A 53,677-nucleotide genomic window follows, 5' to 3' on the forward strand; every position below is an offset into this window, starting at 1 on the left:
CTGGGTTCCAAGAGTTGAATGAGAGGTCCCGTTCTCTGAAACACATCCTCAGCACCGTACCTGATGAGATCAATGACAGAGTGGGGTTCCTACAGACCATCAAGTGAGACTTGATACACAATTGTGTGTTATTGTGTCATTAACTCGCTAACTACAGTTCAAATGTTTAATCCAGCCATTTTCTGATCCCCTTACCCTCACATGGGTCTCCGGGCATACTGGAGCCTATCCTAGCTGTTGTCAGGCAGTAGGTGAGGGATACCCTGAACTGGTTACTAGCCATGTGCGGGGCAGTTCAAATGTTTCCTTCAACAAATTTGAAATTGGACTAATTCTAGGTATGTGCGGGGGTTAGAAAGAACAACTATACAATGCAATACAATACAATACAATACAAATTGATTCATATGGCGCTTTAACAACAGCTAAAGTTCGCTGACGAAGCCTCTTGGATAGGAGGCGAAACGTCCGAAACCTTCACTTTTGTACAGATGACGGCTGAAGAAACCTTCTCAACAGCTAAAGTTGTAACAATGCGCTTACCATGGACAACTTGATATGAATGTCATGGTCAAAAAGGCTGAATAACAATAGACAAAATTCCACAACAGGTTTCATTGGATTGGATTAGATGTACCTTTATTTGTCTGGCAGTAGAGAAATTTACATTTCACAGCAGCAACGTTATGAAAGGAAGAGGAAAGGAAAGGAAGAAGTAGAAAAACAAATTACACGAGCTGCTGGAAAGGTAGCCACCCCGTGGCGCCATCTTTAAGTAAAACAGGTCAAATAACAGGACAACACAAAGACATTGGATTGGATTTGCCTTTATTAGTCTCGCAGTTGAGAAATGTACATTTCACAGCTGCAACGTTATGAAAGTAGAAAAACAAAATACAGGGGCTGCTGGAAAGGCGTGATCATGATAATTTGATCCAATAATTTTCTATATAGGAATGGGAAGCAATATTTGAATAAATGAGAGCATCCAGCATCCTGAAAACAATTCTTTTTTAAATAACTGTTCTACCTTACACATTTTCAATTTTGTGGTTCCACATTTCCTTTTTTTAATGCAAGACATGAAATCTTTGTTTGGTCAGAAGAATGCCGTTTATCTCTCCACATACTTTTGAGCATTCACAGTGCATGTGTGGAGACAAGTCTGACTGTTTTCCGACAAATCAACGTGTATTTTTGTGCTAAGCAGCTCAGTCTGTAGATCCTGACGTTTCTGAATTATATTCATTCTAATCCTTAAAGTGCTGTATCCAGATGGCATTTGGTTGAGTGAAATTAGAGTTTATTTCAAAGTTTGACATTAGATGAAGATATTTTTCATCTTAATACAGTCTAATTGCTTTATATTGCACACAGTCAGTCATTTTAGTTGGGGTGGGGGTGATCTCCCCTCCAACTGTTATTTTGACGAAATGTAACACGCTTATTAACTCGCTTACTCAGTGAAGGGCTCATGAATAAAATCAATTTGAAGCAAATGGCGGCGAAAAAAATCTTACATTTATAGGGGGGGGGGGGCGAAAAGCAAACATGATCTGGATGAAAGAGGAATAATTTTGGCTCGAGAAGAAAGAGATTTTCAAATGTATTGTGGTTGCTCCTTCACATCCCGGATGTTTGTTTTCCTCTCCAGAGACATTGCCAGCGCCATAAAAGAGTTGCTAGACATAGTTAACACCATCTTCAGGAGGTACCAATATCAAAACAGACAGGTAAGTACAGATAAAATGATGGCAGGGAAGATTGCCGCCAACCTCCCTGCCTTAGAAACAAGCAGAGTTGAAAAAGGTTGTGTGTGTGTTAGGCGCTGGAACAGCAGAAGAAAGACTTTGTGAAATACTCCAAGAGTTTCAGCGACGCTCTCAAAACCTTCTTCAAAGATGGAAAGTAAGACGCCGCTTCGTGTCTATTTGCTGTGTTAGGACTTTTTGCCATCTTTCTTTCTTTTTGGCTCTCCTTGATCCTCACCCGCACATGGGTCCGAGTACCTACCCCGCCAAACCCCCCCGACTCCCCATCATTTAAGACCCGCGCTTGTCAGCGCATAAACACAAGCTGTCGCCACCGCGCAAAATGCTTGTCGTTTGATCAGAGTCTCGCTTTCTATTCAATCCGTCCTTCCTGAATAATTCCTCGGACCCATTTCCAGTGGATTCACGCCGGCTTGTTTTTCTCTGAAGCCTGACATTCTCCCTTTCCAGGCAGATCAAAGTGTTTCCTGGATCAATATTGTTGCCATGGTTTCTTTGCGGCATGACAGACATGCGTGTCCTTGTCTTTCTGTCACGCTCGCTTGCAGAGTGCTCAACGTGTTTGTCAGTGCCAACCGGCTCACCCACCAAATAAACATGATATTGGAGGCCTTCAAGATGGCGACACAGAAGCCCGAGATGATGCCACCTCAACATCACGAACGATTGGGAGAGTGAATCTTGTTGATGACTTGATTTTATTTTTGTTCTTTCATTGTCCTTGTTCAGACGCTCCCCAACTTACGAACGAGATACGTTCCAAACGGTCGTTCGTTCGTAAGGTGAATTTGTTCATAAGTTGATTCAGTGCTATCTTTTGTATGGAATGTATGTTTGAGATTTATAAGGCTTGTATAAGTAGCGCCTGTATTGGTTTGTACTGAAAAATAAACATTTAATAAAATGTATGCTCTATAAAGATATGTATATGTACAATTGGAGAGAATACTACATATGTTACAACAAACATGTTCGTATTTACCGCTGTTCGTAACTTGAATGTTGGTCAGTACAGGAGCGTCTATATTTCAATGCTCGGCATTTTTTTACCTCCTGCAAACTTTAAAAAAGATCTCTCTTCATGGGTTTCCTGGAAGGAACAATCCATAAAAAAGTAGTCAATCGTATTTTGCCAGCAATGTCAACATCCCTTGGATGTTCTTCCCTCACACCGACGTAAGAAAGTGCTGGATACTACCGTGCCTTGTCTTTCGTGTATTATTCATAACACCGTGCTAACTGGTTTTGACCACAGAGACGTTTGTTTCCTATCAATTATGTCAAAAATCTCCAAGCTTTGCTTTCGTTGCCCGGAAGAGAAATTCTCTCTTTTTTTGGGTGTAAATTGTGCACACTGGATTGACTTCTGACCGCTATCTGAGGAAAAAAAGCAAATTATTTGTCTACTTCCAAAGCATCGTTTCATTGTTCATTTATCCGCGAATAATACTCTGTTATAAGCACTTTAGTCACCCAACCACCGCCCCCTCAGTGAATAAAGTGACTTGACTTTGACCTTAGCTTTCTCCATTTGGTGCATCTCAATTTGAGATTCTGTGCCTGTGCTTATTTTTGTAAACACATTTGATAATTAGACACACACTCTCACAGCCAGGTATGAATAAAACAATCCTAAAATCATTTCTTGTGGACCCTTTTTGACTAAAAATATCCACACAAACCTTCAAGGCACAACCTTAACTGTCGATTAACGGTTCAAAGAGTTGGAAAGATTTACCAAAGTCAATATTTGTGTGCGATGAAAGTCCTTCACTTCCTCTCCACTGGCCTTCCTTTCTCTTCCACCGTACAGTACCAATATCTGGACGACTTTTTTTTTCTTTCATTGCACCACCTTCATTCTTCTCCCAGTATAATAGTAGATTTTCCATGGTGGATTTGTGCGTGGCTATTTTGAGCGTGTGCGCTGACTCGTCCCTGCAGCACTGTAATCCCATTGTGATAGCTTTAATTATTTTTTTCAAATGAAATTGCTGAGACCTAATTTTCTGATCCTGTCACCGTTGACGACCACTGTAATCGGCTAATTCAAGTTATTCCAAGCCATTAAATCACACGTAGTAACTGCTTGTGGTTACTGCGGCAAGAAAGCAGAGATCATATCTGTGCTGAATGAATAGTGTTGTTTTGGAAATATGTTTAGTGTTTTTTTTTTTTATACCGAATCCTAAGAAATGTTCTTGGTCTTGCCGCAGTAAATCTCTCACAGGTATTCGAATGGCACTAATAAAGAGGTATTTGAATGGCACTAATAAAGCGTGTGTGTGTTTGTGTGTTCAGTCTTGTTGAAAAAAATGTCAGGGCAGAGTTTGGTGTTTTTGTGTTGTAACTACGGCACATTTGGGGTGTTGCTGTTGCTCTGGTCATTCTCTATAGTGCCTAATCCGTGAATGAACAAACATTGTCTAGAAACCAATAGATAGGTCCGGGATGATCAAATGCAACTCTTGGTTGCCAGGAAACTTGAAACGGGTCTTTGGCAAGTTGGCAGTATAAGATGTGTGTGTGTGGGCAGTGGGCATGGGGGTTGTGGGTGTTTGTTTCACATCCTGGATTGTTGGGTGTTGTTTGTCTCTAGGGTTCAACTGGAATCAAACTCCACACACGGGATGTAAAAATTCAAGCCAAAGCCACTGTTGAATATTTGTCATACAATTGAAAAGCAACAGTGGGTACTTGAGAAACGAAACTTTTAGATGTTGGACAACTTGGTAAGTTTGAATTAACATCTCATGTCTTCCATTGAATTCTGCTTGATTTAACCTGCTTGACTGAATTTGAATTTAGGAAGGTTATAGTCATGTTGGCAGGCCTGTTTCCAACCTTTTAGACTACATAATGTTCCTCCATATTGCTTAAAAAATGTTCATAAAAATAAAAATGCACATTGGAATTTTCATACATTTTCTTACAGCAAGTTTATCCGTGTCGGCTCTCAGTCATACAGGAGTGGTCCATCGATGAAAAGGTTTCTTAAGCCTTCATCTGTACTTCTTTGAAAGTGTCGGACGTTTCTCTCCTCATCCGATCTGATAAGTCCCTCTATAGGTCCCTCTTTCAGGGCGGATGTCTGGCACCACCACCTCTGTCTATTAGGGAAATATATAGGGCCTGAGTTACCAGCACAACTTTAGTTCACTGACGAAGTTCTTCCGACACCTTGAAAGAAGTACAGATGGATTGGATTTGATTTAGCTTTATTAGTCTTGCAGTTGAGAAATTTACATTTAACAGCAGCAAAGTTATGAAAGGACGATGAAAGGAATGAAAGAAGGAGAAAAACGAAACTTAGAGCAAGTTAAAATTGACTCACAGTTATTCTATGAAACTAATGAACTACATCACAAATTAATAATTTCTGCACACACTTAAGAAGCACATTCCTGTCTGTGCATGTGCTTATTAATCAGACAGGCGCAGCTGCAGTTAGTGTTGATGTTAACAGGAACCGTTTCACCGATTTTGCTTTCACGGAGAGAACGCTAAGCTTTGAGTGTTATTAATTTAGCATTCCGAGAAAGAAGTTGTGTTGTGGAGCTGCATTGCATCATACAGAGCATTTTTGATTTCCATTCAAATATTTGTATTTCCTTTCAAATATTAGATGCAGCTTTCAGTGAATAGAGCCATCTAAACACATGTTCACACACCCTAGCAAGGTGTTGTTACTGTTAGGGCAGCAAAAAAAGGAAATATATATATATATATACAGTAAAGTCTCGTTATATCGATATTCAAGGGAGTCCGAAAAAATATCGATATATCCGACCCTGTTTGCATGTAATTTTCTCCGTGCGTGCATAGAAATAGTATCGATATAACCGGGACTATCGATATATCCGATATCGATATAACGAGACTTTACTGTATATACATATATATATATATATATATATATATATATATATATATATATATATATATATATATATATGTATGTATGTATGTATGTATGTATGTATGTATGTATGTATGTATGTATGTATGTATGTATGTATGTATGTATGTATGTATGTATGTATGTATGTATGTATATATATATATATGTATGTATGTATATATGTATATATATATATATATATATATATATATATATATATATATATATATATGTATATATATATATATATATATATATATGTATATATATATATATATATATATATATATATATATATATATATATGTATATATATATATATATATATATGTATATATATATATATATATATATATATATATATATATATATATATATATATATATGTATATATATATATATTAAAAAAAAAAAAAAATCCTCGTCTCACCCACCATGGGTGGTGTCTGTCCCCATTTCAGCTCGGGTCCTCTACCAGAGGCCAGGAAGCTTGAGGGTTCTGCGCAGTATCCGTGCTGTTCCCAGCACTGCGCTTTTCTGGACCGAGATATCCGATGTTGTTCCCGGGATCTGTTGCAACCACTCGTCGAGTTTGGGGGTCACTGCCCCGAGTGCTCCGACCACCACAGGCACGACTGTCACCTTTACCTTCCAGGCTCTCTCCAGCTCCTCTCTGAGCCCTTGGTATTTCTCGATTTTCTCATGTTCCTTCTTTCTGATGTTCCCATCACTCGGGACCGCTACATCCACGACAACGGCTTTCCTTTCCCCTTTATCTATGACCACGATATCTGGTTGGTTGGCCATTACCATCTTGTCAGTCTGCACCACCTTGACCCATTTCCAGTGGATTCACGCCGGCTTGTTTTTCTCTGAAGCCTGACATTCTCCCTTTCCAGGCAGATCAAAGTGTTTCCTGGATCAATATTGTTGCCATGGTTTCTTTGCGGCATGACAGACATGCGTGTCCTTGTCTTTCTGTCACGCTCGCTTGCAGAGTGCTCAACGTGTTTGTCAGTGCCAACCGGCTCACCCACCAAATAAACATGATATTGGAGGCCTTCAAGATGGCGACACAGAAGCCCGAGATGATGCCACCTCAACATCACGAACGATTGGGAGAGTGAATCTTGTTGATGACTTGATTTTATTTTTGTTCTTTCATTGTCCTTGTTCAGACGCTCCCCAACTTACGAACGAGATACGTTCCAAACGGTCGTTCGTTCGTAAGGTGAATTTGTTCATAAGTTGATTCAGTGCTATCTTTTGTATGGAATGTATGTTTGAGATTTATAAGGCTTGTATAAGTAGCGCCTGTATTGGTTTGTACTGAAAAATAAACATTTAATAAAATGTATGCTCTATAAAGATATGTATATGTACAATTGGAGAGAATACTACATATGTTACAACAAACATGTTCGTATTTACCGCTGTTCGTAACTTGAATGTTGGTCAGTACAGGAGCGTCTATATTTCAATGCTCGGCATTTTTTTACCTCCTGCAAACTTTAAAAAAGATCTCTCTTCATGGGTTTCCTGGAAGGAACAATCCATAAAAAAGTAGTCAATCGTATTTTGCCAGCAATGTCAACATCCCTTGGATGTTCTTCCCTCACACCGACGTAAGAAAGTGCTGGATACTACCGTGCCTTGTCTTTCGTGTATTATTCATAACACCGTGCTAACTGGTTTTGACCACAGAGACGTTTGTTTCCTATCAATTATGTCAAAAATCTCCAAGCTTTGCTTTCGTTGCCCGGAAGAGAAATTCTCTCTTTTTTTGGGTGTAAATTGTGCACACTGGATTGACTTCTGACCGCTATCTGAGGAAAAAAAGCAAATTATTTGTCTACTTCCAAAGCATCGTTTCATTGTTCATTTATCCGCGAATAATACTCTGTTATAAGCACTTTAGTCACCCAACCACCGCCCCCTCAGTGAATAAAGTGACTTGACTTTGACCTTAGCTTTCTCCATTTGGTGCATCTCAATTTGAGATTCTGTGCCTGTGCTTATTTTTGTAAACACATTTGATAATTAGACACACACTCTCACAGCCAGGTATGAATAAAACAATCCTAAAATCATTTCTTGTGGACCCTTTTTGACTAAAAATATCCACACAAACCTTCAAGGCACAACCTTAACTGTCGATTAACGGTTCAAAGAGTTGGAAAGATTTACCAAAGTCAATATTTGTGTGCGATGAAAGTCCTTCACTTCCTCTCCACTGGCCTTCCTTTCTCTTCCACCGTACAGTACCAATATCTGGACGACTTTTTTTTTCTTTCATTGCACCACCTTCATTCTTCTCCCAGTATAATAGTAGATTTTCCATGGTGGATTTGTGCGTGGCTATTTTGAGCGTGTGCGCTGACTCGTCCCTGCAGCACTGTAATCCCATTGTGATAGCTTTAATTATTTTTTTCAAATGAAATTGCTGAGACCTAATTTTCTGATCCTGTCACCGTTGACGACCACTGTAATCGGCTAATTCAAGTTATTCCAAGCCATTAAATCACACGTAGTAACTGCTTGTGGTTACTGCGGCAAGAAAGCAGAGATCATATCTGTGCTGAATGAATAGTGGTGTTTTGGAAATATGTTTAGTGTTTTTTTTTTTATACCGAATCCTAAGAAATGTTCTTGGTCTTGCCACAGTAAATCTCTCACAGGTATTCGAATGGCACTAATAAAGAGGTATTTGAATGGCACTAATAAAGCGTGTGTGTGTTTGTGTGTTCAGTCTTGTTGAAAAAAATGTCAGGGCAGAGTTTGGTGTTTTTGTGTTGTAACTACGGCACATTTGGGGTGTTGCTGTTGCTCTGGTCATTCTCTATAGTGCCTAATCCGTGAATGAACAAACATTGTCTAGAAACCAATAGATAGGTCCGGGATGATCAAATGCAACTCTTGGTTGCCAGGAAACTTGAAACGGGTCTTTGGCAAGTTGGCAGTATAAGATGTGTGTGTGTGGGCAGTGGGCATGGGGGTTGTGGGTGTTTGTTTCACATCCTGGATTGTTGGGTGTTGTTTGTCTCTAGGGTTCAACTGGAATCAAACTCCACACACGGGATGTAAAAATTCAAGCCAAAGCCACTGTTGAATATTTGTCATACAATTGAAAAGCAACAGTGGGTACTTGAGAAACGAAACTTTTAGATGTTGGACAACTTGGTAAGTTTGAATTAACATCTCATGTCTTCCATTGAATTCTGCTTGATTTAACCTGCTTGACTGAATTTGAATTTAGGAAGGTTATAGTCATGTTGGCAGGCCTGTTTCCAACCTTTTAGACTACATAATGTTCCTCCATATTGCTTAAAAAATGTTCATAAAAATAAAAATGCACATTGGAATTTTCATACATTTTCTTACAGCAAGTTTATCCGTGTCGGCTCTCAGTCATACAGGAGTGGTCCATCGATGAAAAGGTTTCTTAAGCCTTCATCTGTACTTCTTTGAAAGTGTCGGACGTTTCTCTCCTCATCCGATCTGATAAGTCCCTCTATAGGTCCCTCTTTCAGGGCGGATGTCTGGCACCACCACCTCTGTCTATTAGGGAAATATATAGGGCCTGAGTTACCAGCACAACTTTAGTTCACTGACGAAGTTCTTCCGACACCTTGAAAGAAGTACAGATGGATTGGATTTGATTTAGCTTTATTAGTCTTGCAGTTGAGAAATTTACATTTAACAGCAGCAAAGTTATGAAAGGACGATGAAAGGAATGAAAGAAGGAGAAAAACGAAACTTAGAGCAAGTTAAAATTGACTCACAGTTATTCTATGAAACTAATGAACTACATCACAAATTAATAATTATCTGGAAGTCCCACAGGATTTTTGCTCGGTCATTCTCCACCACCTTGGGAGGTGTTTCCCATTTTGACCTTGGGGTTTCCAGTCCATACTCCGCACAGATGTTTCGGTAGACTATGCCAGCCACCTGGTTATGGCGCTCCATGTAGGCTTTCCCTGCCAGCATCTTACACCCTGCAGTTACGTGTTGGATTGTCTCAGGTGCCTCTTTGCACAACCTACACCTTGGGTCTTGTCTGGTGTGGTATATCCCTGCCTCTATGGCTCTGGTGTTCAGGGCCTGCTCTTGGGCAGCCAGGATGAGTGCCTCTGTGCTGTCCTTTAGGCCAGCCCTCTCTAGCCACTGATAGGACTTCTTGAGATCAGCCACTTCTGCTATGGTTCGGTGGTACAACCCGTGTAGGGGCTTTTCCTCCCATGATTGTCCCTCTTCCAGCACCTCATCCTCTGTTCCCCATTGACTGAGACATTCTCTGAGTACATCATCCGTTGGAGCCTTCTCTTTGATGTATTCATGGAGCTTGGATGTTTCATCCTGGACAGTGGCTCTCACACTCACTAGTCCCCGGCCTCCTTCCTTACGGCTTGTGTACAGTCTCAGGGTGCTGGACTTGGGATGGAACCCTCCGTGCATGGTGAGGAGTTTTCGGGTCTTAATATCCGTGGTCTGAATCTCTTCCTTTGGCCACCTTATTATTCCTGCAGGGTATCTGATCACTGGCAGGGCATAGCTGTTTATTGCCCGGGTCTTGTTCTTGCCATTGAGCTGGCTTCTGAGGACTTGCCTCACCCGCTGGAGGTATTTGGTCGTAGCCGCTTTCCTTGTTGCTAATTCGAGGTTGCCATTGGCCTGTGGTATACCGAGGTACTTGTAGCTGTTTTCAATGTCTGCTATTGTTCCTTCAGGGAGTGAGACCCCTTCAGTGTGAACTACCTTGCCCCTCTTAGTCACCATCCGACTACATTTCTCCAGCCCGAATGACATTCCGATATCACTGCTGTAGATCCTGGTTGTGTGGATCAGGGAGTCTATGTCCCTTTCGCTCTTAGCATACAGCTTGATGTCATCCATGTAGAGGAGGTGACTGATCGTAGCTCCATTTCTGAGGCGGTATCCATAGCCTGTCTTGGCGATTATCTGGCTGAGGGGGTTCAGTCCTATGCAGAACAGCAGTGGGGAGAGTGCATCACCTTGGTATATGCCACATTTGATGGACACTTGCGTTAGTGGCTTGCCATTGGCTTCAAGTGTGGTTTTCCACATCCTCATCGAGTTTGCAACGAAGGCTCTCAGGGTCCTGTTGACCTTATACAACTCCAAGCATTCATTGATCCATGTGTGTGGCATCGAGCCATATGCTTTCTTGTAATCAATCCAGGCTGTGCACAGGTTGGTATGTCGGGACCTGCAGTCTTGAGCGACTGTTCTGTCAACCAGCAGCTGATGTTTGGCACCTCTTGTATCTCTACTAATGCCTTTCTGTGCTTTGCTCATGTATTGATCCATGTGTCCACTTATCTTAGCCGCAATGATGCCTGACATGAGCTTCCATGTTGTGGAGAGACAGGTTATTGGCCGATAGTTGGAAGGAACTGCACCCTTTGAGGAATCCTTCATGATCAGGATTGTTCGCCCTTCGGTTAGCCATCCTGGGTGAGTCCCATCCATCAGCAGCTGGTTCATTTGTGCTGCTAGGCGCTCGTGGAGAGCTGTGAGTTTCTTTAGCCAGTAGGTGTGGACCATATCCGGGCCTGGTGCCGTCCAGTTTTTCATACCTGAGACTCTTCCCTGTATATCTGCCGCTGTGATGGTAACTGGGTTCTGCTCAGGGAGGTTGCTGTGCTCCTCTTTCAGAGTCACCAGCCATTGTGCACTGCTGTTATGTGCGACCTCCTTCTCCCATATGCCTTTCCAGTATCTTTCAGTTTCCAGCCTTGGAGGGTCTGCTCTGCTGTTAGAACCCTGCCACTGAGCGTACACTTTCGCAGGTTGTGTTGCGAACAGCCTGTTTATTCTTCTGGCCTCATTCTCTTTCGTGTACCTCTTTAGGCGACTGGCCAAGGCCTGGAGCCTTTGTTTGGCAGTTTCGAGTGCTTCAGGTATGGTTATCTGCATGTACCTCTTGGGTATTGGCCTTTTATTCACACCTCTCTGGGTCTCCGTCAATTGACTCACATCTTTCCGAGCCGCCTTGATCTTGGCCTCCAACCGTCTTTTCCATGGTGGGTAATGAATCTCGTGGCTCTCATGGTTGCTCTTGTAGCCAAGCATGTCTAGGATCACTGATGCTGAGGTGTATATCAGCTCATTGGTTTCCGTGATCGTTCCGGTCGGGATCGTTGTCAGTGCTGCATTCACAGTTTCCATGAGACTTTCAGGTGGTACTTCACATAGCCGTTGTAATCGGTGCCTTCGTTGCCCAGTTTTCATTCTTGCCATGATCTTATCTCTCAGGTCATTTGCTGCCTCGCTCAGCATTTCATTTATTGGGGCTGGCTTCCCAATCTCATTATTCATTGGGGCTTGCCTCCCAATCTCTGGTTGAACCTCTTCCTGTGATGTGGCAGCCTGGGGCCCTTCACCTCGGAATTTGTGTTGTACCTCATCAATCTCAAGTTGTGATAGCAATTGCCGTTTGTGGATATTGGAACACTGAGCTACTAGTTGTTTCGTGGTCAACCGTGACTGTGGGTTTCGAAGTAACCATTCAGCCCCCATTCTCCGCATGTAACCCCTCTGACTAGGGTTGCTTGAGTAGTAGCATTCCAACAGAGCCAAGTTATCGCATCTCGTCCATCTCCGCTTTGTTCCAGTAGCCCATTTTTCATCAGGGTGCTCTGGTTCCCCAGCACCTGACGCAGACCTTGTTTGGCCGGGCGACGTCTGAGCCGGCATGTCATTCCATTTATTGTCTCTCATCATTGTATGAGGTAGGCATTAGCGTGAAGGGTCTTGCCCAAGGACCCACACTGGATGATGTCATTGTGCTCATTTTCTCTGCCACAAGTGGGATTCGAACCCTTGTCTCCCATATGCCAAACCGATGCATTATCAACTGAGCTATCCAGCCGCTTCTTTTTAACCAACTTTGAAGGATAAACGGCGACCGAAGGAAGGGTTCTTTTTAAAGGATTTATATATATATATATATATATATATATATATATATATATATATATATATATATATATATATATATATATATATATATATATATATATATATATATATATATATATATATATATATATATTCAATTCAGCTACCTCGGCAGCATTCTAACACCCTCCTGTCTAATTGATGATGACGTCCAGGCCCGCATCCATCAAGCCTCCAAAGCTTTTGGCAGATTGCGTACTCGTGTGTTCGAAAACAACCACTTAAGAACTCCAACAAAAGTCGCAGTCTACCAAGCAGTGTGTGTGTCCACGCTGCTATATGGCGCAGAAGCCTGGACCGTCTATCGACGCCATGTGAGACGCCTTGATGCATTCCACATCAGGTGCCTCCAACGAATCCTTGGCATCACCTGGCAGGATCGTGTTCCACACACCGACATCCTTCAACGCACTGCCTCCACCAGTATCGAGGCCATACTGGCAAAGAGGCAACTTCGGTGGGTTGGACATGTCATCCGGATGCCTAGCTGCCGCTTGCCTCGACAGGTGCTTTATGGACAACTCTTGTCAGCGAAGAGGAACCCTGGTGGTCCTAAGCTGCGATACAAAGACCAGCTTAAACAGACTCTAAAGAACTGCAACATCAAGCCCAGCGATCTGGAGTCTGCTGCAGCGAACAGGCCACTGTGGCGCTCCTTATGCCACGAAGGGGTGACACAACTTGAAGACAAGCGCACCCAGAGGAGGATCGTGCGGCACGAGCAAAGACACCTTTGTGCTGCTTCAGTACCGCCTCGCCAGCCCGGTCCTGGCCTCACATGTCCTGAATGTGGCAGGATTTGTGGCTCCAGAATCGGGCTTCATAGTCACCTACAGTGGCATCGCCGCCAGCGCCAATAACCACTGTCCAATACCCCACAAAGCAATGGAAGCGACGTCATCCTCGACTTCGATGGACTGCCAAGAGAGTGTGTGTGTGTGTGTATGTATGTCCGCCACTATACTGTATAATCAACTGCACATTTCTAATCTCATTGATGAATGTCAGTCGCTTCCCACCCCACTGTATCCTACATAACACGTTGCATTTTTTTGCAGGCTTCAGCAAGGGACCGCTTTCGCTTTCATTACAGAGCCTGTCATCTAAATCTCTTCTCAGGTTGACGCCACTTGGGCTGAATATACGGCGTAAAATGTTTCTGTCAACCTGTTTATACCTGTCTTTGAAGAGCTTATTATATAAAGGTGTTTTTTCCCCCCGTCACGTCTCCTCGGCCTCAAACCTGGGCAGCGTTTTTAAATCATTACATGGTGTAGTGTAGCAAAAACCTTTCTCGTGTTGTTGCTTATCTACGACGCTCAAGTGTTCAAGGCCACCGATTTGTGGGACCCAAACGTTAGCGGTGCATGACGCCAAGCTATTTCTACTTTGAGATCAGCTAACAAAAGTAAACAAATAAATAAATAAATAAACACTCCACGAAGAGAGTTTCCCCATCATTATGTTGACATGATAACCCGCTGCAGAGCATGTGATTCAGTATAGTACTTATAGTCTGTAACTGTTCCAGACTCCTCACCAAGTTTTGATTGAATGACAGGGCTGATGATGCGTAACCATGGCAGCCACAATGGAGGTGACACTGCTGGACTGCAGGATGAGCATGGAAGACTTTAAGAAGCTACAGGGGATGTTCTTTGTGAGTTGATTTTCTTCTCGTTGGCTATGGTTACTGCACTTCAGGTGGTGAAATGTAACGTATTTTCCGGTGTATAAGGCACACCCAAAAGCCTTCAAAAATGACACTGTGCCCTATACACAGGTGCACCATATAAGTGAAGTAATACTGAGCACCAACAGTTTTGTTGTTTTTCTTCAAAAGATGACTATGCGCCTTATACACTGGTGTGGCCTATATGTGAAGTAATAGTGAGCCCCAACAGGTCTCGCAACTACCATATTTTCCGGTGTAAGGTGCACCCGCAAGCCTTAATTTGTTTTGAAAAGACGGCCCTGCACCTTCTAAGCCGTTGCACCTTATATGTGAAGTAATATTGAGCCACAACAGATTTCGCAACTATTTCAGCAGCCACTGAAACTATTTTCCCCCATAGAAGTGGTGCGAAACCCCAGCCTCTGTAGCGCTGTGTGTTATATTTTTATATATTTTCTTTTCTTTTTTTTCATTCTTTGGTGGTGTGCCTTGTAGTCCTTTTCTTATGGAAAACGTTTGAAAATACAACATTCATTGGGGGTGCACCTTATGAGCTGATACACCAGAAAATACGGTACTCTCAGCAGCGACCGACTCCATTCCTTCCTGTAGAAGAAGCAGTGCATAACACCAGCCTCTACAGTAGCGCCTTATTATATGGTGTGTCTTATATTTGGAAAACTTTTATATCTTCATATATTCGGAAACATTTTGTCATTCATTGAAGGTGTGCCTTATACTCCAATGGGCCTTAAATAGGCACAACAAGTTTAAAAATACATGATTTATTGGGGGCGCGCCTTATACTCCAGTAAATACAGTAATTGTTGTTGTTACTGTGGCATGAGACAAGGTAAGAGTTCCTTATGAGCTAAACTTACAATCCAAAGGACAGTGTGTAACACCTGGACTTAGAATGAGGGTACATATATTACAACTTATTCAAATATGCATTTTTTATTAGATTGTCTGTTTCTATTTTCCTTTTTTTTGTCTTTCAACGGCCCTGGTTTTGACCTAGGTATCCCCTGGCGTGTCCCGCTCCTTGTCCAGAAGTGAATTCATCCGCCTGGCCACCTCATCAGTAGGTCGCGGTTCCAAAGAGGAGTACGGCCTGTTGTTTGACAGCGTGGTTGTCAGTCAGGGGCAACGCGGTCTCTTCTTTCATGGTGATGCCGTGAACCAGGATGTTCGAATAGACAGCGGGGGGCTTTGCTCTTTTCTTCAGAAGGACCTATCCGAAAAGCTCAAGTACAGCAGAGTAAAACGTGTGCCTTGCTGGAAGCCTCCTCTCTCTCTGACTTGCCCCCATCGAGATCCGGTTCAAAAGGTATACGGCTCTCCTCCCATAGACCTGCAAGGTAGTTTAATACGGAGTGAGTATTGAGCCAACATGTTCATTTGCCGAAGTTATGTACAATGCACTTTGACATTGACGCGATGGTTATTCCGGGCTGCTGACTGGATAACATTTTTTTAAGAGTTCAGGTCTCTCATCTAAATGTCCCTGCTCATTTGAGATACTAAGTGGCTTTGGACTTCCAAAAGTTTAACTACTATGAAGTAGTATGCAAATTGAGCGGCCACTACAAAGTGCCAGCAGGTGTGAATAAAGCGACAGTTCCCTGCATCTAATTATTGGGTCAGGTGGTCATATTTCATTTATCCTCGTCTCACCCCCCCATGGATGGTATATGTCCCCCATTTTAGCTCGGGTCCTCTACCAGAGGCCAGGAAGCTTGAGGGTTGTGCACAGTATCCGTGCTGTTACCAGCACTGCGCTTTTCTGGACTGAGATATCCGATGTTGTTCCCGGGATCTGTTACAACCACTCGTGTAGTTTGGGGGTCACTGCCCCGAGTGTTCCGACCACCAAGACTGTCACCTTTACCTTCCAGGCTCTCTTCAGCTCCTCTCTGAGCCCTTGGTATTTCTCGAGTGTCTAATGTTTCTTCTTTCTGATGTTTCCATCACTCGGGACCGCTACATCCACGACAACGGCTTTTCTTTGCCCTTTTTCTATGACCACGACATCTGGTTGGTTGGCCATTACCGTCTTGTCAGTCAGTCCCACAAGATCTTTGCTCTGTCATTCTCTACTACCTTGAGAGGTGTTTCCCATTTTGGCCTTGGGGTTTCCAGTCCACAATCCGCACAGATGTTTCGGTATACTATGCCAGCCACCTGATTATGGCACTTCATGTAGGCTTTCCCTGCCAGCATCTTACACCCTGCAGTTATGTGTTTGGTTGTGTCAGGTGCCTCTTTGCACAACCTACACCTTGGGTCTTGCCTGATGTGGTATATCCGTGCCTCTATGGCTCTGTGGTTCAGGGCCTGCTCTTGAGAAGCCAGGATTAGTGCCGATGTGCTGTCCTTTAGGCCAGCCCCCTCTAGCCACTGATAGGACTTCTTGAGATCAGCCACTTAAGTTATGGTTCGGTGGTACATCCCGTGTAGGGGCTTTTCCTCCCATGATTGTCCCTCTTCCAGCACCTCATCCTTTGTTCCCCTTTGTCTGAGACATTCTCTGAGTACATCAGCCGTTGGAGCCTTCTCTTTGATGTATACATTGAGCTTGGATGTTTAATCCTGGGCAGTGGCTCTCACACTCACTCCTTTCTTACGGCTTGTGTACAGTCTCCGGGTGCTGGATTTGGGATGAACCCTCCATGCATGGTGAGGAGTTTTCGGGTCTTAACAGCCGTGGTCTGAATTTCTTCCTTTGGCCACCTTTTTATTACTGCAGGGTATCTGATCACTGGCAGGGCATAGCTGTTTATTGCCCGGGTCTTGTTCTTGCCATTGAGCTGGCTTCTGAGGACTTGCCTCACCCGCTGGTGGTATTTGGTCGTAGCCGCTTTCCTTGTTGCTAGTTCGAGGTTGCCATTGGCCTGTGGTATACCGAGGTACTTGGAGCTGGTTTCAATGTCTGATATTGTTCCTTCAGGGAGTGAGACCGCTTCAGTGTGGACTACCTTGCCCCTCTTAGTCATCATCCGACTACATTTCTCCAGCCCGAATGACATCCCGATGTCACTGCTGTAGATTCTGGTTGTGTGGATCAGGGAGTCTATGTCCCTTTCGCTCTTAGCATACAGCTTTATGTCATCCTTGTAGAGGACGTGACTGATTGTAGCTCCATTTCTGTGGCGGTATCCATAGCCTGTCTTGGCGATTATTTGGCTGATGTGATTTAGTCCTATGCAGAACGGCAGTAGGGAGAGTGCATCACCTTGGTATATGCCACATTTGATGGACACTTGCGTTAGTGGCTTACCATTGGCTTCAAGTGTGTTTTTTTACATCCTCATCGATTTTGCGACGAAGGCTGTAAGGGTCCTGTTGACCTTATACAACTCCAAGCATTCAGTGATCCATGTGTGTGGCATCGACTCATATGCTTTCTTGTAATCAATCCAGGCTGTGCACAGGTTGGCATGTCGGGACCTGCAGTCTTGTGCGACTGTTCTGTCAACCAGCAGCTGATGTTTGGCACCTCTAGTATCTTTACCAATGCCTTTCTGTGCTTTGCCCATGTATTGATGTCGCAATTTTCACTCTATGATTTTCATTAGTGTCCATTGCCCCTCAATACCTAATTATAATAATAATACATGTAATGCCAATGGTGTCACCCGCTCTGCTCAGGTGTTGCACCTGCCCAGTTCGGATCAATACCTGACCGTGAGTCGCGGGGGATTTCTAGGACTGCGCAACTGCATTGACATGTCGCTGACGAGCACCCAACGACTGCAAAACAGCACACTCCGACCCAAAGACCTGTGGGTGACAGACGTAGTGCTGCTGCAAAATGTACACCAGGTAACCACAATGCTTTTACACAGGGCAATTCTCTTAAATTCAAAACATTCTCTTTTTTTTCTTCTTCTTCTGTTAAACTTTTCGTTTCCAATGGCAACACAAATTGACTTTAATAGAAACCAAAATACCATCAAATCACAATCTGTGAAAAATTGTATCCTTTTGTTTACTGATATTTCTAATACATGAATCACACATTTTCAGAAAATTAATGAATTACATTTGTGGCCATGATCTTCCTTTATTATTATTCATTATGCTCGGATAGGCTATGAAATGTCACAATTATTGTTTCACAAGCGGGGCTTGTTTTGAATGAATCATTTTAATGATATTTACGCTAATGTTTTCTGATGAATTACTGTATATGCATTTGTATCTGCGTTCAAGTTTACAAATATGATGCCGTGCCTCAGAAAGTATGCATATACAACGCAATTCTTCATGATTACCTCTTTGTGACTTTTTATTTCATTCCTTCAGATAGCTGTTTCGTTTACAAGCAAGGAGGTGTGTTTTTATGACACACTATCCAAAAATAACTTCAGATGCAAATATAAAGTCCAGGTAAAACGCTCTAAAAATTATGACTGTTGACATTCTGCCACTTCTAGTACCGTATTATCCGGTGGATAAGGTGCACGAGGGGATAAGGCACATCCACAATGGATGGTGTATATTTAAACATTTCCCATGTAGAAGGTGCACCGGACTATAAGGCACCCCTTCAATGAATCAAAAAAGGTTTCTCAATGTATTATACAAATAATATTGCAGTTTTCGAAATGTAAGGCACACCACATTATAAGGTGCTACAGTAGAGGCTGAGGTTATACACTACTTCTCGAGGGTGAAATTGAGTCAGTGGCTGCTGACAGTGGTTGCGAGACCTATTGTGGTTCAATATTACTTGACATATTATGCTCACCCGCGTGTAAGGCGCAAGGTAATCTTTTGAAGAAAATAAAGGCGAAGAAAAGAGTGCGCCTTATACACTGGAAAATACAGTAAAAATGCAAGGGAGGAAACTGCTGTGCAGTACTGTAACTCCGAAAAGTTCTAAGACAATTTGAATAGTTTGTTTTTCTCTTTTTCAGGGTTTAAGGTTTACTCCGTGGTGTCTGGACTATTGGTCTGATTCCTCAAAGCCGGATCACGCTATCCTTGCGCTAGGTGACATTGGTGGACAGGTGACTCACAGTTGGGGAAAATCACTCAATAAGAAAAAAGGGAGGGAAAAAGGAGGAATACAAAAATGCAGCATGATTGCGTGGCTCATAGAATGTCCCTATTGTGTGTGTGTTTTCCAGGTGAGCGCTTTCTATTTTTCCTCAGCCCGGATGTATTTGTTTGAGCGACTTCGTCGGTGGACAGACTCTGATTCCGCACTCATCATCCAATGGTATGATGTGGTCCAAGGAAAGCATCACTGCTGTCGTATTGTTCAACATCAGGCACACGGGCCTGCCTGGGTGAGGAAAGGTAGAGCGAGCACACTCATTGCCATTTTAATAAATGTCACATTCCCCAGCCATGTGGAGAATGTTCACTCGCACTGTAAGGTCACATTTCGCTGCAATTTTGTGGTTGTCCGTGGCATTGATTCAGCAAACTGAATACGCCTTCGAGGAAAGAAAAAAAATCAGATATAAAAAAGGGCAAGGATTTAATGCAAGTTGATAATATTTCTAATACTCTTAAGGCTTTCAAATAAATCTTTTGCTAAGTATCTTCTTCTTCTCTTCTTTTCCTTTCGGCTTTTCCCTTCAAGGGGTCGCCACAGCGAATCAGTAACCTCCATCTTCAGAGGTATGATACACATGTTTGTTTTGGCCAAGCTTTTACGTCGGATGTCCTTCCTGACACAACCCTCTGTATTTATCCGGGCTTGGGACCGGCACGAGAAGACTTATGTCCCTTTGTGGTTACAGAACAAGCAACTCGCTCAGTAAAAGGCTCCCAAACACAGAATGGTCATCAGCACAACAATCAAAAAAAGCAAAAACTATACTCACCATTTCATGACAATGCTCTGATTATTATTATTATTATTATTATTATTATTATTATTATTAGTAGTAGTAGTAGTAGTAGTATGACTATGATTATGACTATGATTATGGTTATTATGATTATTATTATTCTTTAGAGACTGACTTGAGTGACTATATAGGGAGAAGGATGCTGAGCCTTGAACTGCTAGGCAGGAGACCGAGAGGAAGACCGAAGAGGAGGTTTATGGATGTGGTCAAAGAGGACATGAAGTTAGCTGGTGTGAGAGAAGAGGATGCACAAAACCGGGATAGATGGAGGACACTGATTCGCTGTGGCGACCCCTGAGGGGAAAAGCCAAAAGGAAAAGAAGATTATTCTTGAGAGAAAATGTATTATTATTATTATTATTAATATTATTATTATTATTATTATTATACTCAGTGAAAATTACATCCAAAGTTATATTTTCAGAGAGTGAACTCGCATTTTCACACGTTAGAAAAATAAACACTGAGTATCGAAAATCAATGGGAGTCGACACGCTCACAAACTACCTTCAGGTCAAACTAAATTGCGAGCTGAAGTGCTATGAAGTGGAACCATCAAAAGAGATGATTGAAATGGCCAAAATCGCTACATATAATTCGCCTGTGTAAGCACTTAGTCGTACAGGAGTGGGCCATCGATGAGAAGGTTTCTTCAGCCGTCATCTGTACTTCTTTGTACACCAGGGAATAGTCCTCTGCTCCCTACAACCTTAGAGCAGGGACCTATCGTAGCAGAGGTATGGCCTCTGGACAGTAGGATATATATATATATATATATATATATATATATATAGGATAAGAAGTGAAACGTCCGACACCTTCAAAGAAGTAACGATGACGGCTGAAGAAACCTTTTCATCGCTCTATATCATTACAACAAAAGTCATTGTTATTGTTGCAGCTGAAGACATTGTTCTTTGTTTGAACCAGGCTATATACCAATACATTCTTACAAGAGTTATTTTTGTTTAATTTTACGTACTCTATATATAAAACGTAAGATTAGCCACGATTTTGTAAGGGCAGGCGTCATTATTCGTAAGATTGCCAACCGCCTCGGGTTGACGTGTATGAAATCTCAACCAAAATTTCAAATTCTCATTTGTCAACATGATACTGTCAACATTTTCTTGCCACCAAACCCCTCGTTACAATCACTTAAACACATATGAATAAACCGTCATTTTTGAGTTTCAGTCTCAATAATGTCTCAATTAACTCATTCACTGCCATTCCCGAATTTATTCGGGAATTTAAAATATGACGTAGAGTGCCATTCCCGAATTTATTCGGGTTTTGTGTTTTCTTGTTTGAGTGCCGATAAAGTGCTGGCCATGGCCTGTGGCAGTGTTTTTCCCTTCCACAAGGGGCTACAATTTCCTTTTTTTAAATGATAGCGCTTTGTTCCAGCTTCATCTGTTGTTAAAGCACTATATAAATCAATATGTCTGTGTGAGCTCTCAGTCGTACAGGAGTCATCCATCGATGAGAAGGTTTCTTCAGCCGTCATCTGTACTTTTTTGAAGGTGTCAGACGTTTCGCCTCCTATCCAAGAGGCTTCGTCAGCGAACTAAAGTCTTACTGGTAGTTTAGGCCCTATATATATATATCCCTAATGTCCAGACATGGCGGCGCCGGACACAGCTATGATAGGTCCCTACTCTCAGGTTGGGGGGAGCAGAGGACCACTCCCTGTGGCCCCACCTTCAAAAAAGTACAGATGACGGCTGAAGAAACCTTCTCATCGATATAAATCCACATGTATGTATTGCATTGTATTTTGGACAGCCACCCTCATTTCAAGCTGATATAACTCCAGACCCATATAATTAAGGAATTAACTCTTTTTTTCTGATGAAAGAAGAGAGTCTCCGGTTTCTTACGCTGCATTGAATGTTTATGTAGTCCTAAAACTCAATATTCTGTGAGTCCGAGAAGTCGAGTTTCAATGACAAAAACCCTGGCACTGGAGTCGACACATCTTTCCTCGTCTGGCACTGAACGAGTTAAGTTTGGCCCAACAGAAATGGCTCGGATTAAAAAATATATATATTCTGGGTTTGTCCCCCCAAAAAAGAGGAAATCCTTTAAACTGCTCAGCGACCCTCCAAGGGAAACGGGGGGCCACGAAAGTCAGAATGTCCTTCACTGACGTCCCACATGGCATCAAATCCATAGAAGCACAGTTTAAACTTTCGGTGATTCGATCATCACACAAAAAAAAAAAGCCCGCACAAAATGTGCAAAGCATCTTCATGCACCCGGCGAATGCCAGAAGAAAAAGGATTGTTCCTGTACACACATTGTTGAAATTAGATCACCATTGATTCCAACCGGTGCCCGCTCTCAGAGGCATCTGACACAAATGTGTGGAAATATTGAATGAGGTTATAATATGCAAAGCCATGGCGGTATCGGAAACCTTGGTATTGCCATATCGATTCAGGCGGGTATCACTGACGAGCAATGAAATCGACACCTTGAGTGGTCTTTGAGGCTGCGTCATTATGATGCTGAAAATCATCAACATGCGACAAAAATTGGATCATTTTATGCTAGTTAGCAACGGTCCATTCACAAGTTATCACAATCTCATTTTTGTCATACGACAGCATTAGAATGAAAATTGTAAAGAGCAGTACATTGGGGAGACTAAAGAAATTCTAAAAAAAAAAAGACTATCAACATCGCAGGGATAATACTAGTGGGCCTCAATCGGCAGTACATATGCACCTCAGAGCTAGCAACCACGCATTTGACGGCAATGAGGTTAAAATCTTAGCGAAAGAACATAGATGGTTTGAAAGGTGAGTAAAAGAAGAGATTTTCATAAAACAACTAAATCCTTCATTAAACCGGTTTGGTGGGGTGAGGTTCGATTTGGATAGTTCATACAATAGCCTGCTTAGGCAACATAGGATTACTAATACTGATGAGGTGATACCGGTCGAAGTGGGGCAATCAGGCCATTCGTTAGTCAGAACAATATGAACAATCAGTGGAGCTACAGGGAGTAGTCCTCTGCTCCCCCCAACCTGAGAGCAGGGACCTATCATAGCAGAGGGGGCCTAAACTACCAGTAAGACTTTAGTTTGCTGACAAAGTTTCTTGGCTAAGAAGCGAAACGTCCGACACCTTCAAAGAAGTACAGATGACGGCTAAAGAAACCTTTTCATCGATTGACCACTCCTGTACGACTGAGAGCTTACACAGACGTGACAGCATTATAAAAATTATTCACATTCACAATCCTCCTCTAAGAAAGTCACATTTTATGCCCCCATAGCAAAACGTGAATAATAATTTCTATTCTTGCAAACATCTGGGACATAAATAAATAAAACATGAAATATTTTCGCGACACAAACATTCAGACTATGTTGCTGTATTTTCACCCTGACACAAGCGCAACATTGTCAACGGTGATGGCGTTTAGTATGACTACAACACCAGCAAATTCGTAAGCGTTGGGCGGGGTGACTGCCAAGTCATCCAATTCCTCAGTCAGACTTTTGACTGCTGCTATAAAAGTTTGAACTTGGGGTGGGAAAAGGGGGGGGGGGTGTTGCTGTCCTCTCGAGACTCCCCCACTTCAACTCAAAGAGGTCACTTGATTGTATCATCGATTGCTTGCATCATTCAGCTCTCGTCTCTCCTTTGGAGTCATCGGGCTGTTTAATAATGAGTCAGCAGTTGCATCGTTCCGAGACCGACTTGGCCGGGAGCGAGGGATCCCAGTGGGGGGCGAAGGGGTTGGCGGCAGGGGGTAGAGATAGAAGAATAAGCTCATAAATAAGCACAACCAATGGGAAAACAAAAGGGAAGGCAAGTAGCGGGGAAACAAAGGCGATGATGCCGACGCAGTCAATGTGTGGTGGTGGGGGGGGGGGTAATTGTGATTTTTCAGGCAGTGTGTGGAGTGCGAGTGTGCACAACCAAGGAGGGGGGTTTGTGTTTGTGTGTGTTTGCAAACATCTGGATGCTGGTGTTTTTTTTTAATGTTGCCCACCCTGCAGGACCAGTGGGAGTCTAACCATTCGTTATGGCTCAGCCATCAGAGCGAGCTGGGTGGGGTCCGGAGGGGCTCAATTGTGAAGGAATTAGGAAGAAATTTGGATTGCCACACACCCGCGGGGGCTATTGAAGCAGTCTTGGAGAAAGTATCGTGTGGAGCTGAGAAATTCCCGAATGTGCAGTTATGAATGCCGAGACCTGAGTGTTCGTTATAATTTGCCCAGAGAACAAGAGAGTTGATTTAATCGTTTGCTCTTTCCTCTTTCCATTTCAAACTCCCCAGAAATGAATGTAGAATGACACACTTCATCAGGGGTGAAGCAGCTGTCGCGGGTCACAAAGACCTCAGAATATGATATGTCAGTCAAAGTGGGAAAAAGTCATTCATCGGTGATGAGTCACGTGTCTCTCTCTGTAAAATCTTCCCATATTTTGATTGCCAGTGTAGGAAAAAACGATCAGATGAAAGGATAATAATCAAATATGCATAATGAGGAAGGGTGACCTTTGAGCCGTGACTGCCACGAGCTATCTCAGCACTGCGATGTTATTTGTTATTTCCAAATCAAATCTTCAGAATCAAAATGCACATTGCGACGGATGATGATGCGATGTCCGTTATATTTTTTTCTGTAATCCTTATGAGCGAATGAAAACGACTAATAATCCGGGTTAGATGATATTTTCCTCTATGATGGATTAACGGTCAGTGCATATTCAGTAGAGTGGATGTCTTTCTAAAGTGCAGCAATGAAAGCGTAGGGAGGTTGCGGAGGGGTGGATTATTGCTGTTGTCATCATAAAACATGACGATGTTTTATCTTGAGTTTCTTGCGGTTAACTTCCATCACAGCAAATGAAGAATTAGTATTCTAAGAAGTTCTTAATCGCAAATGTCTGAGTCCATAATGTTCGGTGGCATTTCCAATTTGATGTGTGAAGGGGAGGCGCGTTTGGGGGTAGGGCGCAGGGGGCAGTGGTCCTAGAATATGGTGATGTTCTTTCTTTTTTTTTTAATCGAACTAATATCTTTGTATTACTTAACTCATTTACTGCCATTTCCGAATGTATTCGGGAATTGAAAATATATACATTATGCATACACTAGATAGTGAAATGCTGAATACAATACAGCTTGATTAATATAGAACTTTTACAACAGTTAAAGCTGGAACAAAGCACTTTACAGAAAAATTAAAATTATTGAATGCCATTGCCAAATTTATTTGGAAATTGATAATATGACGAGGAACGATCCCAACTTGTTCGGGTTTTGGTTTTTCTCGCGAGGGGTGCCAATAATGCGCTGATCAGACCTCTGGCAATGTTTTTCCCTCCCACGAGGGGGCAGCATTTGCCTTTTGTACAGCTATCCCCACTTGCACCTGATATTACTCCAGACCCATATGACTTTGGAATTAACTCTTTTTTTTTGATGAAAGAAAAGAGTCTAAAGTTTCTTACGCTGCATTGAATGTTTATGTAGTCCTAAAACTCAATATTCTGTGGGTCCTGCAATTTGAGTGAAAATGATAAAAACCCTGGTACTGGAGTGGACAATTTTTTTTGTTTTTGCATCTGCCAGTGAATGAGTGAATATATATATATATATATATATATATATATATATATATATATATATATATATATATATATATATATATATATATATAGTTAATTTCTCTATCCGTGGGCGCCGTCAGTCCCAGGTTAGACATTCTTATCCTTTCTAGAATCTTTTCATTCATAACTTGACGTTGGCTGATACATTTGGATCTGTTCCCACAGTCTGTGTCACAGAAACACACAATTTCATAGCTTTCTGCGCTGTAAACTTCCCGGCGATGGCTCAATACTAGGCTCTTCTTTTTCACACATCACACTTGACATTAATCGACCAACACGCTTATTTTCTTACACCCCCCGCACCACAGTACTTTACCTGGATTCACTGGAGGCCTTTGCATCGTGCAGCACCAGTCCCCAAAGCAGCGTTGCGATTGGCTGGAAGGAGAAAGATGGGAAAAGCTTCCGGGTGACCACTTTCTTAACAGAGAGAGGAGTTTGGGACATCGACTATCACCGTGAACTTAAGCTAATTGGTAAGTCAATTGTTAAAGTCAATGATGATGTATTTATTTGAGACAATGGGATTGTATGTAGCAACTGCAGGTGTGGATCATCGGCTTCTGCTGTGGAACCCCTACGTGACCTCCAAGCCATTGTACCAACTCAGTGGCCACGTTGCCCCAGTGACGGCTGTTTGTTTCTTGCAGAAGAAAAAACACCTGCTCAGCTACTCCAGAGATAAGGTAGAAATGCCTTTTTGCCCACACAGTCAAGAAAAATGACCGCCGAGAACCATTGAATGATTAATTTTGATACCTTACTGCAGAGGAATACAAAGATTTGTTCCACCTTGCTGGCTCTCTTTTTGAAAATTATGACCACATTTACTTCTGGGTATGTTTTCTTTCTGTTGCACAAATGATGATGTTGCCCCGATTCCTCCCTCCTATTGCCGAACCGTGCACGTTTGACTTCTCTTTCGGATTTTCTGAGGGCAATAAATATTTTAGAGGTAATTTATGTTCCATCTGCCTTCTTCTTAAACACCATCTGCCACTGCAAGAAGCTTTGAAAGCGTTACCGCGATTTCCTCTGGAAGTGTTCCTTCACCAGAGACATTCATCTTGTTTGGTGCAATAAACCAATATGGCAGAACTCTCATTCGGGGGCACTCTGCGGCATGCTGGGCAGAAACTGTGCTAGAGCGGTCGTCCATCTTTGGTCGTTTTTTCTTTTGTTTGTTCCACTGTGTATTTGCAGATGACTGTCATAATATTTCAGTCCATTGATGTCAATCAATTCCCAGCACCCACTTTCCTTTTTCCAGGTTCTTTGTTTGTGGGACGTTTCAAGCCAGCTCTGCATTCATCGTCTGAGTGGCGTTTTTCCGGCCACACCGGAAGATGCTCGTACACTTCTGTTCCCGATCGAAGAGCGCCAACACTTGCTGCTCACCTTCAACAGCCTGCTCGTCTTGCTGGAGAGCACAAAGGAGGAGACGAGGGCCAGCGGTCACAAGCACCCTGTCACCTGTGTGCTTTATAACAATCTTTACAAACATGTGAGGGGCCCGGCGTGCGATGAAAAAAAAGGACGAATTGCGTGGATGGATGGTTACATATCGCGTGTAGGCGTAATGCTGGCTCCGATTCAGTTACTTAGAATTGATGCACAGAAGAAACCACCATTGAATAGACTGACAAGAGTGAAACAGCTGGTCAATAAAATCTAGTACAGTATTAAGAATAAACTGGGTAATTATTCATGAGGCAGAATATTCCGCATGAAATATTAATTTGTATAAAGATTGAACAACAAACAGACTGAATTACTACTTACTCGACAGATTGATCAACCAATCTGTCAGTCCATCCATCCGTCTGTCTTTCCATCCATATCCATCCATCCATGTCCATCCATCCATCCATCCATCCATCCATCCATCCATCCATCCATCCATCCATCCATCCATCCATCCATCCGTCGAAAAATGTACAAAAATATGCTGAAAACCTTGTTACACGTTAGCAAGACCTCTTCACTTGTATTAAAACACAATTAAAAACATTCAAAATGTAAGCACTGCATATTTTACATCCATCCATCCATCCATCCATCCATTTTCCGTGCCGCTTATTCCTCATTAGGGTCGCGGGGGTGCTGGAGCCTATCTCAGCTGTCTTCGGGCACAAGGCAGGGGACACCCTGAATTGGTTGCCAGCCAATCGCAGGGCACACAAAGACATACAACAGTCACTCTCACACTCACACCTAGGGACAATTTAAAGTGGCCAATCTGCCTGCCATGCATGTTTTTGGAGTGTGGGAGGAAACCGGAGCACTCGGAGAAAACCCACGCGGGTCCAGGGAGAACATGCGAACTCCACACAGGGAGGCCGGGGTGGGACGCGAACCGGCGACCTCTGCACTGTGAAGCCAGTGTGCTAACCACTCGACTACCGGTACACACCGCATATTTTACAATGATTTTGAATTCATGGTCACGTTCCAACAAAATGATAAAATATTCCAATTTTTCATCGAATTTTTTTGTGAGAGGGTTTTAGAAAGTACACTTTTTATTTTGATACGTTTGCATGTGACAGCAACATCACTTTGATAATTTCCCCTGCATCTTAGCACAGCAATCTACGTCACGCATGCCAGAATTTTACAAATCTTCATTTCTCAGCACGCACCGCAATCATTAAAAGCTATCATTTATCACCGCGTCACACGGAGCAAACTGCTTTCAATGATTGATGGCCTCTGACTTTCTTTCTCTCGCCGCAGGTAATAAGCAGTGACACTGGCTCCTCTGTGATCTGCTGGCTGGCTGACACGGGCCAAAAGGTTAAGCAAATCCACCGTTGTCATGGCAATGCCGAGATCTCCACCATGGTTTTGGACGACACGCAGACGCGTCTGTTCACTGCAGGCAATGATGGAGAGGTTAAAGTGAGTGAACCTGCAAACACGAACCATACTTCATGCTGTCTCAAAATGGGTATGTCGTGTATTTGGCATGCCATCCACCATAAAAACGTATATCTATTGATTTTGAGCTCCATGAGGTGGATCTGGTCCTTAATGCAATGGGCTCTTCTAATCAACCCAGGAGCATTCCTTGATGGAACAACTGTGCAAATTAATAAGAATCAGCCATCATCTGTCGAGTGCCCTTTAAATCTTAAGTCAACATTTCTTATGCAGGTGGATTTTTATTAAATTCAAAACAAGAGAACCAAAAGTGCATTTCTACCTTCCTCATCTTCCGCATGCCTTTTGTAGGTGTGGGATTTCAATGGCTGCTGCCTCCACCGAATGAACGTTGCCCTGGGCAAGGCTGCGGCCATCTCGCAGTTGCTGCTCATGAGGACGGGCCTCCTGGTGATGGGATGGGAGAGGTATTTGGGAGCTGTTGTTTGGACCGTCACTTTATGCAGCGATAGTGTTTTGGAGTCTGGGGGAGAAAACAACTGTTACTGATTCAATAATGAAAATGTCTCCCTAAAAAAATGAGTGCAGGTGCATACGATTTATGTTCAGGCATGTCCATCCAAATAAGCACAAAAAAAACCTGTGCCCAGTCCTTTTCCCCGTTGTGTCGATGAATATCATTCATTATCACTTATAACCATGGATTTCCTCGCTAGTCCATCAGTAGTGCGATGTCTGAATCAATCCAGACTGACGTCTGTGTAAGCTCTCAGTCGTACAGGAGTGGTCCATGTTGATATAGTCTTTTTTTGAGAATTTGTTTAGTCTCCCCAATGTACTGCTCTTTACAATTTTCATTCTTACAATGTATTGAATGAACTACATTACTTTGGTTTTCATTTCGCAGCCTATCTTTTGGATGCACTAATTTTTGCCTTAAAGTAATGTAGCCTTAAAGTAATCCCAATGAGAGGAGCAGCTGTACGTTACATTGCAGGAGTTTCTGAAAGCCCGGATAAATACAGAGGGTTGTGTCAGGAAGGGCATCCGACGTAAAAAAAAATGCCAAAACAAATATGCGAATCAAACCTACGAATCCTATACGGGATCGGTCGAGGCCCGGGTTAACGACGGCCACCACTGATACTGTTGACCTTCAGGGTGCCAGTGGAAAATTGACTACTGTTGGTCGAAGAAGAAGAGGAGGGATGTGTGTGTGCCCAGAGGAAAAGAGAGAAATGGAATGCCAAGAGTATAGAACTAAGAATATTAACTTTGAATGTAGGAACAATGACAGGTAAAGGTAGAGAGCTGGTTGACATGATGCAAAGAAGGAAGGTAGACATACGGTGTGCCCAGGAGACCAGGTGGAAAGGGAGCAAGGCTAGAAGCTTAGGGTCAGGGTTTAAGTTGTTCTATCATGGTGAAGACAGAAAGAGAAATGGAGTTGGGGTTATCTTAAAAGAGGAGTTTGTTATGAATGTCTTAGAAGTAAAAAGAGTATCAGATAGAATGATGAGTCTGAAGCTAGAAATTGAAGGCGTGTTCAATGTTGTTTGTGGGTATGCCCCACAAGTCGGATGTGAGCTGGCGGAGAAGGAGAAATTTTGGTTGGACTTTGATGAAGTCATACAGAACTTCACCCGAAGTGAGAGGGTTGTAATTGGTGGAGACTTCAATGGACATGTTGGCGCAGGAAACAAAGATGATGAGGAGGTGATGGGCAGGTTTGGACTCCAGATGAGGAACGCTGAAGGACAGATGGTGGTTGACTTTACTAAGCGAATGGAAATGGCTATTGTGAATACTTTCTTTCAGAAGAGACAGGACTGTAAGACAGTTGTGGGGTGTGCTGTCGGTGTGACGGAGAAATTCAAGGTGGAGGTGGGACTCCACCAGCGGTCAGCTCTGAGCCCCTTCTTATTTGCTATGGTGATGGACAGGCTGACAAGCGATGTTAGACAAGAATCTCCTTGGACCATGATGTTTGCAGATGACATTGTTATCTGTAGCGAGAACAGGGAACAGGTGGCGGACATACTACAGATGTGGAGATATGCCCTGGAAAGGAGAGGAATGAAGATCAGTCACAGCAAGACGGAATGTATGTGTGTGAATGAGAGGGATCCAAGTGCAAGAGTGATGCTACAGGGCGAAGAGATAAAGAAGGTGGAGTATTAGTACTTGGGGTCAACTGTCCAGAGCAATGGAAAGTGTGGAAAAGAGGTGAAGAAGCGTGTCCAGGCAGGCTGGAGCGGCTGCAGAAAATTGTCAGGTGTGATGTTTGATAGAAGGGTTTCAACTAGGATGAAAGGAAAGTGTATAAAACAGTGGTGAGACAAGCCATGATGTCTGGACTGGAGACAGTGCCACTGAAGAAAAGACAGGAACCAGAGCTGGAGGTAGTAGAGCTGAAGATATTGAGGTTTTCTTTGGGAGTGACCAGGTTGGATAGGATCAGGAATGAGTACATTAGAGGGACAACTCATATTAGAGGCTTTGGAGAGAAAGTCAGAGAGGCCAGACTGAGATGGTTGGGACATGTCCAGAGGAGAGAGAGTGACTATATCGGGAGAAGGACGCTTAGCCTTGAACTGCCAGGCAGGAGACCGAGAGGAAGACCGAAGAGGAGGTTTATGGATGTGGTCAAAGAGGACATGAAGGTAGCTGGTGTGAGAGAAGAGGATGCACAATACCGGGATAGATCGAGGACATTGATTCGCTCTGGCGACCCCTGAGGGGAAAAGCCGAAAGGAAAAGAAGAAGAATTTTTGCCTTAGAGTGTTTAGCTGTGGGTACCCTCAGTGGTCACTTAACAAATGTCAGAAAGAAAGAATAGGGAATGAAACCAAAAATACTGACGATACAAAAATGAGAGGAGCAGCTGTACGTTACATTGCAGGAGTTTCGGAAAAACTACAGAGTCCTTTGGTAACACAAAATTCCTACTTATTTCAAACCGATAAACACATTAAGACAAAAATTAGTGCATCCAAAAGATAGGTTGCCAAATGAAAAACAAAGTAATGTAGTTTATTCAATACATTGTAAGAATAAAAATTGTAAAGAGCAGTACATTGGCCAGACTAAACAAATTCTTAAAAAAAGACTATCAACATCGCAGGAATAATACTAGTGGGCCTCAATCGGCAGTACATATGCACCTAAAAGCTAGCAACCACTCATTTGACAACAATGAAGTTAAAATCTTAGCGAAAGAACGTAAATGGTTTGAAAGGGGAGTAAAAGAAGCGATTTTCATAAAACAACTAAATCCTTCATTAAACCGATATGGTGGGGTGAGGTTCAATTTGGATCGTTCATAAAATAGCCTGCTTAGGCAACATAGGATTAGTAATACAGTGAGACCTCAACATACGAATTTAATTGGTTCCCAGACAGAGTGTGTAAGGTGAAAAGTGTGTATCTCAAAAAACAATTTACCATAGAAAACCATTAAAATGAGAATAATCCATTCCCGGGTTTCCATAAAATATACTTTTCAACTAAATAAGCCTTAAAACTATACACGACATACCTTGTTCTATGTATAATAAATGTGCTATTGTATTGTAATGAAATAAATACACTGCATTGTATCATAAAGTCACTTTATTTGCATTTGTGATGGTCATTGATGGCTTGATGGAATGGCGTTGGAGGTCGAAGGTCAAACAGAATTGCTGTTTGGAAAGAGAGGCGCATTACATGAGGACTGTAATTAAAGAAATAAACTGCTGTAAAATAAAGTTTTATTGACCTTTTTGATGGTCGTTAATGGCCTATGGAAGGACAGTCACCTTCCATAAGGACTGTTGGTAACTTAACATCTGGTGCTGTTCGGTCGTGTGCTTCCGCCGAAGATCACTCCACCAGCCGTGGTGGGTCTGTATTATGAAAATAGTGCTTATTATAAGGTTTAATTTTCAGAAATTTGAAGTTTGTAAGACGAAAAGTTTGCAAGATAAGGTGTTTGTAAGTTGAGGTCTCACTGTACTGATGAGGTGATACCGGTGGAGTGGCAAGAAGCGAAACATCCGAAATCTTCAAAGAAGTACAGATGACGGCTGAAGAAACCTCTTCATCGACAATCCAGACTGAAAAAAACTGTGGTGTGATATACAAGCAGTGTACTAGAGGTTACCATTAGCCGGGAAATAATGACCGAATCATGTCCATTGTTTTATTGAAAATTCCGACTTGAACATGGCTTTAACACAAAATCTCCAATTCAATCAATGTCTTCTCCTCCTTCAGCCATTGTGCGTTGACAAAATTGCAATTAAATCAACACAATATATTTGCTTATGCAGATCGCTACTGACACAGTGTGCTCGCTCTGGCCAGTATGCTCTTGTCACTAGGGGCTACTCATGAGAACAGTTTTCACAATGATTGGCTAGTGACTAGCATATCATATTTTCCGAAAACTCTGACGTTGACTAGTGCCTTCAAGAAGGCGTTGGTACCGCTTTTGGGTTGCCAACTCGAAATCTGACTGGTTGAAGCATTAGTTTAATTGACACATTTGATGCTCCAAGGTCTGCAGAACGGATTGTGAAGGCGTCCAGGTAAATTTCTGACCCTGGTAACAAATAATGGCTGAAATGTGATTGGTTAAATGCTTAAAAACGAAACCACATATCTGGAAGCAACACAACAGGGGAAAAATAATGAAAGGAAACTGAAAGACAATTTAGAATTATTCATCGACAAAATATAGGTAATATCAGTCCGTGATTCAGATACTTTTAGGCTAGCAGAGAAGGCTTTGCAAGCCTTGACGGTCCACCACTGCTTATATCATAAGTCCAGGTTATGTCAGCAAAATGCCTTATTTCAGAAGCGTCCATCAAACCGGCTGCCTTTTGCATTATTGATAAACACCTCAAGAAGTAGCTCTCGTTTTCCAAACCGGACCTCCTAGCCTTCACGGAATGTACTTTCTGTAACGTAAGCACGTTTTCCTTTCATAACGTCCACTTGCAGCCCGATGTCACTTCACCCGTCATCTGTTTTTATTTTTGACTTTGTTGTTTTTCCTCCTCCTTGCCGCCATTTTACCGACTCCCGCTGGAGGATGCTGACAGTATTCCGCAAGAATTCCTTCTCCAAGTTTCACGTTGACCCATCAGAGTGGAAGGGGGATGTTCATCATCGCACCCAAGTGCTCTGCGCTGCCTTCCAACCCCCGCAGACTCTCGTGACAGGTGTGAGGATTTATTTGTTTTGTTCCAAAATGTCTATTTCGCACTCGTTGCATGCATTTCTTTATTTTTGAATGCAATAGATGACATTTAATTCAGTCGACTTAAGAGATAATCGTTTCATGTCGATCACAACTATTCTATTTCTTTGTTCGGGTGCGTCGTAAAACTAGCCGAAATGCCGTCTTTTCTCGACATTCTGATTGTGATTTGAAGTTTGAGATTCAAGAATTGGCTGAGTCTTGCGTATGATCACGGGGCACTGATATCATCAAGTATTTTCATCACTTCCTCACAAATAACTTGACCTAAGTAGACTTTCTTTTTAAAAGTGCGCTTGTTGAACGATGTACCACTCTTTTTTTTCTTTCGTTGTAAGTCAAATTCCAATGGCTTGAATTAATAATAGCTTTGTGGGGGTGAGCATTATGAAGAAGAACAGTGTGATGAAAAGAAAGGAAGACAATTTAGAAATGAAAATAATTTGGCAAAAGCACTTTAGTGAAATAACAAGGTGCAATTACGCACTGATGAAATGAAGTGCCATTGTTATGAAAGCATTCTCTACATATAGTTGCTTTCATGAGCACCGGCATGCGTGATTAAACAGGCGCCCGACGGGCGCGCAATAGCTTGCGTTCGAGATTTAGATGAAGAGTGAACATTTTCACCACCGTTACGTTAAATGAAATCGGTAAGGTACAATGAGAATGACTACACCTCGAGTCGTTCCACTGTAGCAAGCGCGGGCATACGTTGAGCACCCGTCACGGCCTTTTTCGAAACAACAGCTCCTGAGATAAGTAAGGAGGAAGATTAAAAAAAAAAGTTAGGGCTGTGGGGGGACTCAAGATAAGAGTGGGTGTTGTCGACGCTTCAGGAAAAAGGCTTTGGAAGTAATTAATGGTTTGTGCCCGAACAAAATCTCGATCCAGGAGATTCTTCACTAAGTTTGGAAACTTTGCCCCGGAATTCATTTTGTTTTCTTATTATATTTGTATCATGATTGCATCTATGAATTCATGTCGGCAGTCCCGTGGTCGACTTGTTAGTGTGTTGACCTGCCAGTGCAGTTACCGGGTTTATTTCGTGCCTGTGTGGGGTTTCTCCGGGTATTCTAGTTTCCTCCCACATTCCAAAAACCTGCGTAGGAGGTTAACGGAACAGCTAAACATGAAAAAATAAAGTTTACAAAGCCTTGATTCATGGATACGTTAGGTGTAAATGCATTGGTGTATATGTATTAATTCTACCTTTATGACTGCTTTATTTCCTGTATATGATAGTTGTCCATGTTAAGCACTTTGTTCCAGCTTCAGCTGTAGTTAAATCACGATATAAATCACTGTATATTGTATTTTAATATTATTTATTGTATTAGTAGTTACTATTTAGGTATGTATTTATTTAATGGTACCTTATTATGCTGTTGAAAGTAAGCTTTGTAGCTCGAGTTGAGTCTTGAAATGCGTTTCCTTATATTCACTTAGAAAAAATATATTTCCTGTATGATGATGATGATGAACGGAGAAATGTTTAATAGCTTATATATTTTTCCCCTTCCCAAATTAACAGGAAGCTGCGATGGAGAGATTATAGTGTGGAACAACGACACGGAAAAAGTTCTGCGGAAACTGCAGCTGCCAGCTAAACATGAAGAATTCAGTCAGTTACCACACACACTTCAGTCAGTAGCTACACACACACACACACACACACACACACACACACACACACACACACACACACACACACACACACACACACAAACACAGACACACTACCTTTGCTTTGTTCAGGAGTTCATACAAAAGCGCTTCAGATACATTTCAGATATTCTTGATATGTAGTGAGACAGCATGGTGTCCTAGAAAAATTGACGGATAGACATTGTGAAACATTTGTTGAAATAAGAGGCACCTTTTGTTGATAGTGTTCCCCAAAATAATCTTCTATTGTTTTTTTTGTTTTGTTTCCCAGAGAAAACGGAGCATTCCCTTGACACCATTGCCACAGTGACCTTCTTACCGGGTCGTACATCTGCACAAATAGAAAAAGGTAAAGCAAACGAAATCTACTCTTGTATCATCTTGTATTTTGTGTCACTTACTTGTCAATATGCATTTGTTCACTGCAATGGTGGACCGTGGATTTCATCGCTAAGCCTTCAATAGTGCTACGTCTGAATCAATCCAGACTGAAAGAACTGTGGTGTGATTTATGATAAGTCCACTAGTGACTTTACTTAGACCTTTCTTAATGATGTCCATTTTTTCTTGAAAAGTTCATCTTGAAAATGACTTTAACAGTAAATTTCCAACTAAATCAATTTCTTCTCCTTCAGCTGTCATGGCTTGACAAAACTGCTATTAAATCGACACAATATATTTGCGAATGCAGCTCACTTGACTGGTGACTAGCCAATCATACTTTGCAAAAACTCTGATGTGACCCAGGCCTCCGAGCTGGCCCAGCACATCACCAATTCGAAATCTGATTGGTGAAAGCAACAGAGTTATGGACACTGTATTTAATTCTCCAGGGCTTGCAGAACTGATTGTGAAGGCGTACGGGTAGATTTCTGACCCTGGTAACAAATGATGGCTTAAATCTTCTTCTTCTTTTCCTTTCGGCTTTTCCCCTCAGGGGTCGCCACAGCGAATCAATGTCCTCCATCTATCCAGGTTTTGTGCATCATCTTCTCTCACACCTTCATGTCCTCTCTGACCACATCCATAAACCTCCTCTTCGGTCTTCCTCTCGATCTCCTGCCGTGCAGTTCAAGGCTCAGCATCCTTCTCCCGATATAATCACTCTCTCTCCTCTGGACATGTCCAAACCATCTCAGTCTGGCCTCTCTGACTTTCTCTCCAAAGCCTCTAATATGAGTTGTCCCTCTAATGTACTTATTCCTGATCCTATATCCAACCTGGTCACTCCCAAAGAAAACCTCAACATCTTCAGCTCTGCTACCTCCAGCTCTGCTTCCTGTCTTTTCTTCAGTGGCACTGTCTCCAGTACAAACATCATGGCTGGTCTCACCACTGTTTTATACACTTTTCCTTTCATCCTAGCTGAAACCCTTCTATCACACATCACACCTGACATTTTTCTCCAGCCGCTCCAGCCTACACTCTCCATTGCTCTGGACAGTTGACCCCAAGTACTTAAAAACCTCAACCTTCTTTATCTCTTCTCCCTGTAGCATCACTCTTGCACTTGGATCCGGTATGGGATTCAGAGGTTTGATTCGCATATTTGTTTTGGCATTTTTTTTTTTTTACGTCGGATGCCCTTCCTGACACAACCCTCTGTATTTATCCGGGCTTGGGACCGGCACAATAAGACACTGGCTTGTGCCCCCTTGTGGCTACATTAAATGATGGCTTAAATGTGATTGGTTAAATGCTTAAATATGAAAACACACATCTGGAAGTAGCGAAACAGGGGAAAAGTAATGAAAGCAAGCTGAAAGACAATTTGGAATTATTTAATTTATGGACAAAATATAATTAAGATCAGTCCATGATTCAGATATTTTTAAGCCTGCAGAGAAGGCTTTGCAGGGATTGACAGTCCACCACTGGTTCACTGTTGTGGATACACATGCGGTAGCAACATTTTTATATATTATTTTAAAGGACTGTATTTTCCAGACTATAAAGCGCACCGGATTAAAAGTCGCACCTTCAATGAATGACATATTTTAAAAACGATTCCATCTATAAGGCTCATTGGCTTATAAGGCGCATGGTCAGCTTTTGATAAAAATTACGGCATTTAGGTGCGCCTTATAATGTGGAACATACGGTAATCATGTGAAAGGAATATGGTTAAATATGGCAAGAATGAAATCACAACTTAACATGCAGAAACAATGACATTAGAGCTGCTGTTTCCTGCGTTGTGCCTCTTGCATTGCTATTTTTCTTGTTCCTGCCATTAAGTAGTAATGTTTTCACAAATATTTCATGACAGTGGCTCCGAAATTGATGGCCCATTTCCAAAGACGAAGATGGCTTCTGGGCTTAATCTGCTGCTTTATTTTCCAAATTATATGACTTTATTTTCATGCTTATAGTTATAGCCAAAATATATGAGCAATATAACATGCATGATAACTAGAGTATTTTATGAGAAGTTACTTCTGATATTTATATTTCACTTAGGCGGCGCCAACTTGGTGTCATCTGGCAGTTTCGGGTTGGTCGTGCTCTGGAACACAGTCCACGGCCGACTCCTGGGACAATTCACGGCTCACAAGGCACAGCTGGGCTCTGTCGTCATGACTGCCAGCCCCTGTGGAAAGCTTTTAGTCACGGCAGACGGGGCGGGTGCAATCAAGACGTGGGACGTGGAGGTGCAAAACAGAGAAGTGCTGCTGATTCTTTAATTGAACACGGATATGTCGCAGCTTTAGGTTATGTACCAGCAGAAGAAATTACAAATGTATCCGAGGGGGATTTGACAGAAATCCAATCATCTCAACTGAAACACAATTCTTCATGTTACATTTAAATAGCTACTAAATGCGGCATTGGTAGGAGACAAACGGCTAAAGCGGGAATTACTGGCCGATATTTTGTTGGCGCACCATCCAAGTAGGACGATTAGAAAGGGGAAGATGAGTAAATGTTTCCAAAACATCAAAAACTAAAAATTAACTGCCCAGTACACTGGGGAATCGGAATCAGTTGTGTCGTAACACGGTCAACAGAAGAACTTTTTAGTTCCAAAAGAATTCTGGTAAAATGATTTTGCAGTAGTCCGACAGCAAAAATAATCAGACTGCAAATCTTTGACGCTGACTGTACGTGTGGTTGAATTCAGTTATCCAAAGGTCATTTTACAGTACTTCCAGTTCCAATTCCAATTTATGGAAATGTATGTGTAAAGCATGGCCGTGTAAGTTGAGCAAGCTACGTCCGCGCTCTGGTTCAAATCCTGTGCCGCGGCAGGGTGTGCCTTTGGGATCAGCTGTGAACGTTTGCACTGTGGTGCAAGACATTTTATATTAATAAATCGATTGGCTCTTTAGGAAGACTTGGACAAAAAACAATGACAAATTCAACGTCTGTGCATTTCTAAAACAAACTGTATGTTTGAGCTCCACATATTGACATCAATATCATGTTACTTCATCCAATCAGCATTGGTGACTGACAATTGCTGATTCATTGGCTTCAGTTGATTTTTAAACCATCTTTTTCAACAATAAGAGCACACAGATGGCCCATTTGAGCAAACAGCGGAATTTTAAAATCCTCATGCATGCACCTCTGATATTCCCTCCAAAATTGACCTTGGATTTCTTCTGACTACCTAAGCACTACTGCCTGGAGTCAGACGGAGAAGTGGTGACCGAATCTCCAGAAATTGTGCACAGTTTCCGTCCACACAAGGACAGGGTCACACACCTGCATGTCAGTTTCCACGCTGATCAGATGATCCTTCTGTCAGCATCTTCAGACTGTCGCGTGGCTCTCAGCTATCTGCCAGGGGAAACCATTGGCTTTTTTGGACAGGTAACATACAATGATTCACAGTAAGTGAAATAGTACTGTCAAATGTTACCGAACACAACACTTTTGAAGTTTTGAAATTTAGTTGTGTACTTTGTCTGCAAAACACAATCATTGAATTGTCATTCATGACATAAACATGTATGTTTAAAGAAAAATGAATGCTCATCTTATGTTGGAAAATGGTCGACTAAGTTGTTAGAAACGAATCATGTCAAGCATGGTTAGGTTGCTGTATAATTTACCATACTGTATTTTCCACACTAAAATCATTCAATTTTCTCAAACAGCGATATTGCACCTTATAATCCGATGTGCCTTATACAGTATATGGATCAATATTAACTCATTCACTGCCAGACGTGCAAAAATGTATCCACTCCAGTGCCAGGATTTTTGTCATTTTCACTCAAATTCCAGGACCCACAGAATATTGAGTTTTAGGACGACAGAAACATTCAATGCAGTGTCAGAAACCTCAGACTCTCTTCTTTCATCAGAAAAAAAGTTAATTCCCAAGTTATATGAGTCTGGAGTTACCTGAAAAAAACACTGCCAGAAATCTAAATTTCTCCACTGCGCTTTATCAGCACCCCTTGTCATATTATCAATTTCCGAATACATTTCGCAATGACGTTTAATAATTGTAATTTTTCTGTGCTTTGTTCCAGCTTTCGCTGTTGTAAAAGTTGTACATCAGTCAAGCTGTTTTGTATTGTATTGTATTGTATTGCATTCAGCATTTCACCATCTAGTGGATGCATAATGTAATCACAGTCACCATTGTAGCTTCTATTTTATGCACCTTATAACGTGGTGTGCCCTATATATGAAAACTTTCTTTAAATAGCCAATTAATTCCAATTCATTAAAGGTGTGCCTTATCGTGCGGAAAATATGATAAACTTTGCTAGAATATTATGTTCACTTGATTTTTAATCAGTCTGAGAGGTATTTCATTTTTGTTAGTTTTTTTTATATCATTCAGATTTACTAGAGAAACCAAATATTTCAAATAGGCAAGGCAGCTGTAACTCCGCCTGGTAACTATGACTCCGCCTTTTTAAAACCAAATCTCATGCAGTCAAAGATGGCGAAAGCTTTACGTGATGCGTTCCTATTAAACAGCTTACAACCGCTGTTTGACTAATGACATGCTATTCTAAAATTGACTTTTTGCTTCTGCGCCAATGTTCTATTAGGAGGAGCAGTGGAGCATCATGAGGCCTGCGCGTGTTCACCCACAGCAGGACACCTGTAATGATCGACACCCTGACAACACAGCAGAACGCCAGGAGGTGGGAATCGACAAGACGGCGGAGAACGAAACAGAGCGCAGCGTTTCGGTGGTTGAATTGCCACAGCTCACTTGAGTGGATTTGCTCTGTTGCTTTGAGTTTAGTTGACGCAGTGGTGATTTGATTCCCCGAATCATTGCTATATTTTTGCACTTCGTTACACGACACACTTAGTACATTCATTTGAGCTAACATTAATTTGAAATGTTGGGGAATGCATATGTATAGCTCATTAGAAATCCATTTTGGGTGTGTTCGAATTTGCGACATGTCCGTTAGAAACATTAGATGAACGAAGCCGAAGAAAATGAAGTGTGCTGGTCATCCAGCAAATGATATGAGCTTGAATATGCTGCAATAATTCAGGAAAGTAAATTTTGACATTACCTTGGCACACACCATAAATGATCGCATCTTCAAGTCAAGGGAAAAGATGTACTCCACTTCGGTCAGCAGTGGCAGTCTGGAGACAAGATAAATCTTGATATGGGTCACGGTTTACTGTACCAATTTATCAGCTGGGGGTGTGATATTAGATCCTAATGAGATGTAAAATCAAAACCGTACGATGACACTTCAGTAGTGCGAAAAAATACATTTCATCCTCCATGTGATATGACCTACCGTCTCCTAGATGATCGGAGCTTGACCATTAAACCACCCAATCATGTCTAGCGTAGAGTAAAATTTTGACTTGGAGGCATCAGAGGTTTCCAATGACTTTTCTTTGCTTTTTATTTTTATTTTTGTGTATGAATGATCCGCCATTCATTCATTAAGAGTGTATATTTTGCCAAGATTTAAAATATCATTTTTGCCATCCATCTGGTGAGGAACTCTGTAGTCCTATGTGGGCACTGATGAGAAATTGTGACCACTCCACCATAATTTAAATTACCTATCCCTGCTCTCAACTGTCCATAGTAAGAATTTGCCCTGCTTTCTGTTGGTGATCCGTTTTGTTTTTCACAACCTCTCGCCTCAAAATCAGTGGGCAGCTCGTCTGAAAATAGAAAATGCATTTTTGCATGATTTTTTCCCTTAATTGCTCATGAGAAATAATAATATTTTACTCCCTACAGAGGTAAGTCTGATATTGTCTAATATTATTGCTTACCATTTTAAATGTTACCCCACGCTCTTCCTTAGAATGGATTTTGTTTGTTTTGCACCGTGGTGCTCGGAGAGCTAGTCATCATGGAAATTATTGTGAGTGCAACAAAGGTTAATTCATTTCAAATATATAATCTATTTCGTAATGAAGTTGACGGTTTTATTACTTCGAATGTTGTAGAGTCAGTGAAGTGTCTGAAACTCACAGTTAATGAATAGATGTGAGTGGCTGAATATATTGAGGTGTGCGCATTTAATTTAAAGAGGTTATTAAGTTGTTGAAATGTTTTTAAATTGGCTCACAGCATATATTTGTAGTTATGGCAACTGTACCTCAGTTATTAATGGCTTGAAGAGTAACTTTTCTAATAAAAAAATCACACAAATGCATGCAGAACAGCCAAATGAAAATTCATTACTTAAATTGCAGTCGCTGCTCCCACATATTGTTTTCCTCGGATCGTCATTTAATTTCCTGGCGCTTAAAAGGAAATTGTGTTAATAAACATGAAAATGAGTGTATGTATACATGTGCCTTATCTATCTACACAGTATGTCCATCAATCCATATATGCATCCATCCTTTTGGATTGGATTGAATTAGATTAGATGAGCCTTTTTTAGTCTGCAGTGGAGAAATGTACATTTCACAGCAGCAAAGTTATGGAAATAAGAGGAAAGGAAGTAGAAAAACAAAATACAGGAGCTGCTGTAAAGAAAGCCACTCTCGCGGCGCCATTTTGAAGTCAAAAGAACAAAAAAAAACAAAATAATATGACAACACAAACACAGATATGGTCCTTTAATCTCCAGCAGTTTTTACACCTTTTGTTGTACTAAGCAGTTCTAGATGAGAGAGGATAAAATCAAAGTGTCCTTTTCACCGGTGGATCAGGTCTCGTCATGGTGAAATGTGCATGTCTGCTACAAGCTAAATGTTGAAAGCAAACTGTAGCATCCATTGACGAAAGAGATTGTCTCACCTTTCCTGTCCATCGTAAATGTGCTTCAATTCTTAGCCGCAACAGTTCCACATCGCCCGTCTTTTCTTCTCATTGCGGTCTCCTCAAGCCATGCATCTATCCAGCTGCAGACGCATCAGCACTCTGCGCTGACACTCCTCTCTAATCATTGAATCTCTAAGGAGCTCATGAGGAAAAAAAATGTGGCCTCACTTTATAACTCTGTGTGGGTGTCTGTGTGTGTTCGTGTTTGTGTGATGGAGTTATATTGATGAGTCTGAGTGGTCAGTGTAATCTAAACAATAAGTGCCCCTGCGACCATGAGAGATGAAACGGTGGCTCAATTACTCACCAGTGGTTACTTTTGTCAATTTAATTTTTATTTTTTTGCGGGTGTAAAGATTATTTCTAAAACGAGAAAAATAAAAGAGGAAAAGTTGGAAAATTGGTGAGAAAATCAGTATATCATGCAAGATCTCTGTGTTGCACAAAAATAAGTGCTTATCTGCCACCCCAACTCTTCGAGAAAGTTTTCTGCTGTGTTTTTGAGCCACCATTTACATCCCATATATTCTTTATTGGGTTATGATTTTTTTGAATACTTTTTTAATTGTTTTTTTTTTTTTAATTTTATTATTATTTCTTTGTGTGTTCTTTGTTTTTGTTTTTTTTTTTTTGGCGGCTTTGTATTATTTATTTATGATTTTGATGACACTATATATGTCACATTATGTTATGGATGTCAAAGTAAGAATTTGATGGCACAGGAGAAACACGTTCTGTGGTTTATATGATAGTAAAGTCTTGAAGAGCTCACTTCAGTGAGCCTCAATGGATTAACTTCATACGGCATTTCATTTTTGTTTCTTGCAACACTTGTTGGTGGGAAAGAAAAATAATACAAGCCTAAAATGGGTCTTAAGACCACTGTGAGACTAATAAAGGCATATCCAATCCAATCCAAGAAGCAAAGCCAACTAAACAGCAGTGTACCAGAGGCACTCATATTCAAAGCAGTGCATTGCCAGCATGTGCCTTGCTTGTTATTCATGTTGACGATTTGTTTAATTTTATTTTATTGTCATGTACTCGAAATAATTTCTCCAAAAACTCTTCATGATCTCTCGCCAAGCCATAGCGCCAATGCGTATGTGGTACTGTCGTGGCTTGGAATTGAAGCGGATTTACTGTACGTGGGACAGGAGATGAGAAACAATCTCTTTTCGTCAATGAATGCGACAGATTCATGTTTGCTTTCAACATTTAGCTTGTAGCAGACTTGCGCATTTCACCATGATCACTCACCATTTCACCTGATCTACTGTTGAAAAGGACGCTTTGATCCTCTTCTCTTTCATCTAGAACTGCTTCATGTAACAAAGAGGGTGCAGAAAGTGCTTAAGACTGAATGACTGTGTCGTTTGTGTTGTGACTGTCACATTATTTGTTTTTTTTGTTGTTGTTCTTTTGACTTTAATATGGCGCCACGAGAGTGACTCGCCTTACAGCAGGTCGTTTATTTTGTTTTTCTACTTCTTCCTTTCATCACTTTGCTGCTGTGGAATTTAAATTTCTCAACTGTGAGACTTATAAAGGCTAATCCAATCCAATCAATGGATCTAATGTAAAGGTGTTAATAATCAGTTTTGATGCAGACTTATTTATGTTTTTTTCTGTCTCGTTTTGTTCTTGAGCATATATACTAAATGTTGTGGCCAGTATGTTGATGTTATAGCAGCCAATGCGAGATTCCAACACAGTGGCTTTCGGACTTTGTCCTTTGTCAGCAATTCAAAGGACAACACAAAGCAAAAGTATTTCCATTCATTCCGACTGAACCAAATTCACTTTTCAGTAAAATGTTCGAGTGGCCCATCAAAGCATGCCTCAGAGCCTCTGTGGCGCCATTAGAATTTCAAATGGAGTTTCACACTAAACAAGCTAAGCAGTGCGGTGCTGCCATCACATCAATTTTAATAGCAGAGAGATGTGTATGATGCATTTTCCAAGCGTTTGTACATTGGAATTTTCTTCTGGCCTTTTCCCCAGTAGGAGGCTAAACTACTTTCATGGTAATCAGTGAGGTCATAAGTAGCTTATTCTTCTCATCTGCTTTTTTATGAAGACAAAAGAATAAGTGGACCCCGGATAAATGAAGCGGAAGTGAAATGCGCTCTGTGTTGAAAGTACGGTGCTATACAAACTTTTGTTGTACTATCCATCAACTTGTGTGCTCATGCTTCTGAAGCACTACTTTATGGGAGTCATTGCACACTAAAGGCCAATTAATTTAGAATGTGTTGGAGTCGGTTGGAGAAGAATATGTTTTGGTTTGATTTGTTTGTTTTTTCGATTATCTACATGTGCCCTTTTTCCTGTGTACATGAATCTCTATGATAATATGCATCTATCTTCTATACAAGTTAGTGTAATTTTAGGTGAGGGACAGAAAATGAGGTTCGCGAGGTTCAATGATTGGAACTCAGACCGCTAGTGGTGGTATTGCGTGCTATTCTAGAGTAAGCACAAACAAGGGTTTGTGGGTGTCACACATTAATGGACTCGGTCGTGCCTCATCTTATGAAAGGACACATTTGCGTCTGGATTCTTGTAGTCCATTTTAAAGATTGCTTCATTGATATGTATGAGTTTTGTGGCTGGTGATTTTGTCTGAGTCTGAATGCACAGTGACACGCGGGCCGCTTCACAAATAACATCACTCAAATTCACGGTTGTCATATAATTCACCCCTCATTTGGGCATTGATCCGTGGTTCATTTTTTCCCGCCAGATTTAATATTGTGCGTATATTATAAAATATATAATTATTCTCTCTCTCTCTCTCTCTCTCTCTCTCTCTCTCTCTCTATATATATATATATATATATATATATATATATATATATATATATATATACAGTAAAGTCTCGTTATATCGATATTCAAGGGAGTCCGAAAAAATATCGATATAACCGGGACTATCGATATATCCGACCCTGTTTTCATGTAATTTTCTCCGTGCGTGCATAGAAATAGTATCGATATAAGCGGGACTATCGATATATCCGATATCGATATAACGAGACTTTACTGTATTATAAATTATTCTAAAATATACAAATATTTTACGTCTCTCTTCCTTTCATTATTTTGCTGCTGTGAAATGTACATTTCTCCAGTGTGAGACTATTCACTCATTTACTGCCAATCCCGAATTTATTCGGGGGCTCAAAATATGACGTTTCTTGTGGTCGGTGCCAATAAAGCGCTGGTCAAACCTCTGGCAATGTTTTTTCCCTTCCCCAAGGAGGCTGGATTTCACTTTTTTTTCCATGTTAGCGCTTTGTTCCAGCTTCAGCTGTTGTTCAAGCGCTATATAAGCCAATATGTACAGTATGTATTGCATTGTATTTTGGACAGCCACTCTCATTTCAAGCTTATATAACTCCAGACCCATATGATGACTTTTTTTTCTGATGAAAGAAGAGAGTCTACGGATTCCTACACTGCATTGAATGTTTATCTAGTCCCAAAACTCAATATTTTGTGGGGCCTGGAATTTGAGTAAAAATGGTACATTTAAGATGAGGTATACAGTAAAGTCTCGTTATATCGATATCGGATATATCGATAGTCTCGGTTATATCGATACTATTTCTATGCACGCACGGAGAAAATTACATGCAAACAGGGTCGGATATATCGATAGTCCCGGTTATATCGATATTTTTTCGGACTCCCTTGAATATCGATATAACGAGACTTTACTGTATTTACATTTTTTTAATTCTCGTCCACATTCACAGTCACTCAAAGCCCAGATTTTGCACAAGAGCTTTTTCTCATAATCCTGCCAATACCCGACGAAGCATCACAAAAGGGACAAACCATAAGACGGTCGACAAAGCTCTCAATATGATGCATTTCAGTTATGCATCGCGACAAATCCAATAATAAAATAGATCGGGTTCTGTTCACCAGAGTAGTTTTGTTGTCAGACTCATTTCCGTGCTCTGTGACATTTAATAATTCAGAAGGGTCCTGTTTGATAAACAATTACAGTTGAGCAGCTCAAACTATGGATTCACAGGAATCATCATTGTGGAAAAAAATAAAAAATAAAGTGAAGTTTGCTATCGCCAGCATTTAGTTACATAATCGTTGGCACCCGTAACTGGCATCCAGTCATGCCTCCTCTAGTCCACTGAGCATCTCAGTAAAACTCTCACTTCTCCTGCCAATCTGCACATTCATTACCGAGATGGCACATGGCGGGGAACGTCGCTTCAGGGGACACTTCGGTCAATCTTTTGTGCCAACTGAAAAATGTATGGACGCATCACACATGGTTTTACACAGCCTGCAAAATACCAAATCATCAATAAGATGCAAAAAATAACGTTTCGTGAAAGCCAGGCGGTTCTTTAGTGCTGGGTTGATGTACATTAAATACTCATTGCTTTGATGAGTTTCAATGAACTCCTCCACTTCCCCTGCCATGTTACAAAGCTGATTGCACGAGAAACAATAGAAGCAATCTATTTGTGGATGCCAATGTATGTACAATGAAAAGACCCGCAACCACAAGAAGTTGAAGGCAATCCATTTAAAAGTAGGTTGACCACATTCACTCCCAGGTTGTAAAACTTGTAATAACTGGTGTGGCTTTTATGTCACACACTTTACTGGTATACAATTAAAACATAAAATCTCCCAGATCAACATAGTTTCAGGTTCGTGTTGACATGCTTGATTTGCTTTCGTGGGCTGCATAAAATGATGTGGTGGGCTAGATCTGGCACCCATGCCTTGACTTTGACACTTGTGCACTTGTCATTAAATTTCAAATGACACTTTGATATAGAAATGACATGTTCGTAGGCCGGTTACTTGCACATAAACTCACATGCTCCTGTCACAGCCCTGTCAGTTTACATACTTTGGTTTGCAGCGTATTTCGCAATCCCATGCAAATGAGCTCATATGATTACTGGAGCCCATAGGCATTTGACATGGATTAAAGACACCTTGATTTATCTCTCTCTTCACATCACAAACATGCTATCGAATAAGATTAAAATCTGCTCAAGGACTAAAGGGAAGCCGTAGCGTGCACGTACGCAGGCTTGAATATCCTTACTCGGGTCAAATTTAAAACATTAAAGATTAAAGGTCCCATCTCGTAGAGACTACGGCATTAAAATTCATGTATTGTTATTATCATTCTGGTACCATAGCGAGCAAGTGCACAGTTCGCCTTAAGGCCACGGAGTGCTCTTTAAAGCAAGGGAATGGCTGGATACTTTAGCATGTACCGCCGCTCGTTCCTACCGACTGCTGTCAGGCTTCACAATTCCCAATGATCACATGTGAAAAAAAAACAAAAAAAAAATGGACACTTGTAAATATGGGTTGTTGCAATATATCTAAATGCATTTCTTGATTCTGCACTATGTACAGTCTTGTTTATAGAACGGTTTTTGCACATCTACATTTGCACAGTATACAGTTGACATTTTTATTTTGTTATGCTTAGAATATCTTGTTTTCTATCCTTTCACTCCCACCCCAACCCCATCCCTCTTCAATTGCTGCTGTGGACTGCAAATTTCCCCATTGCGGGACGAAAAAAGGTATTCTGATTCTGATTCTGATTCTGATTGTATGGCACTGCACAAAAAAAAACAGTTATGAAAGAATATCTATGCATATTTCGTGCCACGGAGTCCACTACATCGTCTCTGTATGCTAAAAAGACCTTTGACTGAACCATTTAAGAAGTGAAATATATAAAACATGACACAAGCACACACACACAGAAATTGCTGCATATAGATGGCTTAACTCCTTTTTATTTGCAGTTGACTCACGTGCGTTTTCGCCTGGAAAACAGACCAGGGGACAGGTTGGCTCCTTGGTCGCATGCATGTATGTGTGTGTGTGTGTGTGTGTGTGTGTGTGTGTGTGTGTGTGTGTGTGTGTGTGTGTGTGTGTGTGTGTGTGTGTGTGTGTGTGTGTGTGTGCGTGTGTATGCGTGTGTGTGTGTGTGTGTGTGTGTGTGTGTGTGTGTGTGTGTGTGCGTGTGTGTGTGTGTGTGTGCAGTGTTGACAAGACAAAAGACAAATTACAAATACAGCATTACCAGATTTTTAGCTTGGATTTAAATTATGTATGTACGTGAAATATTGAAGGCCTCCACCTGCCGGCATGCATATCTTCCTTTTTTCCACACTCTCTTCACCTCCTCTTCAAGGTTTTGTAAATTCGTAACTACTACTAGCCTTCAAATGCGTCTCTCACCTTTATCTTTTTTCACCTTCCTGATATTTTTTAAAAACAATCGACTATCTGCCCACCTTCCTTTTTGCCTCCACTCCTGTCCCTGCCTCCATCGCTCTCTTCTCCACCTCACCTCCAATCTTTTTTTTGCCTTCCTCTGGGCCTCAATAACTCGCTGTCTGTTCTTCCATGAAATTAAAAGCACTCTAAGCTGCTGCTTAATCAGAGTCGGTTTGAGAAAGTGCTGTTGTGACAGAAATTGTCCATCTCAAGTGTGTCTATGTAGTGTACATAATGTATAGAACTTTATGCATGAGAATACTAGGGGTATGCCAAAGAGTGAAAGCTGGAGAACGCTTGCTCTCTCTTGGGCAGCTTCTTTAAGAGGCTGTATTTGCATTTCTTTGATTGGAGAGCTCCTTAAATGTTTGTTCAAGTACAAGAGTCTGGGTGTCATCCTCGATAGCTCACTTTCCTTTCACTCCCATATTAATAACATTACTCGGTCTGCTTATTTCCACCTCCGTAATATTAACCGTCTCCGTCCCTCGCTCACCCCTCACTCCGCTGCTATCCTTATCCACAGTCTTGTCACCTCCCGCATCGATTATTGCAACGCACTTCTCTTCGGTGTCAATCAGAAATTTCTCCATAAACTCCAACTCGTCCAAAATTCTTCAGCCCGGATCATCACCAAAACCCCCTCCTTTCACCACATCACCCCTGTACTCCAGCAACTCCACTGGCTACCGGTTAAACATCGTATCGAATTCAAAATACTTCTGTTTACTTTCAAAGCCATCCATAACCTTGCTCCTCCCTATCTTTCTGACCTGCTTCAAATCTCTGTTCCCTCTCGGTCCCTCAGATCCTCATCCTCCCTTCACCTCTATGTGCCCTCTGCCCGTCTCACCACGATGGGATGCAGAGCTTTCAGCCGCTCTGCTCCCAAACTCTGGAATTCACTCCCACCCAACATCCGTAATATTGACTCCCTCCCTATTTTCAAGGCTCATCTCAAAACCCATTTGTTTAAAATTGCTTTCAATGTATAATTCTCTCTGCTATTTTATTATTTATCATTTTACTTATGGTTTTATTGTTATGTGCTGTGTTCTATTGTTTTTATTGTAAAGTGTCCTTGGGTGTTCTGAAAGGCGCTTGAAATAAAATGTATTATTATTATAAGTAACAATATTTACTCATTCTTTGGCACCTACAGTTGGAATTTTATCGCTGTTGACAATTGACAGCCATTTGTCATGATCTTACATTTGCCATGACAATGGCGAATTTTAGTCAGCTCCCTTTTTTAGAATCAGAATCAGAATCATCTTTATTGCCAAGTATGTAGAACACACAAGGAATTTGTTTCCGGTAGAACACGCTGCACTAGTATCGTCGTCAAAAAACTGCTAAGTGGCACTATACAGTTCCATTTTGGACATTTTGGACATTTTAACATTTATTTATTTATTTATTTATTTATTTATTTATTTATTTATTAGTTTCTTTGTTCATCTATCCATCCATCCTTCCATCCATTCATTTTTCTATTTGTTTATTTATTCATCGTGGTTTTTTTTACCATTTGCTTGTAATTGTATTTAACTGTTTTATTCTGAAGTGCCCCAACCAACTCTATCCTGAGAAAGGCACAATAGAGGATGTATTTCCTGAGGCTGCCGAAGAAACATGGCCGCCACAGGAGGTGCTAGGACATTCCTACACGGCAATCATCGAATGAATCCTGTGTTTATCCTTTAAGGTTTGGTTCGGGGCTGCCACAAAAATTGACAAAATCTGACTTCAACGGGCAGTTAGGATGGCGAGAAAAAAAATCATTGGCACCGCCTTACCCACTCGAGAGCACGCTGCAAGGATCAGGAGAAGAGCGCGGAAAATCCAACTGGACCCTCCGCACCCTGACCACCATCTTTTCCAGCTACTCCCCTCAGGCAGGTTCTAACGACCCATGCGCTCCAAATCCAGGAGACATTTAAACGGCTTCATGCCCCTAGCCATTAAGTCATCTGAACAGTAACCAAAATGTAACTGTACAGTGCCTCTTTGCAATTTTGCACAACCCTGTGGAACAGCATCCGTTATAATCATTGTAGCTCCAGCTCTGTATTCACATGAACCACTGTCTGCTTGATATTTTGCACATTGTCTCACTGTTGTTCTTGAGAGGTGCTGCTTACATTAAGAAATTCAATTAGATTAGATAAAATAAAATAAGATTACCCTTTATTAGTGTACTCTATACTTATGATGATACTAGTCCAGCGTGTTCTACCGGAGACAAATTATTTGTGGGTTCTACATACTTGGCCAATAAAGATGATTTTGATGATTCTGATGCTGATGACTTCAACGCTGGTCATTTCATGAGATGAAACACATTGCGTTAGCGTTTGTGTGAAATGCCTGATTATTGTCATTCTCTTATATTCCGTTCTGTTGTATTGTATTGTATTGTATTTTATGTTAATTGCTCTGTAAAGTGCTTTGTGCGACAGCATCGACAGGACCATTGTTGCAGAACTGACGGCTCTTATGATGAACATCCAGACTGACAAATGGCTGAAGCTGTGAGTTTTAGGTGACGTGTAGACTGATCAATGAACCCCGACACAGTAAAAATGAAAAAAAAAAAAGGCTCAGATTAAAAAAAAAACAACAACAACACATCTTTGTTCATTAGTTGTTTGCTTCAACGAAGGATCATACTGACAACTAGAATGTGTTTGAGGGCTTTCGTCAGGTTTTGGATTTTTCAAGCTTTATTCTTGTTTAAATTGTTGTTTTCACAAGTTTAGACTGAATCTCGGTCCATACTTGATACATAGACATACCAACGATATCGTCCCATCTAACTGCCAGCACAAAAGCATATAAGCCTATACGGCGATAAAATTGCCTGTTTTAAAGAATAATAGCACATTATTATCTTGCATCTGGCCTGTATGTGCTTTGTGTGCAATATCTACAAGGCTTTCTATTCCTGTTTTGTCTGTTTGTAACTGTGAATATCCTCCATTGTGTGAATCTATTTTTGTGTCTTGGCAGAGTTCGATGTTTGCAAAAGCCACTTTGGCAGCTTTTTTTTCATCGCAGTGCGGCAAACAAAACAGTTGTACAGAATTAACATGACATGTTAGCATACATGTTGACATTAACTCTTTGAACTATTTCAACAGTAGCCAAAATGGAACTGTATAGTGCCACTTAGCAGTTTTTTTTTTACGACGATACTAGTGCAGCATGTTCTACCGGAAACAAATTCCTTGTGTGTTCTACATACTTGGCAATAAAGATGATTCTGATTCTGATTCTGACATGTTAGCAATTAACATGTCAGATATACGCAGCCAGGGTAGATAGGTGTCTAATGGTGTCGAACATTGCAATTAGTGGTGCGTGGCAAAATAAAGAGTTCATTCGCACACACATGCACCCCGCAAAAAAATATGCTTTTCATGGCCACATATACATCGTTTTTCAAAATCCCAACACATGACCACTCCCACACTTCAGATTTATTGATGCGTACATGTGGCCATGACAGACGAGCAAGTGACAAATTACGTGTCATTTGTGATATATGCTTCACGCCCATTTGTATGTGAGGGAAGTTGTGGTGAAACCATTAAAAAGGCAACTCCTAATCAGAATCAGAATCAGAATACCTTTATTCGTCCCAGAATGGGGAAATTTGCAGTCCACAGCAGCAATTGAAAAGGGATGGGGTAGGTGTGGGGGTGAAAGGATAGAAAACAAGATATTCTAAGCAGAACAAAATAAAGTGTCAACTGTATACTGTGCAGATGTAAATGTGCAAAACCGTTCCATAAGAAAAACTGTACATAGTGCAGAATCAAGATATGCATTTTGATATATTGCAACAACCCATATTTACAAGTGTCCAATTTTTTTTCTTTTTTCACATGATCATTGAGAATTGTGAAGCCTGACAGCAGTCGGTAGGAACGAGCGGCGGTACCTCTCCTTCTTGCAGCGCGGGTGTAATAGTCTCTGGCTAAAGGAGCTACCCAGTGCTGTCAGGGTGGGCAGGAGGGGGTGGGAGGGGCTGTCCATCATAGCTTTTAGTTTAGCTAGCGTCCGTCTGTTGCCCACCTCCTCCAGAGAGTCCAGCGAGTGGGTTATGTGGGTAATGTTCCCCAACACGCGGACTGCGGACAACGGACCAGCACCGGTCCGTGAGTCATTTGGTACCAACCTGCACAGAAGAAATTAAAAAAAAAATAGTTTACTTTCCTTTTATTTATTTCGGAATCTGAAAACTGTTTTAATTTAAAAATATCCTACTACAGTTTGTCACACTTGATGCGTGTTACGGGCGAACCAGACATTCCTGGCGTCACGATTCAGGTTTATTATGATGTATTTCAAAAACACTACAGTCATATATTATTTATCTGTCTCAAAGGCTGGTCCCTGAAAATCAGTGGTACTTACTTGTCAATATGCATTTGTTCACTGCAGTGGTGGGCTGTGGATTTCATCGCTAGGCCTTCAGTAGTGCTACATCTGAATCAATCCACAGACTG

The 53,677-nt window shown here is 41.5% G+C and overlaps 2 protein-coding genes across 2 annotated transcripts in view; both read left to right on the forward strand.

Annotated features, from left to right (window-relative positions):
- pdcd10a (programmed cell death 10a) overlaps nucleotides 1-4,050 on the forward strand; it is a 6,259-nt gene extending 2,209 nt beyond the window's left edge. Inside the window, exons 5-8 of the mRNA XM_089013556.1 lie at nucleotides 1-103; nucleotides 1,655-1,733; nucleotides 1,826-1,908; nucleotides 2,321-4,050. The exon at nucleotides 1-103 is cut by the window's left edge and continues 24 nt beyond it. Of these exons, the coding sequence (XP_088869682.1) occupies nucleotides 1-103; nucleotides 1,655-1,733; nucleotides 1,826-1,908; nucleotides 2,321-2,450 (395 nt within the window). The 3' untranslated portion in view covers nucleotides 2,451-4,050. The remainder of the gene's footprint in view (nucleotides 104-1,654; nucleotides 1,734-1,825; nucleotides 1,909-2,320) is intronic.
- A 4,715-nt stretch (nucleotides 4,051-8,765) lies between these two features.
- LOC148888208 (cilia- and flagella-associated protein 337-like) lies at nucleotides 8,766-41,158 on the forward strand. Its single transcript, XM_089013614.1, has 17 exons — nucleotides 8,766-8,853; nucleotides 14,219-14,317; nucleotides 15,354-15,662; nucleotides 17,984-18,157; nucleotides 19,255-19,347; nucleotides 19,468-19,639; nucleotides 26,148-26,315; nucleotides 26,377-26,525; nucleotides 27,110-27,343; nucleotides 28,576-28,740; nucleotides 29,074-29,189; nucleotides 33,802-33,932; nucleotides 35,505-35,594; nucleotides 35,910-35,987; nucleotides 38,099-38,289; nucleotides 39,257-39,454; nucleotides 40,654-41,158. The coding sequence occupies exons 2-17, from the start codon at nucleotides 14,237-14,239 to the stop codon at nucleotides 40,822-40,824; spliced, it is 2,520 nt and encodes an 839-aa protein (XP_088869740.1). The 5' UTR covers nucleotides 8,766-8,853; nucleotides 14,219-14,236; the 3' UTR covers nucleotides 40,825-41,158.
- Nucleotides 41,159-53,677: the final 12,519 nt, after the last annotated feature.

The sequence above is a fragment of the Hippocampus bargibanti genome, linkage group LG14, assembly GCF_051943395.1.
Source record: "Hippocampus bargibanti isolate YZ-2025 linkage group LG14, ASM5194339v1, whole genome shotgun sequence".
In the NCBI taxonomy this organism is placed as follows: Eukaryota; Metazoa; Chordata; class Actinopteri; order Syngnathiformes; family Syngnathidae; genus Hippocampus; species Hippocampus bargibanti.

What these genes read in the sequence shown, in the direction of transcription:
- LOC148888208 (XM_089013614.1), top strand. Translation starts at nt 14,237, where the DNA reads ATGGCAGCCACAATGGAGGTGACACTGCTGGACTGCAGGATGAGCATG. An exon ending in TGCTGCAAAATGTACACCAG is followed by an intron (nt 18,158 to 19,254) that starts GTAACCACAATG and finishes TCTCTTTTTCAG; the next exon opens with GGTTTAAGGTTTACTCCGTG. An exon ending in TCAAGACGTGGGACGTGGAG is followed by an intron (nt 38,290 to 39,256) that starts GTGCAAAACAGA and finishes TGACTACCTAAG; the next exon opens with CACTACTGCCTGGAGTCAGA.